At 39.4% G+C, this 72,089-nt stretch overlaps 1 protein-coding gene across 2 annotated transcripts; it reads left to right on the top strand.

Annotated features, from left to right (window-relative positions):
- The first annotated feature begins 35,260 nt into the window (after nt 1-35,260).
- On the top strand, nt 35,261-69,435 carry Hsf2 (heat shock transcription factor 2). 2 transcript variants are annotated; one of them, XM_045159770.1, is made up of 13 exons: nt 35,261-35,428; nt 47,301-47,409; nt 47,608-47,735; nt 48,916-49,040; nt 50,532-50,607; nt 52,496-52,557; nt 55,091-55,178; nt 57,983-58,131; nt 58,903-59,136; nt 59,288-59,393; nt 65,093-65,146; nt 67,695-67,779; nt 68,344-69,435. In XM_045159770.1, the coding sequence occupies exons 1-13, from the start codon at nt 35,336-35,338 to the stop codon at nt 68,655-68,657; spliced, it is 1,623 nt and encodes a 540-aa protein (XP_045015705.1). In that variant the 5' UTR covers nt 35,261-35,335; the 3' UTR covers nt 68,658-69,435. The 2 variants fall into 2 exon arrangements, with proteins under 2 accessions (XP_045015705.1, XP_004651291.1); XM_004651234.2 differs by lacking the exon at nt 65,093-65,146.
- The last annotated feature ends 2,654 nt before the right edge of the window (nt 69,436-72,089 follow it).

Here is a 72,089-nt window from a genome sequence, read left to right as displayed (position 1 = left end):
TAGGAACAAAATTTAAAACGTAAGAATATAAATGATTCAAGAGGAAAGCCAACTAGAACCTCTTTAATAAATAAATGACTGTAAAGAAATATGAATATTATGCACTAATTAACTCAAGGAACAGTATGTATATGACCACAAGAATTCTTTCATTTAATTTATCACAAATTTCTTTAATTGGCTGGAGAGTTGGTTTAGCAGTTAAGGCATTTGACTTCAATGCCAAAGGACCCAGGTTCAATTCCCCAGGACCTACATAATCCAGATGCACAAAGGGGAGCAGGCGTCTGGAAATCATTTGCAGTGGCTGGAAGCCCTGGCATACCCATTCTCCCTCTCTCTCTCCCTCTCTCTCTCTCCTTCTCTTTCTCTCTCTGCCTCTTTATCTCTCTCAAATAAATAATAATTTTTTAATCTCTTTAATTAAGTAGGTAAGATTATAATTTTTTAAATGGATTTGTGGAAGTGTTACAAGGCTAATACAAAAGGCCTCTACATGTTTATCACCCAGGTTCCCTGATCCTCACTTAGTACTTTGTCAGGGTACACATCAATACAGAAAAAACAATATTTATTACTATTCAATAATCTATAGCTTTCATTCATATTTTATGTTTCTAGTATCAATATCTTGTTTTCTATTCTGGGATCCAGATAAATGCAGCTAATTAGTATTATAAATATATCGCTGGACTTGTTTTCTATGGTCTCAAAGATGACCACACTTTTTCAATTTTAAAAATTCCTTTTTTAAATGTATGCATCTTTTTTTGCTTGTGTGTGTAAAGAATGGTGTTTGTGGTATGTATGTGTGTGTGGTGGCATAGGCATGTGCCCTTGCAGAACCTATGGGCTCACCTGTGTCCCAGTCCATCTCTTCCATCTGTTGTGTTTAAACTAGAGATCAACACCAACCTGGAGATTATCTATCTTTCTTTTAAGAGTTCCTATGGTTCCTGGGTCTCTGGTCCTCCAAGGGACTGGGGTTACAGACCCTCATGGCCATGCCCAGCTGTTTAACATGCATTCTGGAAATTTTAATTCAGGTCTATCTCAAACCCCCCTCAATACCTCATGGCTATGCAGCAAGAACACTTAACCCTGAGCCATCTCTAACCTAAAATGTATACATTTCCCCTGTGAAAGGCCAACAGAACAAAGAAAGGCTAGTCAACGTAAACTTTACATTGTTTGTACAGAACAATATTACATTTATGCCATGTGTGCTGCTTTTTATTCTTATGGGAATTGGACTCATTCTAGCCTCAAATCTTTTTTATTAATTTTATTTTTAATTGCATCATCAAGTAATAGGTTTATATTAGCAGCTTCATGTATATTTCACTTTGATTTTGGTTTGTTTTCACTCTACCCCCTCCTTAACCCCCTGCCTCATCCCCACTTTGACCCTTCCACATTCACATCACATTTGCTGTATTACCCTCTAACTCCCTCCCTTAAAGCCTGCTTCCCCCACCCCCAATCCCAAGGTAGAGTCTCACTCTAGCTCAGGCTGACCTGGAATTAACTTTGTAGTCTCAGGATGGCCTCAAACGGGGATCCTCCTACCCCTGCCTCCCGAGTACTGGGATTAAAGGCATGCACCACCACACCCAGCTAAAACCTGCTTTTTATTTTGCCTCTCATGGATTCTTTTCTAGTTTCCTGGCCTCCACACATACCCACACCCACATAAATACAGACATATAAAAATTCAGCCAGGTGTGGTAGTACACCTTTTAATAGCACTAGGAGGCTGAGGCAGGAGGATAGCTGCAAGTTTGAGGCCAGCCTAAGACTACATAGTGAATTCCAGGTCAGCCTAAGATAAAAGGAGACCCTACCTAGGGGGAAAAAAAAAGTCAAATCCAGGGTGTGAATACGAAGGAGAACAGGTGGTCCTTGTCTTGCTGAACCTTGGTTTCTCACTTAATATAACATTTCCCTGGACCGTTCATGTCCTGAAATTCTCATTGTTTTATTTTTCTTTATGTATTTTTTTTCTTTATGTATTTCCTTATATATTTCTAAATAAAATTCTGTTGGAGGGGCCAGGCATGGTGCTGTACACCTTTAATCCTAGCACTCAGGAGGCTGAGGTAGCAGTATCACCATGAGTTCAAGGCCAGTCTGGGCTTCAGAGTGAATTCCAGGCCAGAATGGATTTGAGTGAGACTGTGCCTAAAAAGAAAAGTAAAAATTCCACTATGAGTACATTCCACGTGTTCATTTGCTACTGTCAAGATAGCAATGCAAACATTGCTGTGCAAGTATCTCTGCAGTACATTCTAGTCTTTTGAGTATAAGCCAAAGACTGGGCCCTATGATACTTAAGAAAATAACTAAAAAGTAAATAAATATGAACCACACTGTAAAAATATTTTGAAATTCCATTGTCCTAATGAATCATTGAAATAAATAGATGAAATCATATGTATCTCATACCATCTAGATAACTTTTGTAAAATGTTACCTTTCACAAGAAGTACCTGCTATGCATTCATGTTTTATATGAACCAGAAAACTGATGTTAAAAGAAGGAAATATATTCTGAGGAAAAAAAAATTCTTAAAGATTGGCAAAATAATTTTTCTGAGAAATGAAATGCTTTGAGAGTGTGAGTTAATAAATTAATCTTATTTGATATCATTTGAGTGCCTTGTCTATGAAATTGAGATTCAGATTTCTTTTCTTAATATTTTTATTTATGAGAGAAAGAGAGAAAGAAAGACCTGGCACACCAAAACCTGCTGCCCCTTCTCCAGACACATGTGCCACTTTGGCATATCTGAATTTACATGGTCACAGGGGAAGGCCACCAGGCTTTGCAAACAAGTGCCTTTAAGCCATCTCCCCTGCCCAAAATTCAGATTTGTTAATAAGCATTTCATCTATAGGTTCCACCCAGCCTCTCTTCTTCCTCTCCCCCTCCTTCGCCCCCCCCCCCCAACCACCAGCTTATAGAAACAACAGTATCAAAACATGAGCAGTAGAGGGCGTGAGAATCACAGCCCACAGTTGAATATCTAACACCACTTGGATTTACACTATGCATAAGCAAAACTGTACCATGGGGTGTGCAAAGGACTATTTGATATAATAGAGATTTCATCCCTCTTAAAAGTAATATGAAAATATCAGGCTTTCTTTAATATAGTGCATTTTTGCCAAATATTAGTTTAAGGCAAATGTGATTATTTTTCAAATATTATGGAAACACCATTTTTAAGTATTTTTCCATCTCCATGATTCCTTTTATGAATACCATAAATCAGTGCAAAGTGGGAAAGGGCTGAAACAAAATAAATCCTCTCACTATTTCTATTTTTAAGGTGAACCAATTACAAATCATTTGCTACAGGTGGGGTGTATTTTTGCTTACTACTACTCACTTATTTACTACTCACTTTTCTTCCTGTGTTAAAATTTTTTATTTACATATGTGAATAACATTATTTATATTATGTTTACAATAGATGTTTTATGTATTTGTGTGCATATGTTCATGCATGCACTGGGGCCTCTTGCTCTGTAAATAAATGCCAGATGATTGTTCCACTTTTCAAATTCATACCTTATCCCAAGGGGAAATTTTGTGTATTTTGAGTATTACAAGAAAAACACAAAATTTCCCTTTGGGACATGTATGAACTTGAAAATTGTATAACAAGTGAGTTCTATGAGGGATCTTGAAGAATGAATTACATATCAATGAGTATAAATGGAGAAAACAGAATGAGTAACAACATAGGCAGAGAGCCAGAAGTATGTTGACACACATCTGGAGGACTGGCTGGCAATGTGTGCACTGTGCGTAGACAGGGAGAATGATCCCCCTGCAGTTAGAATGGATGATTCCTTTGCAGTGTTGATCTGGGACTCAGTCTTTGGTTCACCTCTCTCACTCTTCCAAAATGGCCATGGGGAAGACCTTGGATGATGTTTGGTGTTGTGGATATTCTTTATATACCAAAGGTTATTTGGAATGAATTCAGATACTCTTATGTTCACAAAGAGTTTTTTTTTTTAATTTTTTTTTGTTTATTTTCATTTATTTATTTGAGAGCTACGGACATAGAAAGGAGAGAGAGAGAGAGAGAGAGAGAGAGAGAGAGAGAGAGAGAGGGAGAGAGAGAGAGAGAGAATGGGCACGCCAAGGCCTCCAGCCACTGCAAATGAACTCCAGATGCATATGCCACCTTGTGCATCTGGCTTATGTAGGTTCTGTGGAATCGAGCCTCGAACGGGGGTCCTTAGGCTTCACAGGCAAGTGCTTTACCACTAAGCAATCTCTCCAGGCCCCACAAAGAGTTTTTTAACTCTCGCCAACACACTCTGATCTTCTATTTCATTGAATACCCAATCAGTGTTACCTGGTTAGTATTTAATTCTTCTCTAGATACTTTGTGTACTTTCCTTGTGTGTCTTCATCAGATCATAATCTCTTAATAGGGAGTCAAAAAATATTGGATGTTGATTTAATTTGTCTGTGGAACTAATGATTGAGGACACCTAATAGAACATTAATCAGTGTATTTCATATCTTACAAGTGAAGAAGTTAATAATACAAATATAAGTCTGCTAACTAACTGGCAGAAAATGAAAATAATATATAAGTTCTGAATATAGCTGATAAAAACATGCAAATAAATGATATATTGATGTATCAAAGTAATTCAATTGTATTGGAGAATATTGACTTGACATCTACTTTCACAATGAACATTCACAATGAATCTATGTTCACAAATGTTGTGGTTTGATTCAGGTGTCCCGCACAAACTTAGGTGGTCGGAATGCTAGGTTCCCAGCTGATGGAGATTTGAGAACTAGCACCTCCTGGAAGTAGTATATTGTTGGTTGCAGGCTTATGGATATTATAGCCAGTGTCTCCTTGCCAGTGTTTGGCACACACTCCCGCTGCTATTGTCCACGTTATGTAGGCCAGGGGGTGTCCACCCTTTTCTCATGCCATCATTTTCCCCTGCCATAATGGAGCTTCCCCTCAAGTTTATAAGCCAAAATAAACCCTTTTTTCCCACAAGCTACTCTTGTCAGGTATTTTCTGCCAGCAATGCAAACATGTCTGCAACAGTAAAGCTGGTACCAGAAGAGTGGGATGGTTGCTTTTTAAAACCTGACTGTGTGGCTTTTGGTCTTTAGGGGCTGATTTTCAGGAGGAATATGGAAGCATTTGAAATCTTGGCCTAAGAGATGCCTTGAAGTGCCGTAGGTACAGCTTCATGGACTATTCTAGTCAGAGTTGAAAGACGTGAACGCAGTAAGAACTATATGACATTTAGCTTGTGAGGGTGAGAAAGAGCTTTGCCTGGACTGGGCTAGAAGCAGTTTGTGTGAGAGGCTTGCTGTTATGCCCATGTCCTGAGAACTTGTGCAGGGTTGCAGTGCATAGAAATAGACTGGTGTGAGCACAGGGGTAGGGCACAGAAATGAAATCTTTGGGCCGTAACTTCTGCCCACTCAGCTGCAATTTATATGAGAGATCACAGCCTTTGACATTGGAGCAGCTGATCTGCACTGGGGCAACAGGAAAAATGTTGACTCTTTTGAAGGAGCCTGAGTGCTCAAGGAGTGTCCTGTTCTTCAAAGTCTGCTTTACTCCCCCCCTTGATTAACAAATTGGCACCCTACCTAGTATTATTGAACTTGCAACATGGTCTTGTGTTTTGGAAATGGCCATGGACAGTGTGAAGCAAGTTTGCTATATGCATGCATGGAGACCCAATGGAACTATGAGGATGAGCCGTGGGTTGCAGTGGAGGCCCAGTGGAGATGTCAGGACCACAAGATGGCTGCCAAGGAGAGCTGCCAGCCCCAGATGAAGTTTCCCAGGACTGTGAGTAGCCTACCTGGAGAGGCTTGTGGCTTGTTAGAATTACCAAACTTGGAGATTTGTCACTGACTAGAGTTGTTAGACTTAGAAATACAAAGTTTGATGTTTGCCCTGTTTAAATCTTATATTGGTTGAATATTTCTTTGCTATGCCCAATGCCATCTTTTGCAACGTGAATCCTTATTCTATGCTATTATGGGTTTTGTTTGGAGGATTTTTTGGTATTATGGCTCAGTTGACACAAAGCAAAGCACATATTCATTCCCACAAGCATCTTCCACTCAGGCAAGTAACTTGGGAAGAATTCTCAATCTCGGACTATACGTAGTCATATACGTAAGCAGAACAATTATAAATTCAAAAACTTTAAGAAATAAAAAGATACCTTCAGAGTTAGTCAAGGAAATGCAAGAGGACCTATAAAATGTCAAAAATGTGACTAATTTCAAAATTTAGGGTTTTTTTGATTTGTCAAAGATCTGAAAACATATTACATTTTCAATGATTTACCACTCCTTTTTTTTCCAACAAAAGTTTACTATTGAACAAATCAACTTTCATAAACAAAAAGCATTTGATTTTTCTTTTTTTTCCTTTTAAGGCAAGTCTCACTCTAGTTCAGACTGACCTGGAACTCACTCTGTAGTTCCAGGCTGGCCTCAAACCCAAAACAATACTCCTACCTCAGCTTCCTGAGTGTGGGATTAAAGGTATATACCACCACACGTGGATTAGCATTTGATTTGTGTAATTGCATGGGGTTCTTTTTGTTTGTATATATATTATATTATAGTATTTTTTATTTGACAGAGAGAGAGAAACCAGACATGCCTTTAATCCCAGCACTTGGGAGGCAGAATCAGGAAGATTGCCATGAGTTCGAGACCACCCTGACACTACATAGTAAAGTCCAGGTCAGCCTGTGCTAGAACGAGACCCTACCTCATTTTAGAAAAAGAAAGGAACAGGACTGGAGAGATGGCTTAGTGGTTAAGCACTTGCCTGTGAAGACTAAGGATTCCAGTTCAAGGCTCAATTCCCCAGTACCCACATAAGCCACATGCACAAGTTGGTACATACATCTGGAGTTCATTTGCAGTGGCCCTCATGCTCCTATTCTCTCTCTCTCTCTCTCTCTCTCTCTCTCTCTCTCTCTCTCGCTCTCTCTCTCTCTCTCTCAAATAAATAAATAGAAATTAAAAAATTTTTAAGAAAAGAAAGGAAGGAAGGAAGGAAAAGAAAAAAGAGGAGAAAGAGAGAATGGGCATGCCAGGGCCTCCAGCCACTGCAAATGAACTCCAGACACACATATCACTTCATGCATCTGGCTTATGTGGATTCTGTGAAATTGACACTGGGTCTTTCAGCTTTCCCTACAAGCGCCTTGCGCCTTAACTACTAGGCCATCTCTCCAGCCCCTAATTGCATGATTCTTAAAGAATCAACGTACAAACCGGGCGTGGTGGCGCACACCTTTAATCCCAGCACTTGGGAGGCAGAGGTAAGAGGATCACTGTGAGTTCAAGGCCACCCTGAGACTACAGAGTAAATTCCAGGTCAGCCTGAACCAAAGTGAGACCCTACCTCGAAAAACCAAAAAAAAAAAAAAAAAAATCAACCTACATCACTTTTACTCTCATGAGTGAACTCTTTACTTGATAACTGGGAGCTACATAAACTAACAGAGCTTGTTGTAAGTCATGTTCCTTAACAATTCCAGCTGGTAACTAGTTTGTTGTTTACTCATTTTCAACAAATATTTACCAAGTGCCTGTGATGTTCTAGCCTTGGGCTGCATTGGTGAATTAAGATCTATGGCTTCTACGCCACCTCTTCTTTTTTTTTTTTTTAATTTTTTTTTTGTTTATTTATTTGAGAGCAACAGAGAGAGAGAGAGAGAGAGAGAGAGAGAGAGAGAAAATGGGCATGCCAGGGCCTCCAGCCACTGCAAACAAACTCTAGACGCGTGTGCCCCCTTGTGCATCTGGCTAACGTGGGTCCTGGGGAATTGAGCCTCGAACCAGGGTCCTTAGGCATCACAGGCAAGCGTTTAACTGCTAAGCCATCTCTCCAGCCCTGCCTCTTCTTTTATTCTGAAACAAAGCCTTGCTATGTAGCCCTAGCTGGCCTGGATCTGACGGTGCAGCCATTCTGGCCTTGAACTTGCACTGATCCTCTTGCTTCTGCCTCCACAGTACTGGGACTTACAGGCATGAGCCACCATGCTTTACAAGATTCCTGTTCTTTCGGGAAAAAAAAAAAAAATTAAAGGGAATATATTGAGACAGTCACAATTTTTAATAGGCCTGTTCAGAATAGGTCTCATGGAAGAGATGTGACACTGAGCAAAGTCTTAGAGGACAGGAGGAGCTCTGAGGAAATCTAGGGAAATAGCATTCCAGGCACAGAAAGTTACCTGTGACAAAATGCTTTTGATGTGGTGGATGAACCATAAAGAGTCCAGTACATCTGGACAGAAACCAGATGACTAAGAGATGAACTGAGGTGGGGGAGGGTGCACAGTGCAGTAAAGTAATAGGTATTGTACATACATAAAGGGCTCTGGCTTTTAAATGGAGGATGAGGACCTTTGCAGAGTTATCATAGGGGTGTCATGTTCTGATATATATCTGCAGTGAAAACTAAATAAAATAAAGCCATATAATTGTTGTTAAAGTATAATTCAAAAGCAAGAGGCCAAACTGAAAGCTGGAAAAGCTGCACTGCATGCAGCCCTGTGGGAGACAGAAGTCATGAGCGATGAAAACAGTGGACACTGGAAGCCTCAACTTTGGCCAGACAGGCCAAATGACCAAACAAGTGTGTAGCAGACAGCTTAAGGTTTGCTGAGTGAACTTCCAGACCAGGCACAGTTAGGGAAGAAGGGATTTATTGAAGCTTACAGATCCAGGGGAAGTTCCATAAAGGCAGAAAAAGCTAGCCTTCTTTCACAGGACCAAGCAGAGTGAGAGAAGCACAAGCCAAAAAGCCACAAACACAGCACACTTCAGTAACTCTAGCTAGGCACACATTGCATATATTTAGACTGAAATCTCAAACCCACCACCACACCTCAAGATCTGCCCAGTAACACCACCTCCAACCAGGTGGCTGCAAATTGATTAAACACTGAATATATTGGGGCCATCTATTCAAACTACCATAGAGTGAAATACTGGCATATCTGCTCTGGGGAAAACCAACTGCTCTCTAATTGGACTGAAGGCCCACTCTATGGTAGAGAATACATGCCTAGTACTGAAAGCTTAATCAAAAGCCTATGGCAGGGTGGTAATGAGCCTTAGGAATATAAAGCCTGCTCTTGTCTGGATAAATGCATATATTATTCTCACCAAATTGCCCTTAAAGCACTATACCTCATATTCATATTCATATATTAATGCTACTCTCAGTTCTGGTTAGAGAAGCTTCTCTTTTCAGATGGCGACAACTATTGGGGTGACCCAAAAGGCAACACAGTGCTGAGAAGAAGGGATGGAGGAGTGTCCAGCTCTGAAATATCTCTATCACACCCTCCAAGGTCCATTGAAGAAGAGGTGGCAGAAAGAATTTAAGCACCAAATAAAGGGTACCACCCCTTACAATGCAACTGTCCAAACAGAAATTGACCTTGATATCCATGACCTCGCAGTTCCTAGCAATACCTACACAAGACGCTCATAATACGAGATAAAGATGATGACATAAAATTAAAAGAAAGAATAATGGGGAGAGGGAGGAGATATTATGAAGAGCAGAGTTCTGAAGGGGAAAGTGGGGAAGAGGAAGGAAATATCATGGTTTCTCTTCTGTAAATATAGATATTATCAACAAAAAAATATGTATGTACATATATATAAAGCAAGAGGCTAGGCCAAGCCAAGTAGTACAGATCTCTAATCCTAGCCACTCAGGAACCTAAGGCCAGAAGACTATAAGTTTAAGGCCATCCTGGGCAACTTAGGGAGACCCTGTCTCAAAAAATAAAAGAAAACGAAGTATAGGTATGGTGATGCATACCTTTAATCCCAGCACTTGGGAGGTCCAGGTAGGAGAATCACTGAGGTTCAATCCCAAGTACTACCAAAGACAAAAGTAAAAATAAAAAGGCTGGAAGCTAGCATGGAGAAATAATGGTTTAACCTCCAAAACAAAAACAATAATTTTTCTCTTCTTAGATACCAAGACTTATTGCATGATCATTAAATCTTGTATACTTAGTAACAAGTATCATATATATAACCTAATATTTTGGGGGGTCAAGGTAGGGTCACACACTAGCCCAGGCTAACCTAAAAATCGATAGTTCCAAGGCTGGCCTCAAACTCACAATGATCCTCCTATGTCCACCTCCCTGACTTGTGAGTGCTGGGATTAAAGGCATGAACCACCACACCCTGCTACCTTAATTTTAATATTGGTAAATAATGCTTTGCTCATTGAGGTTTAGAATAAGACCTTAATGTCTCATCATTTTGATTATTAAAATAAAAATATATGATTCCTTAAAATGTGTCTATCAATTTATTCAGTCACTGAAAATCAACTTTTAGTATAGTTGAAGACACCACATGCTTCAGTTGCAAAGCACTGAGAGATCAAGTTAGAATTGAGCTAGAAGCTTCCTCCCATCTGAGTAGCAGTCATAGTGCTGAAAAGTGCTATGCAAGCCACTGGACGAAAACAGTCATCAATGTTCTTAACCAGCAGTGGACCCTGCAAGCTACACAACTGGCCACCCAGGCAAGCCAAGTTGTGCCTACTAGTGGAGTAGTGCAATAGTAGAATCTCTATCATGCAGGTAACCAACTGGTCTCGAATTCAATTTGGGGTCCACCCCATGGGAGGAAATTCATGTCTGATACTGAAAACCTTGTCAAAATCCTATGGTTTGGAAGGTCACAAACCGTAGGGAGGAATTACTACTGTTACTTGACCACATGGATATATTATGCCACCAAACTGCTGTCAAAATATTGGTTTATGTATATATATTAGTGCTTCTCTCAGTTTGTATTAGAGAAGTCTCTCTTTTCAGATGGTGATAACTGTTAGAGCTACTTAAAACTTATCAAAGTATTAGGAAATGTCAGTTGAATGCTAAACATTTAATAAAACATCTCTATCACACACCCTGCAAATGGCCTATAGCAGAGGATGTGACAAAGAGAATGGAAAAGCCAAAGGATTGGGAATAGGCTTTGGAACATTTTCTCCCAGATATAAGGTTGTATTCATGACTTCATAGCAGCTGTCCTTATCTTCACAAGACCTGCATACTACTGGACCCACAAGCAGGTTATTGTGCATTGTTGAGGGGGCAAGAAAATCCCCATCAATATAGAATAGGGCCAGGCATGGTGGCACCTGCCTTTAATCCCAGCACTTGGAGGCAGAGGCAAGAGGAGTTCTGTGAGTTCAAGGCCACCCTGAGACTACACAGTGAATTCCAGGTCAGCCTGGGCTAGAGCGAGACCCTACTTCAAAAAACCAAATATATGCATTTCCATATATTTCTTTATTCTTTATTCTATTACATATATAGGTATGTACACATACATACCTATATATGTGTATATATATATATATAGATAGATAGATAGATAGAGAGAGAGAGAGAGAGAGAGAGAGAAGAAGAAGGAGGAGGAGGAGGAGGAGGAGGAGGAAGAGGAGGAGGAGGAGGAGGAGGAGGAGAGAGGGAGGGAGGAAGGGAGGAAGGGAGGGAGAAAATAGGGAATAGTTGGAAAAAGTGAGGAGGTTCAGTGGAAGGGGATGGGGAGTGTTGCAGTTAGATTCATTATGCTGAAAGAAAGCATCTGACCAAGAGCAGCTTGTGGGAGAAAATGGTTATCTTGGTTTATAGACTCAAGGGAAAACTCCATGATGGCAGGGGCAAACAGTGGCATGAGCCAACGTCAGATGGACAACAGCAGCAGGAGAATGTGACAAACACTGACAAGGGGAAGCTATCTATAATACCAATAAACCCTTTTCAAGAATACACTGCCTCCACGAGGCTCCATTGCCCAAATTGCCAATAGCTTGGGTCATAGCATTCAGAACACATGAGTTTTTGGGGCACACCTGAATCAAGCCACCACATTCTGCCCATGTCCCCCATAAACTAACAACCATACATGATGTAAAATACAATATATTCAGTCCAACTTTAAGAATCCCATAATTTTTATCAATCCCAATGATGTCCACACATCTCCATAGTCCAAGGTCTTTTCACTGAGCCATTATACAAAAAAAGAAAGACCATGATGCATGATGACACAGAATCAACATTCACACTGCAAAAGATGACACTGGGCATAACAAGGATAAGTTGAACCAATATAAGATTTTTTTTTAAAAAAAAGGCAAACATTTACTAGCTCCAAGTCTGACAACTCTAGTCAGTGATAAGTTTCCAAGTCCAATAATTCTAACCAGTGACAAGCCTCTGGAGTTCCAATTCCACCCTTCCAGCTAATACTCACAGTCCCATAAAACTTCATCTAGTGCCAACAGCACTTATTGGCATCCATCCCATAGCCCTGGCATCTCCATTGGGTCTCCACTGTAACCCATGGTTCATCCTCACCAGCCTCTATGCAGTAATCCAACAAGCCTGCTTTACACTGTCCATGGCTATTTCCATGTTGCTATTTCAATGACCCATTCTTTCCTGAATTTGTTATACTCCATATTACCAGGGGAGCTACCAATTTGTTAATCTAGGAGGGGAAATAAATCTGACTTTGAAGAGCAAATCACTCCGTCACCATTCAGATCCTTTATGCAAGAGTCCATATTCTTCCTGATGTTCCAGTGCAAATCAGCTGGTCCCATCTTAATAGCTATAATCTCTCAAACAATTGCAGCTGAATGGGCAGCAGTTTCAGCACAAAGGTTTCATTTCTTTCTGTGCCATATCCTTCTACTCACAGCAGCCCATGTCTACACAGTGCAATCCTGCACAAGTTTTCAGTACACAGGCATAATAGCAAGACCCTCATAAAACTGCTTCTGGAGCTGGCTTAATGGTTAAGGCACTTGCCTGCAAAGCCTAAGGACTCATGTTCAACTCTCCAGGTCCCATGTAAGTCAGATGGACAATGATGCAAGTGTCTGGAGTTTGATTTCAGTGGCTGGAGGCCCTGAAGTGCCAATTGTCTCTTTCTCTCCCTCCCTCTCAAAAGATAAAATTAAATTAAAATTTAAAAAGGCCATGATGGCAGGGGAAAATGATAGCTTGAACAGAGGGTAGACATCACCTCCTTACCAACATCAGGTGGACAACAACAGCAAGACAGTATGCTAAACACTGACAAGGAGAAGCTGGCTATAACACCCATAAGCCTGCCCCCAACAATACATCACCTCCAGCAGGTGCCAATTCCCAAATTGCCACCATCTGGGGAGCTAGCATTCAGAATACATAAGTTTGTGGGGGACATCTGAATCAAACCACCACATTCTACCCCTAGCACCCATAAACTGACAATCACCTATGATATAAAATTCAATGCATCCAGTCCAACTTTAAAAGTCCCATAGCTTTTTATCAATTTCAATAATGTTCAAACAACCTTATAGTCCAAATTCTTCTTTTCAATTATTTCTTTTTTTCTTCTTATTATTATTAACAACATATTTCTTGTGAATATATGATGTGTTGGTACCCTCTTTTTCCTCATCCCTGTCCCCATTCCATTAGGGACCCTCCTCAGTAGGGTTGGTTACAAGTATTGTAATGGCACAGAATGAACATTCACACTATAAAAGATGGCATTGGGCATAGCAAAGAAATAGTCAACCAATGCAATATTTAAAACAACCAGGGCAAACATCAAATGCTGTAGCTCCATGTCTGACTACTCTAGCCAGTAACAAGTCTCCAAGTCCAATAACTCTAACCAGTGACAAGTCTCTGGAGTTCCAATTCTAGCTCTCCAGCTAGGCTAATCACCGTCTCATCTGGTGCTGGAAGCTTTCTTTGGCAATTAATCCATAGTCCTGGCATCTACATTGAATCTCTACTGTGACCCATGGTTCATCTTTATGGCTCCATTGGATATCCACACAGGTAATCCAACAAGCATGCTTCACACTGACCATGACCATTTATAAAAACAAAACCATGTTGCAAAGTCAATGACCCTCTCTTTCCTGCACTTATTATACTCCATAATACCAGATGGGCTACCAATTTGCTAATCCAGAGGGGAATAAAGAACACTTTGAAGAACAAGACACTCTTGCAGCATTCAGACCTCTTCAAAGGAGACTGCAATCTTCCTGTTGTCAAAATACAGGTCAGATGGCCTAGTCTCAATGGTTGTAATCTCTCAAACAATTGAAGCTGAACAGTCAGTAATTTTGCCATACTAATTTCATTTTTTTTTTCTAGGCCATATCCCTCTGCTCACATTAGCCCATTTCTATACAAGGCAACCCTGTATAAATTCTCAGGACATGGGCATAACAGCAAGCCTCTCATACAAACTACTTCTAGCCCAGTCCAGGCATAGGTCTTTCACACTCTCGTAAGTCAAACCCCACAGTCCATATTTCTTATTGCATTCAGGTCTTTCAACTCTGACCAATACTTACAGCACTGCAAGGAGTTTGTTAGACAAAAATTTCAAATTCATCCACAATCTTCCTGCAAAATATTTCCAAAAGGCTATGGCCACCCACAGAATCAGGTTTCTAGCAGCAATGAATCCATTTCTTGGTACCAATATTACTGTTGACGTTAGCTTCAGGTTGTTGGCAAAAAACATCCAACCAAGAGCACTTGTGAAAGGAAAAGATTTATTTTGGCTTACAGACTCAAAGGGGAGCTCCATAATGGCATGAGTAGAGAGTTGACATCACCTCCTGGTCAACATCAGATGGATAGCACCAGGAGAGTATGTCAAACACTGACAAGGGGAAGCTGGCTATAATACCAATAAGCCCACCCCCAACAACACACCACCTCCAGAAGGATCCATTACCCAAATTTCCACCATCTGGGTACCTAGCATTCCGAACATATAACTTTATGGGAGACACTTGTATCAAACTACCACAGGGAGGGAAAACAAAATAGAGTGGTGGGAGAGGTTATGTAAATATTTTGGTAAAGTTTTTTTTTTTGTTGTTCGTTTTTTGGTTTTTCAAAGTTTGGTCTTGCTCTAGCCCAGGCTGTCCTAGAATTTAGGCTGGCCTCAAACTCACAATGATCCCCCTATTTCTGCCTCCCAAGTGCTGGGATTAAAGGTGTGAGCCACCATGCCCAGCTAAGTTTCTTATTTTATTAAAAAATCAACTCTAGGGTGGGTTGGAGGTTAAGGTATTTGCCTGGAAAGCCAAAGGACCCAGGTTCAATTCCCCAGGACCCACATTAGCCTGATGCACAAGGGAGAGCACACATCTAGAGTACATTTTCAAGTGGCTACAGGCCCAGGTAAGCCCATTTTCTCTCTCTCTCTCTTTTTCTTTCCCTCTTTCTCTGTCAAATAAATAAATAAATAATCAACTCCATAAGAAACTTGAGTTAAAGTTGCTTTAATGTGTAAAACAGTTGGGCATTGGTAATGACCAGAGGTGTGGGTGTACTGAAGAACAGGAACCTCCTGTGGAGTGAACATCAACTGTATCAGCTACAGGGATTGTGGTAATAATGCTATGTAAGGGAGAAAAAACCAACAGATAGAACCAAGCTAGAGAAAGAGCCCAGGTACAGGCCAACTGGACATGGGTGACCAGCAAATCTAGAAGCCATGCATGTTCTGTGCTTAGGCTTAACTTCCCTGTCCTAGCCAGCACTGATCACTGAGAGGGGGCACTGGAGGGTAGCTGGGCAGCACAATGGATCAACTTGTGACTTGGTATGATAGGGCTGCTATCACAACTGCCAATGTGTGGTTTAAACAGCAGAAATAGCTTCTCATTGTTCTGAGGCCCAGAGGTCCAAAGACAAGGCATTATAAAGTCTGGCTTCTTTTGAGTTGCCTCCTCTTGGCCTGCAAATTTCAGCCTTCTCCCATGTCCTTTCACTGTAATCATTCAGTCTCTAGGGTATCTATCTACATTCTAATCTTGTAGAGATACCAGTCAGATATCCATATGACCTTAATTATATATCAAAGCCCTTATCTGCAAACAACCCTCACTTCCTGAGGTACCAAAGGAATAAGATTTCTACATATGAAAATTCAACCCCTGCTCCTTGTCTAGCTCCACATGGTCTGTTTGGTTAAAGCAGGTCTCTCAACTATGGAACTCTAAGCCTGGGGCTCTAAAGAACACAGAAACAACAACAAAGAAAAACAGGCAGGGTATAGTGGTGCATGCCTTTAGTTCTAGCACTTGGGAGGCCGAGGTAGGAGGACTGCAGTGATTTTGAGGCTACCATGACATTATAGAGTGAGAACTAGGTTAGCCTGTCTAGAGCAAGACTCTACCTTAAAGAACCAAATTTTTTAAAAAAGTGGATGGGGGCTGGTGGAGGTAGGGAAATAATTGTTTAAAATCATTAAACAGCCATGGTGGAAGAAGTAGAATTTGACTGTGCTTTCTTAGGGTGAGAACTTTTACTTGGCCTCTAAACCTGCCTTTAGCAGACCATGGCTAAGAGTAAAAGTTCCTTTAGGCTGGGTGGGTTTCAGATACTTGGCTGTGGTAGGTTGACTGAAAATGCCCCAGTAGCCTCATATATTTTTAATTAAGTTCCTACTTGGTCTCCAGCAGCAAAGCCATGCTGGAAGAGCTGTCTCACTGGAGACAGATCAGATCTTGAGTCCAGCCATAGGTGTGTGTTCAGAGTCAGTTGATACTTGCTGCTGGTGGCTATTGTCTTACTGCTATAGGTATATGATGAAGTGAATCAGCTACTTCCGCCATGATGAAGCTTCCCCCAGAATCTGTAAGTCTGAAATAAACCCTTTCCTCCCATAAGCTGTTCCTGGCCAGGTGTTTCTTCAGCAATGAGACGATAAATGTGACAATGGCTTTGCACCTTGCATGGAAATTGGAGAAAAAAAAAAACAGAAAAAAAATATGCATGCACCCCATTATAAGCTTAAGAGGCAAAAAGCCTCTTCAAACTCGGGGTGGCAAGTACTCACCACAGACTCAGCAGGTACAAGAGACTGGGGACACCCAGTGTGGTTTGGGTTTGGATATGGTATCATAGGATAAATCCCAATCACAGTTACAGAAGGACATAAGCTTCAAAGTAGAGAAATGATGAGCTGGAACAGTACCAACCACAAAAATCACAATAACAACACACACACACACACACACACACACAGGCACACAGTAAAACTAAGAGAATGGGTTCAACTTTATCAGAGGCTCAATTTCAATAACTATTATCCCCTTTCCTTCTGTTCTTACAGCTGAGGTGGACCAGAAGAGGAAATAGATAAATATTAAAGTCAAGCTAGGGGGCTGAAGAGATGCTCAGTGGTTAAGTGCTTGGCTATAAAGCCTAATGAACTGGGTTTGATTCCTCAGTACTCATGTAAAGCCAGATGAACAAAGAAGCTCATTTTCAGTGGCTGAAAGCCCTGGTGCACTTATATTCATTCATTTATTCATTCTCTCTCTGCTTGCAAATAAATAAATAAAAATATGTAAAAAAATATAATCAAACAAAAAGTAAAGCAAATTGTTTCCAGAACAACTCAGCATTATATTTTCAGCCACCAATGTCAAAAATGTTATAAGTGGGCTGGAGAGATAACATAGCAGTTAAGGTACTTGCTTGCAAATACAAAGGACCCTGGTTTGATTCCCCAGGGCCCACGTAAATCACATGTTCAAGGTGAAGCATGGATCTGGAGTTTGTTTACAGCAGCTGGAGGCCCTGGCACACCCATTCTTTCTATCTGAGTCTCTTTCTCTCTCTTTCAAATAAATACATAAAATAAATTATATTTTAAATGTAGCTGGGTATGGTGGTATAGGCCTTTAATCCAAGCACTCAGAAGGCAGAGGTAGGAGTGTCACTGTGAGTTTGAAGCTACCCTGAAACTACATAATGAATTGCAAGTCAGCCTAGACTGGAGCAAGACCCTACACTGAAAATAAAAAAAGTCACATGTAATAAAATTTAGTACCTGGCATTGCATTAATATGTAATGAAAATCATACCAAAGAATTAAGGTATTTTCTTTCTCCTTTAGCCAGTGGTGAAATCACCTTGGAGCCATATATATATTAGTTTCCTTTGTCATGTTTAAACATTTGTTGTTGCCATAGAAGCACGACGTTGACATTTCTGGTTGCTGGGATCATCCCAGTCTTGGATACACATACAACAGCATTCAGTTGGCACAAATGTGGGACTTTTTAGTCAACAGGACTGGCTTTTTTATATGCTGATACAATAGTTGAAAGATTAGATTTACTATGCAAATTACGCATGAAAATCTGAAAATTCCTTAATCCAGAGAAATAAAAGCCCCAGTATTTAAGATTGTATGTTTAAAGTTTCCCACACCACTGCCCATTTTTTTGCAGTATTTTTCAAGAATAAAAAAGGGGGAGAAAAGGAATAAGTAAAAGCCTTGAAACCATCAGTAGCAGAATGACAGAATATATTGTGTTGAATATACAACATGGAATGCCATAGGCTGATTAAAAGAAGTACAGTGTAGCCATTTCAGTTGACTTGAATTTCCATTGTGTGTTGTCAAGTGAGAAAAGCAAAATCTAAAAACATCACTCTTCACAGTGATGCAGGATTTGGGGATTCAGGAGGGGTCCCCAAGAATTTATGAACCCCAAGTTTTGGGTTGCATCCTACCTTTAATAAAGAACCAATAAAGATGGATTTAGCCAAGCATGGTAGTGCATGCCTTTAATCCCATCACTTGGGAGAGGCACAGATGGGAGGATCACTGAGTTGGAGGCCAGCCTGAGACACATAGTGAATTCCAGGTCAGCCTAGACTAGAGAAAGACCCAGCCTCAAAAAAACAAAGCAACAACAACAACAAAAATATGGACCCAGGCTGGACAGATGGTTTAGTGGTTAAGGCATTTGCCTGCAAAGTGAAAGGATCCCAGTTTGACTCTCCAGGACCCATATAAGCCAGATGCACAAGGGGCCCATTGAGTTTATTTGCAGTGGCTGGAGGCCCCGGAGTGCCCATTCTGTCTCTCTCTCAAATAAATAAATAAGTTAAATATATTAAAATATATATGCATGTTGTAGTCTGGTTCATATTGCTGGTAGAAATCACCCAACAAGAGTAGCTTCTGGGAAAAAAGAGATTTATTTTGGCTTAAGGCTCAAGGGCTCAAGGTGAAGCTTCACGATGGCAGGGTAAAACGATGGCATGAGCAGAGGGTGGACATCACCCCTGGCCAACAGAAGGTGGACCACAGCAACAGGAAGGTGTGCCAAACAGTGGCAAGGGGAAACTGGCTATAAAGCCCATAAGCCCGCCCCCAACAATACATACCCTCCAGGAGGCATTAATTCCCAAATATCCATCAGCTGGGAACCTAGCGTTCAGAACACCTAAGTTTATGGGGGACACCTGAATCAAACCACCACATTCCGCCCCTGTCCCCCATAAACTGATATCCATACATGATGTAAAATACAATGCTTTCATCTCATTTTAAAAGTCCCCATAGTTTTTATCAATCCCAAAGATGTTCATACATCCCCATAGTCCAAGATCTTTCAACTGAGCCATAATACCAAAAAATAACCTCAAAAAACCCATAATGGCACAGAATAAACATTCACACAGCAAAACATGGCATTGGGCATAGCAAAGAAACATTCAACCAATACAAGATTTAAAACAACCGGGGCAAATATCAAACTGTAGCTTCAAGGCCAACAACTCTAGCCAGTGACAAATCTCCAAGTCCGATAATTCTAACCAGCAACAAGTCTCTGGCATTCCAATTCCGCCCCTCCAGCTAGGCTACTCACAGTCTTGGAAAATTTCATCGGGGCCGGCAGCTCCTCGGCAGCCATCTCATGGTCCCAGCATCTCCACTGGGTCTCCACTGCAAGCCATGGTTCATCTTCATGGCCCCATGGGGTCTCTATGCAGGCAACCAGCAAACCTGCTTCACACTGCCCATGGCCATTTCCAAAACACAAGACCATGTTGCAAACTCAATGACCCTCTTTCCAGCATTTCTTATACTCCACGATAACAGGTAGGGTGCCAATTTGTTAATCCAGGGGGGAATAAAGCAGACTTTGAAGAACAGGACACTCCTTGAGCACTCAGGCCCCTTCAAAAGAGTCTACATTCTTCTTGTTGCCCCAGCGCAGGTCAGCTAGCCCAGTCTCAAAGGTTGTAATCCCTCAGTTGCAGCTGAACAGGCAACAGTTCACCCAAAGATTTTCCTTTCTGTGCCATATCCCTCTGCACACACCAGTTCATTTCTACGCAAAGCAACCCTGCACAACTTTTCAGGACACAGGCAAAACAGCAAGCTGCTAGCCCAGTCCAAGCAAAGCTCTTTCTCACCCTCATAAGCCAAACCTCACAGTCCATAGTCCTTACTGCATTCAGGTCTTGCAGCTCAGACCAGAACAGTCCATCAAGCTGTAGTTACAGCACTGCAAGGCAGCTGTTAGGCCAAGGTTTCAACTCCTTCCACATTCCTCTTGAAAATCAGCTACAAAAGGCTGAAGCCACACAGTCAGGTGTCTAGCAGCAATCCCACTCCTCGGTACCACTTTACTGCTGCAGTCCGGTTCGTATTGCTGGTAGAAATCACCCAACAAGAGTAGCTTCTGGGAAAAAGAGATTTATTTTGGCTTACAGGCTCAAGGGGAAGCTTCACGATGGCAGGGGAAAACGATGGCATGAGCAGAAGGTGGACATCACCCCTGGCCAACAGAAGGTGGACCACAGCAACAGGAGGGTGTGCCAAACACTGGCAAGGGGAAACTGGCTATAAAGCCCATAAGCCCACCCCCAACAATACACTCCCTCCAGGAGGCATTAATTCCCAAATATCCATCAGCTGGGAACCTAGCATTCACAACACCTAAGTTTATGGGGGACACCTGAATCAAACCACCACAATACATTTTAAAAAAGATGGACTCAAGTATAAGAACTTATTAATCATTATGTTTATTTATGGGTAAACCACAATTGTGGGGTTTCTTTAAGAGAGACTGGAATTTAAGAGAATCTGAAGCTTATTAGAGTAAAGCCATAAACACATGGACAAGAGAAACTGAGTCTTTCAAAGAGAAATTAAAGCTGCAAACGTATGGAAGTCTCACTTAAAGAGGAACTGAGTCTGTTGAAGAGGGATTAAAGCCACAAATATGTGGAAAGTAGAATCTAAGAAGTTGTGTAGGGAGAATTAGGAGGAACACACATGGCATCTGCTGTGTGATTTTCTGTGTAGGGAAGTTAAGAGGGCAGATGATGGTGATTTAAGGAAGAATAGCAGAGAAAAAAAGAGTCAGATGAAAAATAAGTACTGAAGAGTGTTATACTCACTTCTTCTTTTTTTTTTTTTTTTTTTTTTTTTTTGGTTACCCTGAGTTTAGCATAATTACACAGGTAACAGGCCTAGAGTTAGAGAAAGCACACACATGGTAGGTCTAGAGTATAAGGAAAATATCTTGCATGGTAGATTCAGAGACCAGAGGAAAATCACACATGTAATTAAAGTGAGAAGTTAACCCAAACCATAAAGCAGAGGCAAGCAGAAAAACCATCCAGACCAAGAAGCAGGATTCTGTCCCCTACCCAGCCAGTCTGGGTGAGACAGGAAGCCACTCCTGTATATTCAGGTAGAGATGAGAAAGAATCCAGAGAGAGCTCCACAAAGAGGAAGAAAGCCCAGACAGAAAGAAGATGACAGCCTTTATTATATGCAAGGGGGATACCAAATTGGTTTGTAGATTTGGAGAGTGAACCCCATAGCCAGGCCACCTGGGCCATTTATTTACGTAGCATGCAGGATGCTAGACGGTGGACAGCAGGGAGCAGTGTAGATCAGTCTCTATTGAACATGAGTTCCATTTTTGTCAGGAGTTTCATTCTTGTGCCGGGGTAAAGTGACATGTGGGTGGCATTTCCTGGTTCTCTCTGGGCCTCAATCTCTAATTGAAGCTATCTAAAAGAAGCTAGAGTTCTCCTATCCTCCTTCAATAGCACCATTATTTATATTGTTTTTTGGTTTTTTTTTTTTTTTTTTTTGGTTTTTGAGGTAGGATCTCACTCTAGCCCAGGCTGACCTGGAATTCACTATGTAGTCTCAGGGTAGCCTCGAACTCATGGCGATCCTCCAACCTCTGCCTCCCAAGTGCTGGGATTAAAGGCATGTGCCACTATACCTGGCTCAATAGCACCATTATTTATATTAGTTAAAATCTATTAGAAGGGCTAGGGAGATTCCTCAGCAGTTAAGTGTGCTTGCTTGCAAAGCCTATGAGCCTGGGGTTCAACTCCCCAGCCATCCCTGTAAAGCTGAATGGGAGTTTGTTTGCAGAAGCAAGAGATCCTGTGCGCATGCAAACACACACACACACACACACACACACACACACACACACACACAAATAAATAAATAAATAAATTTTAAGTCAAGTACAGGGTACACTGACAGACGAGTGGATAAAGAAAATGTATATACATACAAGATGGTATTAGTCCACTTGAAAAGTGATGGAAATTTTGACACATGTGATCTAATGGATTAACACTAAGCACATCATGCCAAGTAAAATAAGCCATTCACACAGGCTCACATGCACACACACACAAGACAAATACTACAGGCTCCCATTGGATACGATGGAGTAATCAAATTTATAGAGATGGAAAGTAAAACAATAGTTGCGAAGAATTGGGGCAAAGGAGCCTGGTGCACACCTTTAATCACAGCACTTGGGAGACAGAGGCAGGAAGATCACAAAGTTCCATGTCAGCCTGAGACTACATAGTAAGTTCCATGTCGGTCTGGGCTAGAGGGAGAACTTACCTTGAAAATCCAAAAGGAAATGGGACAAAGGAGAAAACAGTAGTTGTTTTATAGGCATACAGATTCAGATTTGCAAGATGAAAGGAGTTGTAGAGATTAATTGCACAATAAGAATGTATTTAACACAACTAAATGGTACTTTTTAGTTAATATAAACTGGGTGTGATGACCCACAACTGTAATCCTAGCACTCACAAGGAAAAAAATAGGAAAATCAGGGGTTGAAGGTCATATTTAGCAATATGCTGAGTTCCAGGCCAGCCTAGGCTACACGAGATATTGTTTCAAAAGCCAAGAAAATCCCCCAAATCAAAATGAAAACAAAACTCAGGTCTGGAGAGATTGTTTAGTGGTTAAGGTACTTGCTTGCAAAGCCAAAGGACCCAGGTTTGATTCCCCAGGACCTTCACAAACCAGATGCGTAAGGTGGCACATGGGTCTAGAGTTCATTTGCAGCAGATGAAGGCCCTGGAATGCACATTCATCCTCTCTCTTTCTCTCAAATAAATATATTTTTAAAAACCAGAAAAACCCCAAAAATAATTAACATAGTAAATCATATTAATTACTTTGTTAATTAAAATAAACATTAAAAAATGGGCTAGAGAAGTGACTCAGTGGTTAAGGTACTTGCCTACAAAGCCCTAACAACTAGAGTTCAATTCCCTCGCACCCATATAAAGCCAGATGCACAGACTGGCACATATATCTTGAGTTTGTTTGCAGTGGCAGGAAGCCTGGGTGTCACTTTTCTCTCTCTCTCTCTCTCTCTCTCTCTCTTTCTCTATCTCTATCTCTATCTCTATCTCTATCTCTATCTCTATCTCTATCTCTATCTCTCTCACTGTGTCTGTCTCTGACTTTCTACTTACAAATAAATAAATAAAAATATTTTTAAAAAGTTTTGCCTGGTACAGTGTTGCATGCCTGTAGAGCCAGCTACTCTGGAGGCCAAGGAAAGAGGCTCATTTGAGTTCAGGATTTGAGAAAAGCCTAGGCAACACAGGGAGTACCCTATCTACAAAACTAAAAACAGGGCTGGGGAGACGGCTCAACAGCTAAGGCACTTGCCTGCAAAGCCTAAGAACCTGAGTTCTATTCCCCAGTACCAATGTAAATGCAGATGCATAAGGTAGCACATGTGTCTGGAGTTCACTTGCAGTGGCTAGAGGCCATATTTTGGCCTTTCTCTCTATTTGCTTACCACTCTCTCTTAAACAAATAAAAAAATACATATTTAGAAAAAATAAACCTACAAACAGCAAACAACAAATTCCCCCTAGAGATATTTTGAAGCCACTTTGTGCTTTGTTAGTAAAGTTTGCCAAGGGTAGTATGATTTATAGATTCATAAATAGTGCTGAATTAAGTGGCCTTTAATATCTAGAAGTCAGTTTGATCCAATAAGTTACTTCCGTGTCAGAATCACATGTAGCACAAATAAACTTTTCCATAAATGGGTGTAAAATGAGAGCTACTTGTTTCAGAGTAAAAGCACATTCCATATACATAAATAAATTTAAAATAATCAAAGCAAACAATTAAAAGCTTTTATTTTTAGAACAGCAAGTTAACTGTAAATATTTTAATATTTGCTCTTCTATGATCTGAGATCATGCTGAGATGAGAAAACTATCCCCAAACTACAACTTAGCACATTGGGGGGGGGGGGGGGAACAATCTAAAAATAGCAATTCAAGCTACAGTCTTTAGATCACCTTTGTAATGTGTATGGGTCCATTTTTTCCTGGAATAGCTTAAGCTGAAGCAGTTTCCCCTGTTTTGGAGATTTTGTAGTTAATTTTAATTTTGGCTATTATTTGTAAAAGATGGGCTGTCTGTGTAGATATGAAATATAGTTTTTCCATAAAACAGATGTTTATTTTGTACTAAAAATACCACTGTACTTGTTTTACACCATTTGTATACATGAGGTGATATTAATGCTGAACTGTAAAATTCAGGAATTAAAATGTGACTATGTAATTTCAAAAAAAAAAATCCCCCTAAATAGCTTTGGGTAGAAAAAATACCACTAGATTGACAAATAAATTGTCTTGCATGAATGCTTGGGATAGTAGGTTATTCCTCATCATCAAGAAAACAAATGATATGGAACCTGAATGTAGGCAATGGGAGTTCTTCAAAGAGTAATTCTGGGGAGTCTTTATAGTTGTAAGTGGCTAGTGATATATTTTGGAATATAACAAGATTCTGAAGTTTTAAAAATATTTTTATTTCTTTGAGAGAGAGGAGAATTTGTTTATAACAGGACCTCTTACCACTATAAATGCTGCAAATAAACTCCAGATGAATGCCCTCTTTTTTGCATCTGGCTTTATGTGAATACTAGTGAGTTGAACCCAGGTCGACAGGCTTTATACAAGTGCCTTTGAATGATAAGCCATCTCCCCAACCTAAGATTCTGAATATTTTTATAACTTAAAAACATGAGCAGGCAGGGTGTGGTGGAGCATGACTTTAATCCAAGCTCTTGGGAGGCAGAGGTAGGAGAGATGCTGTGAGTTTGAGGCCACCCTGAGACTACATAATGAATTCCAGGTCAGCCTCAGCCTAGGCTAGAGTGAGACCATATATCAAAAACCAACTGCCCACCAAGAAAAAAAAAAAAAGATCATACAGGGGCATGGTGACCCATGCCTTTAATCTGAGCACTCAGGAGGCTGAGGTAGGAAGAACACTGGGAGTTTCAAGCCAACCTGAGACTATATAGTGACTTCCAGGTCAGCTTGGATTAGAGTGAAACCTCACCTCAAAAAAAAAAAAAAAAAAAAAAGAAAGAAAGAAAGAAAATGACATAACTTTATAAATTTTCACTGTTAAATATTTATTTGTAATATTTGTAATAAAAAATATTTGTAACAACAGCTTGTGAAATATATTCAAACTTATTCTTTATATTTTGAATACAATTGCATTTTCAATAGCTTGTCAATACTGCTGACAAAATACAAATTACATAACATTTTTATACTCTTTTGTTGTTGTTGTTGTTTGTTTGAGGTAGGTTCTCACTCTAGGAAGGGTTGTTGAGGTAGGGTCTCACTCTAGTCCACACTGACCTGGAACTCATTCTGTAGTCCCAGGCTGGCTTTGAACTCACAGTGATCCTCCTCCTCCTGCCTCCCGAATGTTGGGTTTAAATGTGTGCACCACCATACTCAGCTGTAACAATTTTTTTTATTTGCAAACAGAGGGAGATAGAAAGAAGAGACAGAGAGAATGGGTCCACTAGGGACTCTTGCCACTGCAAACAAACCACAGATGCATGTGCTACATTGTGCATTTATCACTTTGTACATTTGGCTTTTACATGGGTTCTAGGGAATTAAACCTGGTTAAATTTTGCAGGAAAGCATCTTAACCGTTAAGCCATTTCTGCAGCAACCCCCTCCCCCCCATAACAACTTTAATAAGGACCAAGCAGTCAGTTACTTTATTGAAATAAAGGCAAGAAAAATAACTTTATGGAATGAACATATAATGATTTAATAACTGTACATATGTCAGGTGCAATGGTTGTAAGGAAAGTGAAAGAGAAGCAAAGGAAAACACCAGACTTGATCTTAACAGAGTATGTTTACTGAAGCATGGCGAGGGGCTTACAGCCTTCCCATGGGATGGGGGCTAAAGCATTGAGCTAGGCCGAGGTTCAAGCTTATAAGGAGGATCCTGAAGAAAACAGACTGGACCAGGTGCAGATTCAAGGGAACTAGATAAGGAACTTGTAGCTATTTGTGTCCTTGCTTAGAATAGGCTTTTTCAGCAATAATTGTCTAGGGATGATACCCCAGATAGTTTCTGTTGCTTCAAGGCTTTCTGAGTTAAGGGAAGTTTATCAGTCAGGGGAGTTTGTCAGGCTTATCTGGAACTGAATGTCTCTGATGTTTCTTCAAGGCCTTCTAGTATTAGGTACAATCATTAAACTAAACTAAAGTTCCCTCTGGTTTTGAGGGAGCATCATTAACCCTTTAGTGGTACACACCTGGAATCCCAACACTCAGGCAGAAGCAGGAGGATTTCTGAAAAGTTGAAGGCCAGCCTGGGATATATAGGGGTTCCAGTCCAGTCAGATATACATAGTGAAAACTTGTTTCAAAACAAGTAAATAAATAAAAAATAATTACATAAATCTATATATATAGTTTTAAAATCGTCATTATACTTATCACTATTGCATCAACAGTAATATTCCTCTCCCATGCTGGGGACAGGAACTAGGGAAGCATTGTACCACTGAGCCATACACCAAACAGTAATGAAGGAGAAACAAGAGTAAGATCATGTTTTATAGGCAATTAGGGACAGAAGGCCAAAAAGGGAACAAGGAGATGCCATTCTCTCCATGCCGGCAAAAATGAAATTCTTATCTGATCCTATCTCATCCAGGATGGATGCCGGCGATACTCCCCAGCAGGAACTTCTCACTTCTCCCTCAGCTCAGCTTCTTTGGGTTAGACCCTTGAGTCCACGTACCAATTAGGTCTCTCCTTACATACCTGAGTCTGATGAAAAATGTCTACCCTAATTGGATAGCTGATCCATACAAATACCACATGGACCTCTCCTTCTTTTTCCTGTGAACTCACCTGAACATGCATGTGTAAGCTGGTCTCTAGGCTTGGTTATTTTCCTACCTATAAGTTATCTTTTATCTCTGAGTCCTACACTACTTCTTAATCCTCCCAGGTCTTTTATGTGAAGGGGACCTTTTGGTTCTTACATTTTGCCTTTCACATATGGTTGTATGTGGCTCCTCCACCTGCCCCACCCCTGAAGATTTCTTTGTGATGGAGATTTCTTATCTCCATCTCCCTTCTCCTGGAAGGAGGAAGGAGAATTATCCTCTGTGTTGAGTCTTTCAGCTAGCCTCCTCCCTGGAGCTTAATTCTCCCTACAATAAACCCCATAATTCATGTTTTATCCCTAAATAAACTTAATAATTCATCATTTCCCCTTCTTGGAGTCTGTTTTAACATTCTTTGCTAAAACAGGATAAGAACCCAAAGTTTGGGTTCACAGTACTGGGGGAACCCATCCTGAACCTCAAAATCCTATATCAGTAATACCTATCTCCCCATGTTGGGGACAGGAATTAGGAAAGCACTATACCACTATACCCAACTCCTAAACTAGTCAAAAAAACTGTGGCTTTCTACAGCTTTACAAGCAAAGAATGCACTGTACCACTAAGCTATACCCTCCTCCCTTACACATTTAAATTCTATTATGAATGTGCATTTGTCAACATAGGAGAATATAACATATTGTATTTAACTGCTTGTGATTAGATTTGTGACCTCCAAGAACTCTGAAAACAGTGTGTGAGCTCCAGTTTTACTTTTGTTCCAGGCCACCCCATCCTTCAACAGGATCTATGAGAATCCAAAGATGTGAGCACCTTCAAAAGGTTGTAAGTTACCACTGAAGTTATCCTGATTGCCAGGTTAGCCAAGAGTTCAGAAGAGTATAATTGTTAGTCAATATACATACCCCAAACTTTCTTCATTTCACAAAAAATAAAAATTTAGCCAGGCGTGGTGGCACATGCCTTTAATGCCAGTACTCAGGAGGCAGAGGTAGGAGGATCACCATGAGTTCGAGGCCACCATGAAACAACATAGTTAATTCCAGGTCAGCCTGGGCTAGAGTGAGACCCTACCTTGAAAAACCAAAATAAATAATATAAAGTAAAATAAAATAAAAATTCATTTCAATATCCATTTTTCTAGTTAATAAAACTTTCTGGTGTTGAAGAAACAAAACTGAAGATAAAGCATTCAGATAAGCAGGCATTTGATTAGTCTTTCCAATGGTAAACCTCCAGAAGTGTACATTCTTAATTAGGTATTTCAACTCTTAACTGGCTACTCCTAGGGTACAGAGTATAATGAACTAATGCATTAAAAACTATTCTTTAAACAGTATATTTTACAACAAATTATAGCAAATGTAACAATCACCATATACTAGGGATATAAAAATCAAGATTTCTACCATTAATTAACACTACTAATTAGTAGTGTTCCCCTATCCTAGCAAGGTCACAACTAAGACACTAGGTCAAAAGTTGGGTAATTCTATCCCAGGATGCCTTCTCAAGGAAATGGTAGCTGGAGCCTTTACTTGTTGATTTGTAGCATAATGTCACACTATGAGCACACATAGTAAGAAAGATATCTTGGGGCTGGGGAGATGGCTCAGTGGTTAAAAGCACTTGCTTTCAAAGGCAGTGAACCTGGTTTGACTTGCCAGCTCCCACAAATGTCAGGTACAAAGTGGTGCATGCAGCTGGAGTTTGTTGGCAGTAGCAAGAGATGCTGGCACGTGCATACACGCGTGTGTTTGTGTGTGTGTGTGTGTGTGTGTGCGCGCGCGCACACGCACACACACACACACACACACACACACAAGTAACACTCAGCCCAGGCCAAGCCCCTCTCAACTGAGCCTGGGCTGACTGGGCTGACTGAGCCCAGGCCCAATCAAGGGGAAAACCCACAGCTGGAAGTTCTCAAGTGAGCAGAGAGCCTGTCTTAACCCTTGCAAAAGTATTTATGACCTTGTGGGGGTAGGCTCTTTTCCAGCTTAGGTGAACCAGAGGGTGAGCTGGTTGGTTAGGGCTAGGGCTGTCTCAGGAAAGAGGTTAGCTCTGGCAGCAAGTTTTGGGGGCTGAACAAGACCAACCACAATGTTTAAATCCTAAGAAAGACCTCCCTCCCAGAAGGGGTCCTGGTTGTTTGTGGAAAAACAGTTTTAGGCCAAATAAGAAGTCAGATCATCTTTGATTTCTAGCCAAGTGCAAACTTTCCTGCACTTTTCATCTTCAGGGGTCCAGTCACCGGAACTGTACCCCCCCCCACACACACACATACATACACATGCACAAACAAACCTAAAGTAGTTCATCACCCTACCTGGGTGATTAGCTGGATTCTAACACAATCAGCCCAGAATGGAAGCTTATTGAAGTACAGGTCCAGTCCAAGCCTGCGACAGGTGGTCTTAACATACTTACTAGTAAGTTTCTTGGGGCAGTGTTTGTCATGCAAAAGTTATAGCCTTAGGGAAACAGAGGCTCTTCTTTGGCACTCCTGAAAACTTCTAGAAATTCACGTTCACTGTCACTTCTAGCTTGTTCTGAAGTTATAAATGACCTCAATCCTGGGCTCCTGTAACATTTCATTAACATCTGGCATTTCTGGGATTTGGATGTTAGCTCATTACTAACAGCGTCTGAGCAATATCCCTCTTTGTTGAGCTAAACTTAAGCTTCCCTTCATCTTTTGTAAACAAAAAGATTTATGTTGAGACTTAGTAAATCTTGAAAGGGATTTCCTGATTATTTGGTAGAACACATTTTATCCAAATGATCTCAAAATATTGAAATTATTCATGCAAGAAATATTTATTGAGCAGTTTCTGAGTTATTAGCATTGTGTTCAGTGCTGAAGATCCCAGGGTTAGCCAGGTAAGCACAGTCTGCTGGCCTAACAAGAGCGTAGACCAAATGCAGTGTGATTCCACAAGCCAGGAGAGCACCATGGGAGCACAGCAGTTTAGCGACTAATCCAGACTCCATGGTCAGTCCTGGAAGGCCGAGCAGATGGCTAGTAGCATTCATCTATTTATGCATTCACTAATGTATCAAATATTTATGGAAATTTTAATGTATATACTATGACAGCCATATCACACAGTACCTCATATATTAGATGATAGGCAGTAGATGAATATATACAGTCTTTATATGAAAGGATTTTTCATAATCTAGTATGAAATGGATATAAATAAAAGTTTAAAATATGATATAAACACCAGGAATCAGTCATGACAAGGCAGCAAGAGCACACAGTCGGTGGGATGGTAGGTGACATTATGTCACTGAAGTTCTTTTGAGCTGTTAAGGGGGGTGGACTTATTCTAGCAATTTATATAAATGCCACTAAACAGCTTAAGTCAGGAAGTGACTGTTTCACATTCCTATTTTATAATTTTATTTTATTTTTTGGTTTTCCAAGGTAGATCTTGCTCTAGCCCAGGCTGACCTAGAATTCACTCTATAGTCAGGCTGGACTTGAACTCATAGCATTCCTGCTACCTCAGCCTCCCAAATGCTAGGATTAAAAGTGTGGGCTGGAGAGATGGCTTAGCAGTTAAGTGCTTGCCTATGAAGCCTAAGGTCCCCAGTTCGAGGCTCAATTCCCCAGGACCCACGTTAGCCAGAGGGGGCGCACGCGTCTGGAGTTCATTTGCAGTGGCTGGAAGCCCTGGCGCACCCATTCACTCTCTGTCTCTCCTTCTGCCTCTCTCTCTCTGTCTGTCACTCTCAAATAAATAAAGAAAAAAAATTTAAAAGTGTATGCCACCACACCTGGCCATATCCCTATTTTAGAAAGGCATACATCTGTAAGGTTGTGGAAGTAGGCTGGAGGAACAAGCAACTTATTTTTTCTTGTGAACTAAGCATAGAACGTCTTTTTACTCACATTTTATAGCAAGGCTGTAAGGGTAGAAATCTTAATGATTTACCTAAGGTCCTTTGTGTCATTCTAAAATTAAGGAAAATCAAGACATTGTCCAAACAGTAATATAGGCAGAAACTTCTATGCAGCATACCTTTAGAGACTGGTTACAGCGTTGATTCTGACTAATTGTGCATATTCTGGCAGAATTTGCAGCTATCTGAATCAGATTCCCTGAAGCCTCGTCTGTGAGAAGCTATGATGATTAAATAAGATCATATTTGTGCATTTGTGGACTCAAACCCCAGGCCAGTAGGCTTTGCATTTAACCACTCACCATCTCTCCAGCTGCTAAGACATTAGTCCTTGTCATTTAAGAGCTCATCAAATATTAATATTTTTTATCACAACTATCCTTCCATATATCTGATTTTATTGTAGCAAACATGTCCATGTTTAACACAACTGTGTTCAATAAATTTTCACTAAAAGTAGCGTAACATACATGTTTACTTAAAAAATAATAATTTTATTTATTTGCAAGCAAAGAGTGAGAAATAATGGGCACACCATGGCATCTTACTGCTACAAACGATCTCCAGACACATGCATCATTTGTGTATGTGGCTTTGAGTATTGAGGAATCAAGCGCTAGAAGACATGCTTTATAAGCAAGTGCCTTTAAGGGCTGAGCCATTTTTTTCAAACCAGGTTTTTCCTTTTTTTTTTTTTTTTTTTTTTTTAGACAGGTTCTTGCCAAGTAGCCCAAGCTGACATAGAGCAATGTAACTCAGACTGTCCTCCACTTCTCCAAGTGTTGGGATTAGAGGCATGCACCATCATCCCCAGTTGTCTTATTTTTAATGTATTATTTTACATTTACCAAGGAAATAAACCAACCTTATGTCCATCTGTGTATAGGACATTATTTTTTTATTCTGTTTTAAAATCTTTTCTTCGTGTGCTGGCTTCTGTAAATAAAAATAATTTTGTAGGGCTAGAGAGATGGCTCAGTGGTCAAGGCATTTCCTGCAAAGCCTAATGATCCTGGTTCAATTCCCCAGTACCCACATAAAGCCAAATGTACAAAGTGGTGCATGTGTTTGGAGTTTGTTTGCAGTGGCTAGAGGCCCTAGTGCAATTATATTTTCTCTCTTGTTCTCACTGCTTGAACATCAATAAAATTTAAAAATAATTTTGTGGAATTCTTCTTATCACCTTCATAGCTGTCACACTAGTCTCTCTCTCTCTTTTTTTTGGTTTTTCAAGGTAGGGTCTCAGTCTAGCTCAGGCTGACCTGGAACTCACTATGTAGTCTCAGGGTGGCCTCAAACTCACGGTGATCCTCCTACCACTGCCTCCCGAGTGCTGGGATTAAAGGCGTGTGCCACCACACCGGGCTTAGTCACTCTCTTTTAAAAATATTTTATTCAATTACTTATTTCAGAGAGAGAGAGAGAGAGAGAGAGAGAGAGAGAGAAATGGGTGTGCCAGGCCTCTAGCCACTGCAAACAAACTCCAGATGCTTGTGCCACCCTGTGTATCTGGCTTTACATGGGTACTAGGGAATCAAGCCTGGGGCTTTTGACTTTGCAGGCAAGCTCCTTAACAGCTAAGCTACCTCTCCAGCCCTACAGTCATTCTTAATAGGGAAAAGATAGTTATTACCAACAAAGAAATGTGGAAAACTGGCACTGAGAAGTTAAGGAATTGCACCAAAGGAGACAACTCCAGGGCCTTGTCCGGTATTTTTTTTTAAGAAATGTTTTTGTATTAAGTAGAAATTTTGCATGGATACATCATGCGTTGGTACCATCAGTTCCCTCCTCCCTGGAGTACTCCACTGAGAGCCTTCCTTAGTGGGATTGTTGGCATTCACCATGGAGTTGTGAGTTATGAATTGTGAGAGCAATAGTCACAGGGGGTTGTTGGGGTGTACAATGCCTCTGGGTATTCCATCCCATCCTGAAGCTCTTACATTCTTTCTACCTCTTCTACAAAATTTCCTGAGCCTTAATGGGTGTGCTTTAAGTCTCCTGTAGTGTAGTGTTGAGCTCTCAGCAGCTTCTGGATTTCTGTTTTGTGTGTCCTCAGTATCTGTCTCCATCACCCTGACACAGGTTGTTAGGCTCACTGTGGAAGCCTTGCTCATCTTGCCAATTCCTTTGTGGTTTCAAGTAGACCCTGGCTACTGTACTAGGGATGGTTCATCTCCTTCCAGAGATTCAGCTGTCTATTCTTTTTCTTTTTCTTTTAAGTTTCACACTAGCCCAGGCTGACCTAATTCACTATGTAGTCTCAGGGTGGCCTTGAACTCACTGCAATCCTACCTCTGCTTCTCAAGTGCTGGGATTAAAGGCGTGCTCCTCCATACCTGGCTCTTAGCTGCCTATTCTTGTCTTGTTGATAGATTTTGGTTGTCTTCCGTTCTCACTGCTTTCAACATGAACTTTAGAAGACAACACCAGATAATTGGGTACAAGGGGCCCAAGCTGGTACCTGGCTCCAACCAGGTGCATCCTAAGTGGAAGTGGCTTGCCTTTGGGGCCCCACATTGGGCACCGCAACTGTCCACACACAAGACACAGCTCTCACCTCAAAGGAGGTAAGAGGTAGTTCATTTTGGAGCCAAATATAAGTGATCACGGCCTGGAAACACAGATTTAGGTTACCCGGAATTCTATGTTCTCTGGTTTTTAAAATTTTTATTTATTTGAGAGAAACAGAGAAGCAGAGAGAGAGAGAGAGAGAGAGAGAGAGAGAGAGGGAGAGAGAGAATGGGAGGCACCAGGCCTTTAGCTGCTGCAAATGAACTCCAGATGCATGCACCACCTTGCACATCTGGCTTATGTGGGTTCTGGGTAATAATAGAACCTGAGTCCTTAGGCTTTGCAGACAAATGCCTTAACTGCTAAGCCATCTCTCCAGCCCTTGTCCAGTACTTTTTCGCACTATTCCAAACTACCTCACGCAAATGAGAACATACCTATAAGGTTCATTCAGAAACAATTTCTTTGACTGAAGTAATATATCTTGGACTAATTTTGTCTTAGGCATATAGTAGGCACATGAGGTCTGTAGAACTGAAGAGCACATAGGGACTTATTACAATTCCTAGTTAAAAATAACTACATATACTTAGTAAATAACTATGATTTAACTCCATTTTGATTGACATATTTTAATGCTAATAAATAATGAAAATAATAAAAATATAAAATAATAATGTCAAAAAAGAGTGAGATACAGGAGGGAGGGAGAGCCAGCGAGAGCGAATAAATAGGCTGGCCAGGGCCTCTTGCCCTTGCAAACACACACGTGCCACTTTGCGCATCTGGCTTCACGTGGGTGGTGGGGAATCCAACCAGGACTATCAGGGTTTGCAAGAAAGTGCCTTTAACCGCTGAGCCATTTCTCCAGCCCTTGATAAAAATATGATAAACGAGCTATTTTCTCTTAGTGGAAATTTAAGGACAACTTCCATTACTTTTAAGCTGTTTTGACCTGGGGCCTAGCACATCATGCTCTCACGCTGCTCCCTCCGCCACTGTGTGATTTATTCCTTCCTTTTTAGACTGGCGCAAATCACCCTTTACGAAACAAACTTTTGACTCAACAGCCCCTGCGCGCTTCTGCAGTCAGGCAGCCGCAGTCCCGCATACCGAGGCTGTTTCCACGAGAGACCACCAAACTAGGCTCCAGGCCTGCCTTGGCTGCCAGCCGCTCAGCCCAGGATCGCAATGTTGGAGGCCAGGAGGAGACGGAGCCCCACTCAGCTCCCACCCTCCAAGCCAACAGCCTCCAATCGCATTCCTTGGTGAGTGTCTGCCGCCCGTGATTGGGTAGAAAGAGCGCGCAAGGGCGGAGCGCGAGACTTGTCCGTCACGTGCGGTCGCCGGGTCTCCGAGGGGGCGGGGCCCGCGAGCTGCTGCGCCTGCGTGCTGGGCGTCCTGGGGAGCCGCCGCCGCCGCCGCAGTGTTAGGGTGAAGAATTCCGAGTCTCTGTGCCAGCCGCGGTAACAATGAAGCAGAGTTCCAACGTGCCGGCTTTCCTCAGCAAGCTGTGGACGCTGGTGGAGGAGACGCACACCAACGAGTTCATCACCTGGAGCCAGGTACGCCGGGCCGTCCAGCCGAGCGGCGCGGCCTGCGTCCCGGCGCGCAGCCTCCACCTCGCGGGGACCGGGTATTGTGTCGCCGGGCCGGCGGGGGAGGGGCCGTCACGGCCGGGGTCGGCGTCGGGGTGCCGGGGGCGGGGCGGCGGGACTGACTTGCACACTCATGCTCGGCTGGAGTGCGCGGGCCCATGTGTGACCGCGCCGGGCTTCACCGGGCCTTGGCCAGTTACCCGCAGACACCCGGCCGTGGCTTTCCATCCTCCCAGGAAAAGTGCTAGCGCCCCGTGCTCAGTAATTCAGTGAGGACTTAAACTTAACTCGCTGTTATTCACTAGCAGAGTAGTTTGATTAGTTGGATCGTAACTCTGCTCCTAAAGGATGACCTTAAGCCCCTTGTCTTGCCTGCCGTAAGTTACACTGGCCTGAAGATGGATGCGTTGCCTAGGTGACCGAGACACCGAGTTCCGCTTGTAAAGGTTCTAAGCCGAGTTTACATCAGTAGTGCCTTTGCTTTGGTATACAGACTGTTGGAATCATATTATGAAGGGAATTGAAAATTAAAGTCCTCTTGTAAATGATCCGAGATATTTCTAAGTGTACAGGTCTTGAGAAAAGTAAGGGAAAACTGTTACTATATCACCTGTTATGTGCCAAGTAAATGTTGCCTCACCCTCCTTCTGTGTCCCTTTTTGGATTATACTAATTCAGTTTTAGTTACTTTTTAACAGGGAGCAGCCGCTTCACGTGGAATACCTGAAATTTAACTACCACTGTATTTTGCCTTGTATTAGTGTCATTCCTGAGAGTTTTTGGCTTTTCAAGGTAAGGTCTTGCTCTAGCCCAGGCTGATCTGGAATTCACTCTATTCTCATGCTGGCCTTGAACTCTCATGGATCCTCCTACCTCTGCCACTTGAGTGCTGGCATTAAAGGTATATGCCACCTCGCCTGGCTAGGTTTTTTTTCCTTATTTTTTGATTTTGGAGGTAGGGTCTTGTTCTAGCCCAGGCTGACCTGGAATTTACTATGTAAATCTCAGGCTGGCCTTGCTATCTTGCTACCTCTGCCTCCCAAGGGCTGGGATTAAAAGTGTGTGCCACCACAGACCGGCCATTTGTTAGTTTTTAAAATTTCCTTTTAGGATTTTTATTTTTCTTGTGATCAGTATTGTCAACTGTTTTTTTTCCCCCTGCCTCACCAGCAGGTTGTATGTGTAATAAGCATTTGATGAATTCACTACACTTGTGTGAGGAAGAGTGAAAATAAGAAAGCCAACCACCAGCATGTCCTTAAAATAAACAGATGTCTCATGCTTTTCATCAGTCAGAAGGATTAGAAGTTGACAAGGCTGGCTGGGCACAGGCTGGTAGCCATTTAGAAATTGGATTGAGATACTCTTCCCTACCCAGGCTGAATTTATCATACCCCTGTGGCTTACAGAACCCTACTGCCTAAAAATAGTAATAAATGTATTAGTAATTGGTCTTAGTTAAAGGGTATTCTGTCAGTGGTGGGTCAGAATATTTTAATAGTATTCTTTCAGGACAGTGTGAAATATGGAGAATTTCAGACTTGTGCATAGATACATGATTATATGAATGTTAAACCAAGTAAGCCAGTTAATTATTTTTGTTTATCCCACTATTAAGTCTCAGCTTGTGTTTTAAGTACCCATTTCTAATGCATTGATAGGACAGATTATAAACTCGTTGAGGTCAGTGCTTAGTGTTTGATGAATAACGGAAATCTCTGTAGGATTCCATGGGCGTGTGCAGAATGATGCAGTTACATTTGAGAAGAATCATAGGAGTCATCTGGTTTAGGCTGAAGTTCTTCTGTGGTTGAGATTGCCAGACTTCCTCAGCCTAGAGTACTTACATGTAAAAGTACAGGGAGCCAAGGTTGGAGATGAGACTTCATAGGTTTCTGGACTCCAAGATCAATCTGCACCAACATTCATATATAGATTGGCATCACTTTTTTGAGTTTATATCAAAATGTTACCTTCCAGGATAATGGGTGGCTCTGGAGAATTGTTGGCTAAAGCTAATCCGAGTCTCTTTGGACAGATTCCTGTCATTTTTACTCCCACAGATTTTCTAAAAGCTGTGACATGCAGAAAGAAAAAAAATTCAACTGAAATTACATGGAAAACCAAAATAAGTTACGCTCATATCTTAAAAGTTGTTATTTATGGTTGTTTCTAGTGTCCTTTGAACTTACATTGAACTGCTGAGGCAATTTACCATTTCCATTGAATGAAAATCATATTGAGGCCTTTTAGAAGCAGCAGATGTTCTGGGTATGAGGCAGTATTTTATGAACATTTTCCCCCACTGTCAGTCAAGGAGAGAAAATGCTTGTCACCTGCATTCTGTAAAGCTTGACTTACTAGTCCCATGGGTTTACATACCTTTACTTTTCCTTGAAATTTGTAATGTGGCAAAATAGAAAAAATAAAATAATATCTTCATCTTTATTAACTACAAAACTATATTCTGAACTCTCACAATTATACAAAATTTGTTACTGAATCAAAATTATAGAAAGGGCTTTAGATCTTGAATGCCTTTTAAGAAAACAGTGTATATATTTCAGTTTTTCATTCCCCCCAAAAAGATTGCCTTATGTTTTCTTTTTTAAACATTTCCCATAGCTTCAAATTTTTATATAGTTGTCTTGGGGTTGTATGTCTGTCATTGGTAAGTAATCAATTGCCAAAAATCAATAAGAGACAGGACTTTTATACATACAATATAATCTTAGAGGGAAAAAACTGGAGAAACATATTCAATGAAGAAATTATGGAGGTTAAATAGAAATTTTTGCCATTTAATAATGAAGGTCAGTTTTTATTGTTGCTGAGATTTGAAAATCAAGGTATATTGAAAGGAAGCAGTATAAAAGAAGGAAGGAACTAGAAAGGATTGCTTTCTCAGTATTGCCTTGTTAGTTCTTCAGCATGTTTTAGAAGATTGAGTGATTTCTAATAAGGACCTTATTCCCATTTGTTCCACTCTTTTGTGCCCTTTGTGGTCTCCACTATTTTCCTCCCAAATGACCAGAAGAATCAAGAAATTGGACTGAGATGTAGAAAACCTGAATTTTCTAGCTGTTTTGGGTGAATTCAAGCTGTGGGCTCTTATACTTTTCAGCCAGCAAACATTTTCTTGTTTCAGTATTCCAAAAGGAAACAAAGTCCACAAGTTTAGCATGTGAAGTCCAATTTATATGGGCTTGCAGAACACTTGAGAGATTCATTGGCAGTGATTTTTTTTCTTTTTATTAAATGGAAAGAAAGCTAAAGACACAGTTGAAATAGTTGTTGGACATTAAGAATGGTTGTAAACCAGGCATGGTGGTGTATGCCTTTAATCCCAGCACTTGGGAGGCAGAGATAGGAGGATCATCATGAATTCAAGGCCACCCTGAGACTACATAGTGAATTCCAAGTCAGTCTGGGAGAGAGTGAAACCCTACCTTAAGCCAAAAACAAGAAAAAAAAAGAATGGTTATAGACTGGTGGTTAAAATAACAAATTTCCCCTGGGTGGGGGAGGGGGACAAAAGAGAGTTGTGGGTTGGGAATGTGAACAAAGAACAGTATGTTCATGTGAAAGTTCTGATTAAAAATGTTAAAAAATTATAAATTTTTGTTCTGCATACTGTTTTTCAAGTAGTGAGGCTTAATGTATTAGAGTCTTTTGCGGGACATGGTGGTACACGCCTTTAATCCCAGCACTTGGGAGGCAGAGGTAGAAGATTGCTGTGAGTTCAAAGCCACCCTGAAACTACATAGTTATTTCCAGGTCAGCCTGTGCTAGAATAAGATCCTACCCAGAAAAACCAAAAAAGAAAAAAAAAAAAGAAACTTTGAGCCCTCTATAAGAATGGTCAGAAAGTTTAATTGCACAGTCCCAGTTGTTACTACTCTTTGGAAGCTTGCCAGCATTTGTAGGCAGTGTTGGTGAAGGTGCCAGTCCTCTGCCCCAGTCAGTAGTGACTTTCTGTCCTGTACAATGATTAGGAAGAAGAAAAGATTCTGTGTTGTATTCCTTGAGCCTCATATGTTCATGGCAACACTATATAATATTTGCATTTAAAAGGTTATTTGCTAATTTTGGAGTTGGAGGAATACCATAGCAGAGGCACAGTATGGTAGGAGTAAATGAAGGGTATATGAGAGAGAGTACATACAACAACAAGAAATTTTGGTTGGATACAATCCAAGACTTGAAAATTTTAAAATACATTTTCATGCATTTGGCCAGGATTTCAATTAGTAAACTAGCCATAGATACTTGTCTTGGATCAGTGTGCTAGGTATTAAGAATTCATTTAGTAGTCAATCAGAGTACCTGCCTTCATGGAGCTTACAAAGTCTGGAGAACGCTGGTCAACACAAAGTAAGTAAACACAATAATATTCCACATAGTGAGCAGGTGTACCATAAAAGAAATAAATGCTAGTCTGGAGGATAGCTCAGTGGGTAAAGTGCTTTCCTTGTGAGCAGGGCCTGAGTTCAGTCCCCAGATGCCACTTAAAATGCCAGGTGTGGTACACACGTGGAATCCTAGTGCTGGAGAGGCAGATGTGGAATCACTGGGTATTACTGCCTACCTGGTCTAGCTGAAACAGTGTGCCTTAGACTCCTCAAAGAGTAAGGTAGAGCCTGATTTGGGAAAATACTCAGTGTTGACCTCTGGTTACTACCACATGCAGACATACATGCACTTGCGTGCATGCACACACATCCCTCCCCATAAACATGGATAAAAGCTTGCACACGACACATATGCATGCACCCAATAACAACAATAACAGAAAGAAACGAAAGAATACAGGGATAGTTACAAGGAACAGTCACTATTAGTAGGACTGAGATAAGACTACACAAGTAAAAACCCTTCCCTTTAGGCCAAGAGGCAGAACTGGAGAAATATGGTTACATATCACTGAATGGCTGAGAAGTTACTGACACCACCCACAGTGTTGGAGTTTACTAGAAATTCATCCTTAAAACTCTAGGGCAAGAGCTGACAAACTACTTAGAGTCTGTACATCTGCCTTACAACTAAAATTTAATTAGAACCCAGTCATGACCAGTCATTTTATTATGACTACTACTGTTTTGTGGTAGTGGGAACTGAAACCCAGTCTTCAAGCATGCTAGGTAAGCACTCTACCACTGAGCCACCCCAACCCGCACTCTATGCCCAATATTTTTATTATAGGAGCTGGGGAGATGGCTTAGCAGTAAAACTGGCTTGCAAAGCCTGGGTTCAATTCATGAGTACCCACATAAGGGCAAATACACAAAGTAATACATGCATTTGGTGTTTGTTTGAAGTAGCAGGTGACCCTGGCACACCCATATTCTCTTTTCCAGTAAATAAATATGTTTTTAAAAATACTGTATATAGGGCTGGAGAGATGGCTTGGCAGTTAAGCGCTTGCCTGTGAAGCCTAAGGACCCCGGTTCGAGGCTCGGTTCCCCAGGACTCACGTTAGCCAGATGCACAAGAGGGCACATCCATCTGGAGTTCGTTTGCAGTGGCTGGAGGCCCTGGCACATCCATTCTCTCTCTCTCTTGCTCTCCCTCCCTCCCTCTCTCTCTCTCTCTCTCTCTCCCTCTCTCTTTCTCTCTCTGTCACTCTCAAATAAATAAGAATGAACAACAACAACAACTTTAAAAAATACTGTATATTGCCCATGGCTGCTTTCTTGCTACAAAGTTAAACCATTAACTTAGGATCACCATACCTAAAATGGAACTCACTGCAATCCCCCGCTTCCCCAGTGCTGGGATTAAAGATGTGTGCTGACACGCTGGGCTTAAGTCTTCATCTGGCTTTAAAAAATATGTATTTATTTACTTGAGAGAGAGACAGACAGGTACAGAATGGGTGTGCTGGGGCATCTAGCCACTGCAAACTAACTCCAGACACAGGTGCCACCTTATACATTTGGTTTTACATGGATACTGAGGAACTGAGTCTGGGTCCTTTGGCTTTGCAGGCAAGTGCCTTAATAACTAAACCACCTCTCCAGCCCTTTATCTGGATTTTTAAAAAATTATTTATTTATTTATTTGAGAGCGACAGACACAGAGAGAAAGACAGATAGAGGGAGAGAGAATGGGCGCGCCAGGGCTTCCAGCCTCTGCAAACGAACTCCAGACGCGTGCGCCCCCTTGTGCATCTGGCTAACGTGGGACCTGGGGAACCGAGCCTCGAACCGGGGTCCTTAGGCTTCACAGGCAAGCGCTTAACCGCTAAGCCATCTCTCCAGCCCCCCTTTATCTGGATTTTGAGAAGAAAAATGTCAACCTTTAGTGTGTCCTAAAATACTATTATGTTAATGGAAAAAAATAGTTCTTGTTTTTTTTCATAATTTTTGTTAAAATGACTCATGCTGCAGAAGAGGTGACAGAGTTAGAGGATGGATTGGTAAGGGGGACAGGAAGTAAAGAGAGGAGGATGATTATGGACAGTATATTATATACATGAAAATTGTAAGTAAAAATGTTTCAAAATGACTCATTATGGGATATAGCTCAGTGGTAAAGCTTACCTGGCATGCTCAAGACCCTGAATCCATTCTCAGCATGCCTACCCCCATGCACTTAAGGATGTAAGAATTGAGGAAGGGCGGAAGGAAGTGTGTATATGAATAAATGACACAGATTGGCCCTAGGAACAGGGTGAGCCCATTTGCTGATATTAGAAGATTGGAGAAGCTGAGCACATGTCTTTAATCCCAACATTGGAGGCAGAAGTAGGAAGATCACTGTGAGTTTGAGGCCAGCCTGGGACTTCAGAGTGAGTTCCAGATTAGCCTGGGCTAGAGTGAGCCTGAGAGGGGAGGGCGGAGGGATGGAGACGTGGTTGGGGATTGTGTATAAATTTGAAATTAAAAGTGAATCACTATTCCTATAGGCCTTTTACGTATTCCTACTCTGAAATGCTTGGAATAACTAGTCAAGTCCATATAAATATTTCAAAATGTGGGAAGAACCTACAATACTTTTTACCCAAGCGGTTTGGAGAAGGGATTTAAAACTTGCTTCATAGCTGGGCATGGTGACACATGCCTTTAATCCCAGCACTCAGGAGCAGAGGTAGGATTGCTGTGAGTTTGAAGCCACCCTGAGACTACATAATGAATTCCAGGTCAGCCTGGGCTACAGCAATACCCTACCTCAAAAAAAAAAAAAATTAAGCTGGGCGTGGTGTCACATGCCTTTATTCCCTAGCACTTGGGAGGCTGAGGTAGGAGGACTACCTAGAATTCCAGGTCACCTTGAGACTACCTAATAAATTCCAGGTCAGCCTGGACTGAAGTGAGATACTACTTCAAAAAAACCAAAGGAGGGCTGGAGAGATGGATTAGCTATTAAGTGCTTGCCTTTGAAGCCTGAGGATCCTGGTTTGAAGCTCCATTCTCCAGGACCCAGATGCACAAGGGGGCGCACGTGTCTGGAGTTTATTTGCAGTGGCTGGAGGCCCTGGCACACACACGTGCTCTCTCTCTCACTGCCTCTTTCTCTGTCTCTGTCGCTTTCAAATAAATAAATAAAATTAAAAAAATACTAAAGGAAAAATTTGTTTCACTACCTAATTATAAAAGGGCCAGGGACATGCACTGTTAGGAAGAACAGTACTATTTATTTTATTTATTTATTTATTTATTTGGTTTTCCAAGGTAGGGTCTTGCTCTAGCCCAGGCTGGCCTAAAATTCACTCTCTATTATTAGGGTGGCCTCAAACTCATGACAATACTCTTACCTTTGAAGTGCTGGGATTAAAGGTGTGCTACCACACCTAGATGAACAATACTATTTCTGAATAGTTTGATTGACTTCCATTCCTCTATGATATACAAGTGGCATCTTTGAATGGTGATTTGGGATGGCTTTGGCATTCAGGGTCCTTTGGAACTTGTGAGTGGTTGAGTCATGGGACTGAATGAAATCATCTGGAAAGGAAGACTAAAGGAACCAAAAGATGAGGTATTCCAGTAAGTTAGAGACTGAAGACATACAAAAGCCAGCAAAGTAGGCACAGAAGAGAGAGAGGAAGAAAAGCAAGGGATGAAGTCATAGAAGTTAATGGAAAAAAAAAAGGTTTACATGCTGTTACATGTATTTTTGTATATTTTGGTGTGTGTGTGTGTGTGTATGTATGTATGTGTGCATATATATACACACACACATACACACACACACACACACACACATATATATGGGCATTTTATATATAAATTACAAGAAAATAAGGTGTGTGTAAATTGTTTTCCAAAGAGATCAAATCAGCTATTAGCCATGTTAATTCACCTTGTTTTCAAAGGGAATGTCATTCTCTTTTTCTACCAATGTGGTGATACAAGAGATCTCAAGTTTTTGCTTTGATTTGTATTTTCTTGTTTAATAAAGTGCCTAATATTTGAATATAGAAGCATTTCTTCATTTCTGTCATAAAAGTCATTTTAAGTTGAGAGACAGGTTAGTGTATTGCCTGGTTTAAGTAGAATTAACAACTTTACAGTACTATATTTGTCATCCTTATATCCATCTATTTTAACATTTTATTGAAGGTCTTATATAATTTTAAACCTCTTGTATTATTAGGATCTTTTGTTGTATTGTACTGTGGGATTGTCTTCTACTACATATCCTAAGATGACAAAAATAGTTTTCCTTCTCTATGTCTTGAATCCATATGTAATGAGGGCACTATTTTACTGTTTTTCACTTACTTAGCTGTTCAGCACCTTTATTGAGTAGTTTAATCCTCCTTTCTAACTGATTTCTATTGCCACTTATATAACTGTTAACACTATTTAGCTCCATAATATTTTTCATCTTTCCAAACTGAAACTTCCTGTTAGATGATATCTGCCTCTCATCCTAATGCCTCGCAGTCACCATTCATTCTTTATGAAAATGACTCTGCTAGATAGTTCATCTAAGTGGAATCATACAGTACTTGTTCTTTTGTGACAGTACTTATCCATTGTGTTATAACATGTACCAAATTTCTTCCTGTGTCAGTGTGAATATTTCATTGTAAGTGTATGTTGCTTATTCATTCATTCATTCTTTTTTTTTTTTTTTTTTTTGGTTTTTTGAGGTAGGGTCTCACTCTAGCTCAGGCTTACCTGGAGTTCACTCTAGTCTCAGGGGCAGCCTCTAACTCTCAGCGATCGATCCTCCTACCTCTGCCTCCCAAGTGCTGGGATTAAAGGCGTGCGCCACCACGCCCGGCTTCCTTTCACTTTTTAAATTTTTTGTAATTTTTTTATTTTTATTTATTTGATAGTGACAGAGAGAGAAAGAGGCAGATAGGGAGAGAAGAGAGAGAATGGGCGTGCCAGAGCCTCCAGCCACTGCAAACGAACTCCAGACGCTTGCGGCCTCTTGTGCATCTGGCTAATGTGAGACCTGGGGAATCGAGCCTCCAACCGGGATCCTTAGGCTTCACAGGCAAGCGCTTAACCGCTAAGCCATTTCTCCAGCCCATTGCTTTCACTTTTTGACTATTGTTACTGTGGCTGTTGGGCACTAATACCTGAGTTCTTACCCTCCATGGTTTTTGAATGTATACATAGAATTGGAACTGCTGTACCACACATTCTGTGTTTAATTGCTTTGAGGAACTTCTTGCCATTAGCTGCATTATTTTATATCTCACAAGTAATTTACAGTTCACATGTTCACCAATACTAACTTGGAAAGTTTTTTTTTTTTTTTTTTTTTTTTTTTTTTTTTGAGGGAAGGTCTTGTTCTAGCCTAGGCTGACCTGGAATTTACTGTGTGATTTCAGAGTGGTCTTGAACTGTGATTCTCCTACCTCCACCTCCCAAGTGCTGGGATTAAAGCGGTACACCCCCATGCCCAACAATTTTTGATAATAGTCATTGTAAATGGCTATGAAGTGATACCTTATAGTTTGATTTTTCATTTCCCTAATGATTGGTCAGTATTGCATAGAAGCTGTTGACTATTTGTTTATCTCTTGAGAAGTACCTTTGCCCAGTGTTTTAAAATTTATTTATTATTAACAACTTCCATGATTGTAAACAATATCCCATGGTAATGCCCTCCCTCTACCCACTTTCCCCTTTGAAACTCCATTCTCCATCATATACCCTCCCCCTCTCAGTAAGTCTCTCTTTTATTTTGGTGTCATGATCTTTTCCTCCTATTGTGATGGTCTTGTGTAGGTAGTGTCAGTGAGGTCATGGATATCCAGGCCATTTTGTGTCTGGAGGAGCTCATTGTAAGGAGTCCTACCCTTCCTTTGGCTCTTCCATTCTTTCTGCCACCTCTTCCGCAGTGGACTCTGTTTGCTCAGTTTTTAATTGGATTATTTTTTGATTTTTTAGGATATATATATATATACATATATATATATATATATATGTATGTATGTATATATGTAGTATTAATATGTGATTTACACATCTTCTTTCCCATTCTGTGGGTTTCCTTTCACTCTAGTGTTGTGGGCACATACTTCTAATTTTGCTTTTGTTATTTGTATTTTAGTGTTATGTTCAAGTAATCATTGCCACATCCAGAGGCATGAAGCTTTTCCTCTTAAGATTGAGGTTTAAATACTAATGTGTTAATGTGTTTAGGTGTTTGATCCATTGTGTGTTAGTTTTTGTGTATGGTGTTAGGTAAGGGCCTAGCTTCATTGTTTGACATTGAGTATTTCATTTTCCCAGCACCATTTATTGAAAAAGTGCCTTTTCCTTCTTAAATAGTCATGGCACTCTTGTTACAACCCTTTGACAGGCTTTATTACTAAGCTCTGTTTTTTCCATTGATCCATACATTTTTTTTCATGTCAGTTTTGATTATTGTATTTTTGTTAGGTTTCAAATTGTTTTTATTTTTCTATGGAAAAACAGTAGTAACTTTTAATACTTATCTAGAAACCTGTGGTGAAGGACTGTAATTTCAGCTACTTGAGGGTAGAGGCAGGAAGATCACAATTTTAGGTCTGCTGGAGTTAAAATAAGTTCAAAGCCAGTCTAGGCATATTAATTGAGATTCTGTCTCAAAAAGTAAATAGAGATACCCAGCGTGGTGGCACACACCTTTAATCAATCCCAGCACTTGGGAGGCAGAAGTAGGAGGATCACCATGAGTTTGAGGCCACCCTGAGACTACAGAGTGAATTCCCGGTCAGCCTGGGCTGCAGTGAGCCTCTACCTTGAAAAACCATAATGAATAAATAAATAAATAGTAAATAGAACTTGCCTATCATGTGCTAATTCTTAAGTTCAACCCCTACTACTAAGATCTTCCCCATTAGCTATGTAATCTTATAACCAGATACCTTAAATTCTTTTGTTTTTCAGTGTACTATACTAAAATCAAATTATATATCTGTTACAGTGATAAAGTGCTGCCTTCTCAAAACTTGTTTTTGTTTAGTTTTAAAGCAAATGAAAATGTTGGCTGCATACTAGGTCTTCTTCCTTTATCTAATGGAAATTCTTCTATGTTACTGGAGTATATTAGTTTTTAGTTGGAAGTTGACATAAAAAAAAAGTAACTTTTTCTTATTTTTTTTGTTTTGAGGTGGGCTCACTTAGCCCAGGCTGACATGGAATTCACTATGTAGTCATTTGGTGGCCTCGAATTCATGGTGATCCTCCTACCTCTATGTGCGCCATCACGCCCAGCTTACAAAAACATAACTTTTAGTTTAACACTAAATTGCAACTTTTTTTTTTGTTGCCATTATCAAGGAGAAAACATTGTTCTGAGAATGGTGAAAGGACTTCCCAGAGCAGATTTGGATTCATACATATGACTGTGTGTCAGGATCTTAACTACATTTATCTGTATTTTTCAGAATGGGCAAAGTTTTCTGGTCCTAGATGAACAAAGATTTGCAAAAGAAATTCTTCCCAAATACTTCAAGCATAATAACATGGCTAGCTTTGTGAGACAACTGAATATGTGTGAGTATGACCAGCAGTTTGTTTGTAGTACTGTTATCAGCCATGGTTTAAACCATCTTTTCATTAGAATAGTAAATGAAAATATATACAAAAATTATTAACTTTTGACTTAATAATAGCTATGTAAATTTTGAATATTTATTATATGTTTATTATATATATTATAATGTTTTGAATGTTGTTTTTGAATATAATCAGATGGCTTCCGTAAAGTTGTACATATTGACTCTGGAATAATAAAGCAGGAAAGAGATGGCCCTGTTGAGTTCCAGCATCCTTACTTCAAACAAGGCCAGGATGACTTGTTGGAGAACATTAAAAGGAAGGTACGCTATTGTTAATGTATATTACCTGGGGTATAGACTTGCAGTATGAATTTTATTTTAGCTATTGCATTTAAGAGTGTACAGAAAAGGCTGGACATGTTGTATCCACCTGTAATTGCAGCTCTCAGGAAGCTGAGATTGTCACCACAGGCAATTCCAGGCTATCTTAGTTTATATAATTCCAATCCAGCCTGAGTGAGACCCTGTCTCGGAAATCAATGACAAATCAAAATGTTTAAAGTACAGTGTTCTTTGTTGAGATGAATTAGACTAAGAAAGCCTTACTTATCCCCCACACCCACCAACTGCCTTAAAGCTCCCTTATCCTGAGGGTGCAATCTTCCTATTCTGATGGAGGAGGAAGAGCCATTCATTGCAATGGGAAAGCTTATTCCCTAAGTTAGCTGAGAAAAAAATCAACTTCAGCCAGAATACAAGCTTCTTGGAGAACTTTTTCTACACTGTAGTTCACAGTTGTAAATCTAGTACCCCAAATCAGTTCCTTGTACATGGTAGGCACTAGTTTTTGAATGCAAGCTATCTTCTGCTGAAATAAGTATTTTTACTTCAGTGTGGGTAGGAAGGGCTGAGGATAAGTGGCAGAGCAGTTGAGTAGCATGCAGAAGGCCCTGGGTTTGATCCCTATTACTGAGACAGAGAGAGAAACAAAGAAAAGCAAGGGGAGCAGAAGGGAGGTGTAGGCAGGCATATAGCTCAGTAATAGAGTGTTTCCTTAGTTTGCATGGGGATTCAGTCCTCAGCATTGCAAAACAAATAGTGTATAGACCATGGAAGAAAATGATATACTATGTAACTGTTACTGTATAAATCTAGTTAAATGTACAATGTAGTAATAAAGAGCCTTAGAGAAATTATAGGGAGTTTGACAGAAGAAATAAAAAATAAAAAGACCCTAAGATACTCATCCCATTGTAGCACGATGGCTCACTTCTAAGTTGGTTGGGAAATGAACAAAAAAAAGGAAAAATAAAACTGTTGTCCCTCACTATCTTTTACATTGAGTAGTGCAGTTTAGTCTTTCCCTGAAACTTCAACTGGGCCTTCTGGAACTGTAGCCCACTTCCCGAACAGGCTTCAGGAACCTTTTACATAGGAAACTTGGACTCACAGTCATGGTGATTTAGTATGTACTTAATTTTCTAAATTTGTATATTTTAAGGTTTCATCTTCAAAACCAGAAGAAAATAAAATTCGCCAGGAAGATTTAACAAAAATTATAACTAGTGCTCAGAAGGTTCAAATAAAACAAGAAACGATTGAGTCCAGGCTTTCAGAACTGAAAAGGTAATGTATTATTTCCAAATACAATCCTAATTCGGCGTTTAGGTTGTGTGTATGTTGGGGTTTTGAGATTGACTGATGTAATATGGCAGTCAGAAGAACAGAAATAGACATGAAGCTTATCTTATAAAACAAATTTTTTAAGTTAGTCGAGGAAATACAATTTTAGTTAGGTTGATTTTTATATGATAATCACACACAAATGAGGGCACACACAAAAATCCTACATGTTAACCATATTTTTAAAAATATTTTGTTTATTAAAGAGAGAGAGAGAGGCAGATAGAATGGATGCGCCAGAGCCTTTAGCCACTGCAAACAAACTCCAGAAGCATGCGCCCCTTGTGCATCTGGCTTACATGGGTCCTGGGGAATCGAACCAGGGTCCGAAGGCTTCACAGACACAGACAAACTCAGAAATCTTCATGAAGAGTAACTGTATTTTGATTCCTTCTTTAAATAAATTTTAAGCTTCCCCATTTTGCATATCTTATATACCTAGTTATGTTAATTGTACTTATCTGTATTTAGCTGTTCTTTGACCCAGTTCTTTGGATCTCAGAAGGAAATTGATCATTGAATCTTTTAAATCTTTGAGGTAACCAACGCCTACTTCAGTAAGCAGATAACAGCATCTTTAAATGTGATTCTGAAAATATATAGTAATTCTTCAGTAAATAGTAAAAGTATTAAAAATTTCCTTTTTGATTATCTGTATATGAATCCAGTACCTTTTTTTTTTTTAAAAAAAAAGCTGTATTCTAGTTTTATTTACTTATTTGAGAGAGAAAAAGAGACAGAGAGAATAGGTGTCTGAAGGCCTTTGGCCACTGCAAATTAACTCCAGACACACGTGCCACCTTTTGCATCTGGCTTATGTAGTACTGGGGAATCGAACCTGGGTTCTTTGGCAGGCAAGCGCCTTAATGGCTAAGCCATCACTCCATTCCAAGGCCCTTTTATAATAGAACAGATTGAGGAAGAGAGCTTTTGTGGAAATAAATAAAAGTTCAGAAATTGAAGCATTTGATAGTTGGGTTATGTCATCCTCATTAGCTCTGATAATATTTAATGGCAGTTCAGGTTCGGTTTTAAATACTGGAGCTGAGCATTTAATCTTAGCACTCAGGAGGCTGAGGTTGGAGGACTGCCTTGAGTTCAAGGCTAGCCTGGAACTACAGAATGAGTTTTAGGCCAGCCTAGACTAGAGTAAGACCCTATGTCAAGGGCAATAGCAACAACAGCAGCAGCAACAACATAAAAATAAAAAGCCAATTGATACAGTGTAAGAAATATAACTTGGGAAAGTGACTGGTTTGACTTCGGATTTGCTTCTTTATAAAACTACTGAGGTGGGCCTGGCTTCAATTCCCCAGTACCCTTGTGAAGCCAGATGCATATTATATACCTACATCCTCACCCCTGAATGCCAAAGTTCTTATTTAAGGAGGCTTGATCTTCTGACTAAAAAACAATGTTTTAATCTCAATGTAGTGAGAATGAGTCCCTGTGGAAGGAGGTATCAGAACTAAGAGCAAAGCATGCACAGCAGCAGCAGGTGATTCGGAAGGTAAGAAGCTCTGCTCACACTGCAGTCTGCTCCTGCTGCACTGATGGTCTGCACCACGTTGTGAGCTACTTTAAAAATTATGGTTTACTGTTACAGGCACTGTTGATTTTTAAATCATTCACCAGCATTCATTTTTCAGTATATTAGGCTATGTAGTAGACAGACTCTGGTTGCTGAGATGAACCTTTAAGCCAGTCATGGTTATGAAAGAAGGGGTTTACTGAAGCTTATAGATCAAGAGGAAAGTTCCATAATGGCAGAAGTTGGCCCTATTTCACTGTACCAAGGAGAGAGAGAGAGAGAGAGAGAAAACCCACAAGCCAAAAGTCACATCACAGGTAAATCTCATACACTTTGCATATCTTTAGACTGGAATTCCAAATCCACCACTACACCTTAGGGCTGGAACCTAGGTTCTTTCAGTGACACCTCCTCCAGTCAGCTGACTACAGATCTAAAGTATTCATTTTTTTACACTATTTATTTATTTGACAGAGAAAGAGGGAAAGAGAGAGAAATGGGTACACCAGGGCCTCCAGCAGCTGCACATGAACTCCAGCTGCGTATGTCCCCTTGTGCATCTGGCGAATGTGGGTCTTGGGGAATCACACCTGGGTCCTTTGGCTTTGTAGGCAAATGCCTTAACCGCTAAACCATCCCTCCTGCCCTAAATTATAAAGTTTAATAAAATCCTGAATATATTGGGGCCATTTATTCAAGCTACTACAGGCTGCTATGCATAAAAGTGATAAAATATTATAAAATAAATTCTAGATAATGAGATGAAAAATACGGGGGAATCAGATTCCATCTATGTCATTGTCTCCTTTAACCTTTGGGTATCAACTTATATTTGAGGTAAAAAAGAAAAGCAGAAGAGTAACTAAGGTGTCTATTTTTTGCATGTGACTCAACTAAACTCAAAGCAACAGGTTTTTTTCAAGAGAGCGTGGGGGAGAGCATCAATTTGTTCTTGTCTTTAAAAGGTCCTTGAACTAAAAATAGACTTATGATCCTCAGAATCTAGACCTAGGGAAAACAGGCTTAGGGCAGTTGCCACATTTGGCCTGTGGTCAAAATAGATGCATTAGTTGTTTAAAAAAAATCAACAAATGAAAGTTAAATATTGTTGAAGTCATTTTTAATTGTTTTAGTTCATGAGGCAACTCTAATGCTGTTAAAAATGAGTTTAAACAAGACATCTTCTAAATTTGTACTTTATGGAAAGTATCTGTTACTATTTTTCACAAAATAATGTTTTGCTTAAATACTGATTTTTGTAATCTATAGATTTTTTTTTTTCTGAAAGCAAGGATAGTTGATCAAATAGTTAATATTGCACTTTAAATTTTCACCACAAATATTGTCTACCTAGTTACAAGTTTTTTGTTTTTTGTTTTTTTTTATTTTATTTTATTTTTTAATTTTTATTAACATTTTCCATGATTATAAAATATATCCCATGGTAATTCCCTCCCTCCCCACCCCCACATAGTTACAAGTTTTGAATCTGTTTTGAATAGTGAAGTTTAATGCATGGCAACTGTAATAATCTTTTTATTCTGCCCTGTCCTTGAGTCAGTGCCTGAAATTGGTCTTGACTCTGCCACTTCATGCTTAGTCTTGGGTTGACAGTAACTTCTGTGAGGAACCAGAGATAGGACTTTTCTACTTTAGTGTTAAGCTCTTAGCAGCTTCTGGATTTCTACTTTGGTACATTTTGAGTGTCCTCCATATTTGTTACCATCACTCTGGCCCAGGTTGTCAGACTCACCATGGAAGCACACTTATTCTTCAAGCCAATTCCTGATGCAGTTTTATAAGACTTGTTAAGGTGGACTAAAATACTGAGAGTTCATAAATGAAGTTTTATCTGTTTCCCTTTTAGATTGTCCAGTTTATTGTTACATTGGTTCAGAATAACCAACTTGTGAGTTTAAAGCGAAAAAGGTAAGTTTTTATGCTTAAATGTTTTGACTTACAGTTAAATATTTTAGTGTTATACTATGAATGACCTGTATTTGCTGAGAAAGAGAATGTGTGTGCCAGGGCCTCCAGCTGATGGAAACAAACTCCAGAAGCATGTATCATCTTGTGCATCTTGCTTACATGGGTCCTGGGGATTTGAACCAGGGTCCTTTGGCTTTGCAGGCAAGTGCCTTAACCACTAAGCCATCTCTCCTTAGCTTCTCAAGAGTAATCTTATATGGTGAGTATCCTTTACCCAAAAGGCTTGGAACCAGAAGTGTTTTGGATCACAATTCTTTTTAGCATATTTTGGAATGTTTGCATATATGAGGTAATCTGTGATAAGGTAAATTTGAACTCAAAATTAATTTGTTATATACATGTATCCTGAAGATAATTATATATACAGTATTTTTTGACATTTTAATACACATATAATTTTTTTTTTAATTTTTAATTTATTTATTTGAGAGCAACAGACACAGAGAGAAAGACAGATAGAGGGAGAGAGAATGGGCGCGCCAGGGCTTCCAGCCTCTGCAAACGAACTCCAGACGCGTGCGCCCCCTTGTGCATCTGGCTAACGTGGGACCTGGGGAACCGAGCCTCGAACCGGGGTCCTTAGGCTTCACAGGCAAGCGCTTAACCGCTAAGCCATCTCTCCAGCCCACACATATAATTTTATAAATGACAATTTCCTACAGCACTTGTTGATCCCCCCACTTATCCTTTCACTTTCCTCTCTCACTAAAATTCTTCTTTCCATGAGAACTCATCCTACTTCCTCATTTTTTAAGCTTTTCTTTTGTGACAGCACCATGAGTATAGACAGTAAACCATGGTAATTCCCACCTATCACCCTCCTTTTCCCCGTCCTAAATCCACTGTATTAAGTCTCTTTCCTAATTGGACTAACTGTCTCTCTTCAATTTTGCTGTCATCATTTTTTCCCCCTCTTTTTATGAAGGTCTTGTGTAGGCTTTTTGTATCTGCAAGACAACATGTTTGTTTAATTTTTTTTAATCAGCCAATCTTGATGGTTTACTTTTTTTTTCTTGGTATTTTTTTTTCCTAAATTTTTATTAACATTTTCCATGATTGTAAAAAATATCCCATGGTAATACCCCCCCCCCCAGTTTGTTTAATTTTTGACCACTGACTTAAATAAGGGTCACTTGCATAATCATGGTTGGGAGGCTATTTGCTGGAGTGTGAACATTAGTTACATCACTAAAGGACTTGCCTTCCCTTCTTCCAGCGATCATCACTTTCTACTGTTCCTATTGGAAAATGTGCTGTTCATGGATCTCTTCCTCATCTGTAATGAGATGACATGCTTAATCATGTATAGGAAACTTCATCTGTTCTGAGTCTAAGTAGTGGATTTGTTGTATGCAGAAGACAGCATTCTGTAGCCTCACACTTCCTTTCTGTTATTGTTATTTTATATATATATATATATATATATATATATATATATATATATATATATAGTTGTTAACTTTTATTTTTTTTATTATTATTTTAATCAGAGAAAGTGAAACAGAGAATTGGTGCACCAGGGCTTGTAGCCACTGTAATCAAAACTCCAGATGCAATGCCTCATCTTTTGTGCATGTGTGACCTTGTGTGCTCATGTGATACTGTGCTTCTGGCTTGCATGGGACCTGGAGAGTCAAACATGAGTCCTTAGGCCTCACAGGCAACTGCCTTAACTGCTAAGCCATCTCTCCAGCCCTTTATTTTATTTTATTTTATTTTTCTTTGTTGCTATTATTATTTTTTATCACAGAGAGCAAGAGAGAGAGCCTATGGTTTTTTGTGGGTTTTTCTTTTTCTTTTTCTTTTTCTTTTTTTTTTTTTTTTTTGGTGTTTTTACATAGGGTCTGGCTTTAGCCCAGGCTGAATTCACTATGTAGTTTCCCATTGGCCGTGAACTCACAGTGATCTTCCTTCCTTCACCTCTCAAGTGCTAGGATTAAAGGTATGCACCACTAGGCTAGGCTGGTCTTTTCCATTTATGCATATATGTATGTACATATGTATATATGTACTCACTCTAGCCCATGCTGACCTGGAATATACTGTGCAGTCTCAGGCTGGCCTCTAAAGATCCCCCTCCTACCTCTGCCTCCCAAGTGCAGAGATTAAAGGTATGTGTCACCAAGCCCAGCCCAGTTCCTGTTCTGTTTTTTTTTTTTGTTTTTTTTTGTTTTTGTTTTCCAAGGCAGGCTCTCACTCTAGCCCATGCTGAGCTAGAATTCACTATGTAGTCTCAGGGTAGTCTCGAACTCACGGCAATCCTCTTAGCTCTGTCTCCCAAGTGCTGGAATTAAAGGTGTGAGTCACCACACCTGGCCCAGTTCCTATTCTTAAGAAGTACCCATGTTAAAGAGTTCCTTGCATTTTCTTTCTGAAGCTTTTTATTCACTACTAAACTGGCTGTGTTTGAGATATAGGTAAATTATTAGAACATTAAATTCTTTAACTTTTGCTGTATTCTTCTGATTTCCAGGCCTCTACTTCTAAACACTAATGGAGCCCAAAAGAAGAATCTATTTCAGCACATAGTCAAAGAACCAACTGATAATCACCATCATAAAGTAATTTTTAATATATTTTATATTAATGTCTCAAACTAGATTTTGTTATGGCAGTATCTCATGCAGTCCAGGAAGTTTAGTGAATAATAATGTAAGTGCTCATTCCTCAGCTCTACTAAATCATGGTGGTTTTTATTACCTGCTTTAGGTTATTTTAAGGAATAAATCATTGCAAATATAGTTGTTCTAGTTACCTGTTTCCAAGTTGTTTCCCTGTTTTGGTTTAGTATTTGCTCTTACTATGACTATTTTGTTAATATTTCTCATTATTTTGCATATGTAAACTATGTAGGTACTATCCTGAAATGTGACTCTCCTGCTCCCCACCCCCCCAGGTGCTCAGGCTGAATAATAAGGGCCTCTGACATGCTAGGCATATACTCAACCCCTGTACTACTGTACCCCCAACACAGTGTCTTTTTTGGTCTTGATATTTTTGAGATTTATAAAGTAGATTTAGCTCATTTTGGTACTATGTAATTTGAACAATATGATAATGGAATAGGTGTTTCCTTTTCATCTTCTATGATAAATGTGCATTTATTTGACTGCTTTTCTATAGCAATTTTAAAACATTTTCATTAAATTTTATCTACTTGCAGATTAGTCTGCCATCAGACTAGTCTGGATCTCTTCTTATAATCTTACTATCATTACCTTTTTTAGTTTTATGAGATGTTGATTATCAAACCCAGGTCCTTGTACGTGCTAGTCATGAGCCTCTGAGCTACCATTGTTACTTTGTAATCTTAAAATTTTTAAATGTTACTTCAGATTTATTGTTTAATTACCTGAATTGTTTTCTGGGGCAAAGCAGAATTAACCTCAGAGTTGATTGTTCTTCCTACTGCTTCTTAATAACCAAGTTGATATACATATGTAACTTTTGTGTAAGGTTGATGACTCATGAAAATGGATGCAGTTTTCTTAAGCTAGAATTTTATTTCATCATCATCATCATCATCATCATCATCATTATTATTATTATTGGTTTTTCGAGGTAGGGACTCAATCTAGCCCAGGCTGTCCTGGAATTCACTGTGTAGTCTCAGGGTGGCCTTGAAATCATGGTGATCCTCCTACCTCTGCCTCCTGAGTGCTGGGATTACAGGTGTGTGCCACCATGCCCAGCTTAGCATTTTATGTATTTTGTTTTGTTTTTCAAGGAAGGGTTTCGCTCTAACCCAGGCTAACCTGGAATTCACTATGTAGTCTCAAGGTGGTCTTGAACTCATGGTAATCCTCCTACCTCTGCCTCCCAAGTGCTGGGATTAAAGGCATGCGACAGTACGCTCAGCTAGAATTTTATGTATTTTAAAGTGTATCTTTTAGCTCTGTTACCTAGTTCACTGTAAAGAACTAAAATTACTTATGGCCTGAATATACCTTTTAAAACTTTTTTATTTTTACTTATTTATTTGAGAGGGCAAAAGAAGCAGAGAGAGAAAGGCACGTAGAAAGAAAATGGGCGCACCAGGGCTTCCAGCCACTGCAAATGAACTTGAACTTTGGACGCATGTGCATGTAGCTTAGGTGGGTCCTGGGGAATTGAACCTGAGTTCTTTGGCCTTGTAGGCAAGTATCTTAACCACTAAGCAATTTCTCCAGCCCTGTCTGTTTTGTTTTTTTTTTAAATATTGGGGATGGATAGTAGAGTCTCATGCATGTTACGCGAGTACGCACAGACCTCATGTTGCTTTTTATTTTGAGATAGAGTGTCATTAAGCTACCCAGGCTGCCTTTAACCTCACTCTGTTTCCCAGGAAGGCATAAACTTTAGATCTTCCTGCCTTAGCCTCTTGAGTAACTGGTATTATAAAATGTTTCCACAAGGCTGAGCTGTGTATCAGCATCATTTTTTTTTTTTTTAAAGCTAGTTTAAAATAGCCAAACTGACATTTCACTATGGAGTAGATTTTCTCTTCATGAACCTAGTTAATGAATGAGAATAGAACATGGGTGTCTGAAACACTTGAAATTTCTGAAGGCCTGGAACTTTGACTTTGTAAGCATGAAAAGCACTTTGGAATTTGAAGGTCTTTTTTTTAAAATTATTATTTTATTTATGTGAGAAAGAGGCAGATAGAATGGGTGCAGAAGGGTTCCCAAATGCTGTAAATGAACTCCAGACACATGTACCACCTTGTGCATCTGGCTTTTGTACATCCTCAGTAATGTAACCTGAGGCTTTTGGCTTTGCAGGCAAATGCCTTAACCACTAAGCCATCTCTCAAGCCCAATATTTATTTATTTATTTTATCTAGGTCTTTATCTCCTCTCTCCATGTCTCCATTTCACTGAGGGGCCTCTTCAGCAGGGTTTCACTGTTCATTGTGGGGCACTTAGGGTTGAGGATTTCTTAAAGTAAAAGTGGTAATAAGGCTGAGGAGATGGATCAGTTAACAGCATCTGATTGCAGGTTGTGCTGGTTTGGGTTCAGTTCTCCAGTGCCCACATTAAGCCAGATGAATAAGGTGGCACGTACATCTGTAGTTTGTTTGTCATGGCAAGGAGGCCCTGATGTGCCTGTATACTCTCTCTGTCTCTTTCTGCTCACAGATACATAAATATATTTTTTTTTAAGTAAGAGTAATGAAGTAGCATCCAGGCTGTAAGTATGCCTCATACCTCTATAAGGCAGTATTAGTAATAGCCATTAGTATATGAGCTGCTGAAAGCCAGAGGATGTAGTTGTACTGTTTATTGTTGTGTTCTCAATGTTTAGTAAATAGCATATGCCTGTTTTTTGAAATGATAACCTTTGTAATAGTCTGTATGATTTTGTTTGTCTATTGTTTTTTCAGGTTCCACACAGCAGAACTGAAGGTTTAAAGCCAAGAGAGAGGATTTCAGATGACATCATTATTTATGATGTTACTGATGATAACACGGATGAAGAGAATGTCCCAGTTATTCCTGAAATAAATGAGGAAGTTATATCTGATCCTTCCAAGTAAGTTTATGAGATAAAACATAGGGAGATGAGGATATGGCTCAGCAGTTAAAGGCACTTGATTGCAAAGCTTATCATCCTGGGTTTGATTCTCTAGTACCCATGTAAAGCCAGGTGTATAATATGCCATATAAGTCTGGAATTCATTCACAGCAGCAAGAGGCCCTAGTGTACCCCTATTTTCTTTCTCAGACATTTAAAAAGAGACTTACGAGAATATTGGTCAGTTTTTCTTTTAAAAAGCTAAAATAAGAGCCACTTTAAAAATACTTTTTTGCTGGGCATGTTGGTGCATGCCTCTAATCCCAGCACTTGGAAGGCAGAGGTAGGAGGATTGCTGTGAGTTTAAGGCCCCTCTGAGAATACTGAGTGAATTTGGGGTCAGCCTGGGCTAGAGTGAGAACCTACCTTGAAAAAACAAAAAAAAATGATAATAATTTGTTGATGAACAGTATATAGTATTTTAATTATTAATATCTCATAGGTGGATTAGTAACACTATCATATTTGGATTATGCAACTGGATAATATTCAATCAGATGAATCTACACTTCCCTAAGAAATAATTAAATTACTAAAATTTTTTGTTGATTTTTTTTTTTTATGCTTTTCTAACTTATGAAGCATCAAAATTTGTGATTAAGCTACTACTCAAGAAACTTAAGCCTTTTAGTAAGTAGGCTGGGAAGAGGTTCTGTAGAAGATGATTGCATGAATCTACTTTGTCTGAAAATGTATTTGTTTCTTCTATTATTGTCAATACAACTGTAGCCAGTACCCTGATATTGTAATTGTTGAAGATGACAATGAAGATGAGTATGCACCTGTCATTCAGAGTGGGGATCCGAGTGAACCAGCCAGAGAATCGTTAAGTTCTGGCAGTGGTGGCCCCAGCCCTCTTATGTCTAGTGCGCTCCAGCTAAATGGCTCATCCAGCCTGACTACAGAAGATCCTGTGACCATGATGGATTCCATTCTAAATGATAACATTAACCTTTTGGGAAAGTGAGTACTAGATATTACCTAAAATTAATTAATTGCTTTATTTCACATTTTGTTTGTTACCTTTTTAGTGATCTTGCTTTAAGATATCTATTATTATGTATTGTATATGCATTATGTCCCTAATAAATACACAATTACTTTCTTACCCCAGGGTTGAGCTGCTGGATTATCTTGACAGTATTGATTGCAGTTTAGAGGACTTCCAGGCTATGCTGTCAGGAAGACAGTTTAGCATAGATCCAGATCTTCTGGTTGATGTAGGTATTTCCAATGACCTTTGCTGTGCTGATGATTTGAGTACTTATGTACATTTAAAAATCATACTTTTTCTTTTTTGTGTTTCACACTGTGTTTGCATTCTCTTTGCTTAAAGAACATATACTATTGGGTTTGGAACATTGAATGGGAGTTAATTCCCTTGTAATAGTATATCAGTTCTGTTCCATAGTTCTACAAAATCCAGGTCTTGTTTGGACTTGTTGCTGTGTGTATGTTTCAGTGTAGTATAAATTGTAACTGAATAAAGATCTGTGGAAATTAGTCATACATGTACCTAGCTAAGAAGTATCATGGAGCTACCTCTTAATCCTTTGGATGTTACATATTTTCTACTCAAATATATGTTGTTATATTTGTAATTATATATATATATATATATATATAAATATATATATATATATATATGAGAAATTCTTATGTTTTGAGCTCAAGTTTTTCCTGTTTCAGGCTTGTGATCATCTGTATAATCTCGGCTGCAATATTATATCTGGACTGTGAATCCTTTTCTCTGTTTCTAGCTAACTACCATTCTCTTTCATTTCCCTCTTATTCAGTGCCAAACTCCTCACCCTTATCTAAAGCTTTGTGTAGCCTGGCCCTACTAGATAAATCTTGTCCTCTCTTCATATCATCTTGTTTATTCTAGAAACATTTTGCATTCTTTTCTTTATTTCTTGCTTTATAACTTCTCTCATATGAAAAGATTTTATAAGGGCTGGAGAGATGGCTTAGCTGTTAAGGTGCTTGCCTACAAAGCCAAAGGACCCAGGTTTGATTCCCAGTACCCATGTAAAGTCAGATGCACAAGGTGGAACATGTGTCTGGAGGTCATTTGCAGTGGCTAGAGGCCCTGGTGCACTCTTTCTCTCTCTCCCTCTCTATTTATTCATCTGCCTCTCTCCTCTCACATAAATATTTTATAGTCTTATCATTGTAGGAACTCTTGATTAGTCTTTTATTATTCTTTAGTCTTATTTCCAGTTCATTAATTTACTCATTTGTGTGCCTTTTCCCTGAGAGCTCAGTCATTGTCACCTGACTTCACCATCCTTGCAGATCATCAGCACATATGCGATGTGTTTCACTTTTGAAGGCTTCTTGTACATGCTTCTGTGTTCATGACCTGCTTTCTTGTGTTTATTGGTCCTGCTCCAACTCTGAGTCTAGGACCTTTCAGAATATTCTACTAGTCACAAAGAAAAACAAAATCCCTTAATTCTGGCTATTTTAAGAATCCTTGTAATCTTCAACTAAGTCATTTTAATTTGACTTGGAACATTTACTGAATTTATTTGTCCTCAACTCTCCATATTTGCAGGAATAATTTACTATGTTCTTATCCTCTCATAAGCGGTTTCCAGTTATCCTTTCTTTAAGGAAAAACTTATTTAAAGCCAATTTGTATTCCTGTCCTCTGCCTTGCTTTTTTCCCTTTATCTTTGATCTTTCCTATCTGCCTCCAGTATGTACATGCTGTCCCCATCTTTAAACACTTAAGTTTTTTGATACCTTTCTCTGCCCATTTACCACTCTGCTTCCTCATTGTAAAACTGTAGAACTGAGTGGTGGTATTTGTTACTTCCTGAATTGATTCTCTTCTAAAAGTCTAAATTATCTTGTTTCACTAACTTTAACTGTCTTCTACAGTGTTTGAGTCTTTTTATTTTTATATTTTAAGTTAGTGGTCTCACTCTACACCTGGCTGAACTGGAACTCACTCTGTAGTCTTATGCTAGCCTCAGACTCATAGCAGTCCACCTTACTTACCTCTGTCTCCCAACTGCTGGGATTAAAAGGTGTGCACCACTAAACCTGGCTGCTTTTTTAAAATTTATTTTTATTTTGGGTCGAGTGAGAGAAAGGCAAACAGAGATAGTGAGTATATGGGCATGACAGGACTCTGTGCCACTGCAAATGAACTACAGACACATGAGGTACTTTATGAATTTGGCTTTACATAATTACTGGCAGTTGAACCCAGGTCATTGGGCATTGCAAGCAAGCACCTTTGAGCTCTGAGCCATTTTTTTCCAGCTCTCTTCCTCCCGCTGTGTTTGTTTTCCAGTGTATATAGGCTTTGTTTATCTTATCCCTGTGCTGGTGGAAGGAAATTTGTTTTAGAGTCAGACAGGACTGGGTTCTGATACAAGATCTTGGCACTTGACTTACTAATGTTATTAACCTTGCAAAAAGTTTTTTTTTTTTTTTTTTTTTTTTTGAGATAGGGTCTCCTTTTTGCTGGCTGACCTCAAACTTGCTGTGTAGCCTAGGATGACCTTGAACTTTAGATCCTCCACAGCCTGAGTTCTGGAATGATAAACCTGTGCTGCCGTACCTTGTTAATACAATTTTGGGTGTCAAACTGGGCTTCCTGCATGCTAGCTCAGTACTGTACCAACTGAGCTGCATCCCCAGCCTCCCTATCTATTAAGTGAAATAACATTGTATATTTTTAGTACTAGTAAGTATTCTACAATAGAACTTTTCTTTAAAATATGATTTTATGTAACAAAGGCTGGTCTGTGACTCACTAACCAATGCTGGCCTTGAATTTGTGATTCTTCTCTTTGTACCTTCTGAATCATCACATCTGGCTCCTCTCATCTTTCTGCTCCTCTGTGAAGAGATTTTGTCTTGTAAAATTACTTTGAAATGGAGCCTGACACGGTGGCTTATGCCTCTAATCCTATTACTCTGGAGGCTGAGGTAGGAGGAACACGCTGAATTTGAGGCCAGCATGGGCTACATAGTGAGTTCTAGGTCAGAGTGGGCTAGAGTGATACCCTATCTCAAAAAAAAATTTTTTTTCTTTGAAGTGAGTATCTGTACTTCTTAACATTTTAAACACAAACTTGCCATGAATTCCACTTTTGTGCTTTTAGAATCATTAGTCGTGTCTGTCCTCAATGCATATAATGCCAAACTTTTAATTCCTTTGTTTTGTTTATTTGAGATAGGGTCTCACTACTGCCCTTTTTGGCATTCATGTTTTCTGTAATATTATCAACTTATTCCAGATAATTATCACAGAACCATCTTGATCCCCCCCCTTTTAATACTTATTTCCAAGGAGAGAATATAAGCATGACAGGGCCTCTAGACATTGCAAATGAACTTCAGATGCATGCACCACTTTGTGCATCTGGCTGTGGGTGAGTACTAGGGAATTGAACCTGGGTTGTTAGGCTTTGCAGGAAAGTTCCTTTAAACAATGAGCAATCACTCCAGCCTTGGTTTTTTTTTTTTTTTTTAAGAATTTTAAAAATTGTATTTATTTGCAATCAGAGAGAGAAGCGAGACAGAGAAAATAGGTACTCCAGGGCTTCTAGCCACTGCAAAAGAATCCCAGATGTGTGCACTACTTTGTGCATGTTTCTACATGGGAACTGGGGAATCAAACTCAGGTCATTAGGCTTTGCAGGCAAGCATCTTAACCACTGAGCCATCTCTCCAGTCCTTCCTTTTCCTTATTACTAAACCCTGTTTTCAAAAATAGCTTTGACAAAACATCCTAACTTTTTGATTTATATCTTTTATATGTGTACATATTATTTTGATCATAATCTTCTCCCATTATTCTCTAGCCCCCTACTCTTCATTTTAGTCACTTCAGGTTTTCAGGTCTTAGCTGAATTAAGACCTGAGCCAAAAGATCCTTCATCCATTTGGAATTTTTGTGCATGATGAGACATAAAAGGTTTAGATTCATTATTTTACATGTAGCTATACAAGATTTCCAGCACAATTTGTTGAAAATGTAATCAACTCCTTTGTGTTTTTGTCCTCTTTCCAAAAATCAGGTGGCTGTAGTTTCCTTATGCCTGGATCTTACCACGACTAAATATCTAGATCTCTAGTCTGTTCCACTGATTTACATGTCTCTTTTTGTGCCATTACTGTGATGTTTTGTTATTATGGTTCTGTAGTATAACTTGAAATCTGGTATGATGATGTCTCAAGCAGTATCCTTTTTGCTGAAAGTAGTTTGGCTGTCTGGTGTCTTTTGTGCTTCCATGTGAATTTTATTTTAAAGATTTATTTTTATTTATTTATTAGAGACAGAGAGAGGGAGAGAGTATGTGAGAATGGGTGCTCCAGGGCCTCTAGTCACTGCACACAAACCTCAGACGCATGTACCACCATGTGCATCTGGCTTATATGGGACCTAGAGAATCGAACCTGGGTCCTTAGGCTTCATAGGCAAGTGCCTTAATCACTAAGCCATTTCTCCAGCCACCATGTGAATTTTAATTTTTTCTATTTCTTTGAAGACTTTGTAGAATTTTGATTGGGATGGCATTGAATCTGTATTATTTTTCATAGGAAGCTCTCCTAACTTCATATTTATACTCTTAACTTTCTCATCTGAGTTCCATATTATCCTTGAATTATATGATAGTATTTGTTTAAAAATTCGTATGTGGCTTATCTTGTTTTCTCAATTAGCAAAAATGGTCAATATGCAAATAAGTGTAGTATATTTCAGAGTTTGTAGCTTTTCTCTGCATAGTTAATTTCTGGATGATTTAGGGTAGAGACAACAGGAGGGGATTGGCCATAGAATTCAGTAAGCTGTGCCAATTCCCATATATGAGCTAGTTTTATAGGTTGTACCATATATCTTCTAGGAGTGTGTGTGAGAAACCCCAAATCCAGTAGAAGGGTGTGTAGGACAGAAGGGAGGGGAGAAGTTAACTTTGCTGGCTCTGGCCTGAGTCTAAGAACATTTCTCTGTCTGCTTTGTGGATGCTAATTCTGTAGCTGAGAATTATTTTCTCTTCTCCTTTCTAAGTTCTAACCTCTCTCTCCTACCTTCTGCCCCTACCCCCCAACACACACTTAGCTTTATCAAGGTCTTTGTGTCACCAACTCTGTGTGTGTTTTTCTCCCATTTTATTTTCTTAACTCCTTTGTGTTTTTATACCTCGATATTTACTGTTAAGGATTGTATCTGTACATATATTGGCTGTTTGATGTGAGTCTTACCTTTTACATTGTAAACTCTTGAAGAGGACAAAGGGTGTTCTCTTGTCTTCTTTAATTTCTTAATGCCTTAATGTGGAAGGACTGTCTTTGGAGCTGCATGACCTGGAAGTTCCATGTCTAAATTGGCTGGACTAGAGTAGAGCTCACAAGCAGTGTTCTTACACCTAGGATCTCTTCTGCCAGGTGAGGGCAGTATAACCCAGCAGAGATGCTGTGTTCTCAGGGATCCACTGGAAGTATAGTTTAGGTTTCACTGCTATCGAGAAAAGTCTATACACTAGTCGCCTTATTAGTAGATATTCAATGAAGGCCCTAGGCTGAGACTCAGCTTTTCTTGCCACACGAGGCTAAAGGCATTTAGGGAGCAAAACAATACAGGAAATAATGGAGAATAATGAAGGAGATGTGAACTAAGGAAAACCATCATTTGTCTCAATTGATTTACCCATTGTTCATAGGGAAATTCTTACCACCTAAAATTTCTATCTAGTGCTTTGGCCAGCCTGCTCTGCTTTTGTTTTTCTTTCTGTTTTCTTGCTTTTCTTTTCCACACTTGTTTTTCTCAGTGGGAATTTCCTAGTGTAGGAGCAACATCTATCTCTTCTTCACATGAATGTATAAAAATTTTGAACACAACAATTCTCATTAAAATATTTTTTAAACTTATCATCTTTCTTGTTTGGTCTTTCAGCTTTTCACTAGTTCTGTGCAGATGAATCCCACAGATTACATCAATAATACAAAAGTAAGTTTTAATTCATGTTGCTCAGGACTTATAGCTATAAACATATGAAAAAAAAAAGAAAAGTCCTAGTAAATAGAGAGCAATATTACTCCCGGTTAGCAAAACCATTTTAAATTTTTACCTAATGTGTGTTATTGATAATAAAATGCTAGGTGGAAAAATAACTTTTGGTTGTGGGTTATTCTTTCATTACCCAGTCCAGCTGGCCTGTGTGGGATTCACTCTTGAGTATATGAAATCAGCCTCTTGGTGCTAAGAAAGCACTTAACCTTATCTTCTTCAGATATTCCGTTGAACTAAATGATTAAAATATGATTTTTACATTTCACACACTTGTTCCTTCTATTAACAATTTCTCAACTTTTTTAAACTGAAATTTTACTGGTATCCATATTCTTTAAGTTCCTTCATTTCATTAGCATATATTAAAAATGTACAAGTTTTTGATAATTTAAGGAAAGGCAAATTGAAACAACTGAAGTAGTGATTAATTTTTTAAGGTTTTCTTTTTTAATTAGTAACTGTAGCTGGGTTTAGCAAATGTTGCCAAGAAATTCTTTAGAACTGGTTTTAATGATTAGTATGGACAGTTTAATGTGGCCGTAGCAGATATTTATAAAGCTTTTCTATTTCGTATAGCTTATTGCCTTGGCTAATAGATTCTATTTCTTGTATTTATATCAAATTGTATGAGAATTTATTTATTTATTTTGACTACAAAAATAGATCCAGTTCACATTATTTATTAGTGAAGTCAGAATTTCATTTTTATTCTTTGTAATCTAACATTGAGCATATCTCAGGTAAATATGAGAGATAAGGGTAATGGATGGGATTTCTGTTGTCACATGTGAGGGGTAGTTTGACTCCATTTCATACATTTTTAGATGTACATCTGAAACAGGGAGTTGATTTTGCATTGTCTGTGTTATTTATCCCAGTGATGAGCAGAACACTGTACCACTAAATATTGTTGACTTTACAGGCCACTTATTCTTTCTCACAATTAACAGTGCTTCAGTTGCACTGTTAAAGCAGATATAGGCAGGCATGGTGGTGCACACCTCTTATCCCAGCACATGGGAGGCAAAAGTAGGAGGATCACTATGAAGTCAAGGCTAACGAGAGACTACAGAGTGAGTTCCAGGTCAGCTTGGGGTGAGACCCAGCAGATATGGACAGTACATAAAAGATTAGGTAGCTGTGTTGCAATAAACTATGTTTTGATAAACAGGCAACATGCTGGATTTCACATAGAGCCATCATTTGCCTAGGATTTACGTCACACCTCATCTATTTCAGGAAATACGGCCTTAGTATTGGATAATTGCATGACTTTCTCATACATTTAATTTATTGAACATGTTGTGCTGTTGATGGATAGAAGCTGAGTCATTCTAAGATCATTCTCTTAATTCTCTTAATTCCAAAAACTGATAACTTAGTTAAGAGTTTTCAGAAACAGAAATTATCACATTATGTATTACTATATAATCCTAAAAATCTATTTAAGAGTGTGTCTTTTCATTATTGTTCTGTGTCTAAATTATAAATTATTGGTGCTTTGTCATTTCCTTGTTGATGACAAGGATATATGACATGAGTTACAACATTTTTCTAGCTCAAGATATATTATGTTCCTCAATATGGCTGACTTGCCACTACTAATGAGTGAAACCTTGCATGAGAAATGAAATCCATTCATAATCCTGGTTCTCAGGTTCTAGAATATCAGTACTGCTGATACTACTGTGTTCTAGGGAGAATAAAAATGTTATTGTCTTAATGTTGATGTATCTGTTGTGACTAGTAAATAACTGTTTTTACTCATACATTTGGAGTGGTTTGGTAGTTTAGTATCTTGGGGGCAGTACCTTTCCTGAATTATGGAAACTTCTGCCTCATTGCACAAATATCACAGCAACTTAAAACTATTCAGATAATTTGTGAACTTCCTTTGTACCTCCAAGCTTGAACATCAGTGAAAGATTACTAAAGAATTTTACACAAAAGATTCAGGTTGTTTGATAATCAGAAAGAAGACAGTGATTGAAAGGAGAAAAATCACAACAAGGATAATAAACCCAACATCTCAGTGTTGAGGCCTCCAAGAATAGAGATTATGTAAAAAACATTACTACGCCATCCTGGACTGGTTTATGCTAAATGTTCTGCTGTTGGGAAGAGAATTATGTAATACATTTTCAGTTGGAGCTATTTAAATGAAATGAAATGAAGTGAATATTCTTAGCTCATACTTGAAGCAAGTCTCTTTGATTCTTTCCCATCTTTTGTCTTTCATAGATTCTATCTTAATACACACCCTTCTTTTATCCTAGTTCAAATACCTCATTTCTTCCCCTTAGGACAAATTTTCTTAACCAGTTTTACTATCTCTAGTCAATTCTCTCTTTAATCTATCTTTCCTGATGTGCCACTTTTCCATATGTTTGAATAATATAATCTTCCAGTATTATATTTTACCAGTTTTTAATTTTTATGGAACATAAGGTATAAAACAAGTATTTTTACAACATTTTTCCTTCAGACTGAGAATAAAGGATTAGAAGCTACCAGGAGCAGTGCAGTTCAGCCATCTTCAGAAGAGGGAAGAAAATCCAAGTGCAAACCAGGTAGGTACCGAGGCCATCGTAGTCTGGGATTTTGTGAGGTTGCTCATCGTCATTTCATTTTGTTGTGAAAAGTCTAATGTAGAAAAAACAGAGTGTTGAATCCTGTTGCACTTAACAACTAAAGGATTGGGGTGTGTACAGTACAGTTAGCTCCGTGATAGAGCTCTTGTAGCATATGCAGGGTTGGATTTGATCCCCAAAATCACACAAAAAATTGAACAGTATGAAAAATTCAGTACAGGTGACTAACTTTACTTGATTGTGCTTTTAAACAAATGGAGTTGGTGAGGTAAGAGTTATTAAAGGTTGACTTTTTAAAATTTTAACTTTAAGAGACTTGAATGAGTCTCATTTCTAAATTGTTGGATGAAAGACGTTCCTGACTTATACAGTTCATGTAGTCTCATTCTGGCCTCAAACTCAAAGCAATCCTCCTACCTTGGCCTCCTGAATGCTAGGATTAAATCTGTGTACCACTATGCCTAACTTGTACTTTTTTAAGCTTACATAAAAATGTATCATTTTTTGTATTTGGATATATGAGTGATGTTCTAATGCTTACAGACAAGCAACTTATCCAGTACACTGCCTTCCCGCTCCTTGCATTCCTTGATGGGAACCCTGCTGCTGCTGCTACTACTACTACTGCTACTGAGCAGGGGAGCACAATAGCATCATCAGAAGTGATGTCTTCTGTAGAGAAGCCCATAGAAGTTGATGAGCTTCTGGAGAGCAACCTGGACCCAGAGCCAACCCAGAGTAAGCTTGTTCGCCTGGAACCGTTGACCGAGGCCGAGGCTAGTGAAGCTACCCTGTTCTATTTATGTGAACTTGCTCCTGCACCTCTGGATAGTGATATGCCACTGTTAGATAGTTAAATCCCCAGGAAGTGGATTCTACGTGTATATATTCATCAAAATGATGAACTATTTATTTTAAAGTATCATTTGGTACTTTTTTTTTTTGTAAAATTACTTTGTTTTGTTTAATTAGATACTGTGGAATAAAAGCACCTTTGGCTTTTCTCACTAACTACACTCGTGCAAAGCTTTCTGATGTTACTCTGCTGCCTCAATGTATATTATTGGCATATCTCCAAGTTGGATTTAAATTGCCAGTTTTCTCCAGCTGTAGTAAGTTGGATTTCTTTTTTCCAAATATGACTTTTAATCCCAGTTATACTTGTTTTACTTGTTTGACACTATTTGCATTGGAGTGTAAGTAACTAGAACACCTAAAGCTTTCTCTAGTCTAGTTACTTTTATTAAGTGTTTTTCACTTGACTTATTTTTAAAACTGGGAACATAAAGTGCCTGTATCTTGTAATACTTTGTATGTCTTTCTTGGTTCAGAGAAATTCTTTTATGTTCAAAGAAGTTTTATTATGTTCAACAGAAAAGGCAAAGTATGCATCACTGTCTGACACAGTTCCAGCTCCATGTACATAGAAGAGTGTGGAACAGGTTAAAGTTACCCTCATCCTCTTAGACTAGTTTTGAGTAAAAGTTTTCTGGTTTGTTTGTGTTCTTATGAACATGCTATTTAGTAAAATAAATATAATGTATGTTGACTACTATTATTTGTTATGTGTCCTTTTTGTGGGAGATGCCCACACGAAGTAGTTTTTCCTTCTCATTAAAAGATGATTCTAAGCTACATGTGCCATCTATTTTTATATTATTGTGAGTCATGCCAACACCTTTGTGCCTCATCTGAAAAATAAACTGTATATTGCAGTAAGGAAGGCATATGATGTTTATATTTATAGTGCATTTTACTGTTCTAAGTTTAGGTATTATAATGACTTGCTTTCTAATGAAGAACTGAAAGATGTATGCTGCTTCTCATTGTGTAAATAAGGTGAGAACAATGTCATTGCCCTGAGAGAAAATAGGAGAATCAACTCAACTTGTCTCTTTGGACCAGTTATTTAAAAGAATTAGACTAAGGGCAGGGTACACTTTGTTAATTTGAAGGAAACAGGCAGAGGCTAGAAGCAGTAATTAATATCTAAATATTATATAGGAGTGTGCAATAAGGAGCTATTAAGGATGTTCTGTTGGCCATATTGTGCCTCTTGAGGTCTTGGCAGTTTTCTTCTGTGTTAAGAATCAAGGTAAGTCCTAACATATGCAAAGCCCTGTGTTTGATCCTAGTACAAAACAAAACAAGAACAAAGGAATGCTTTAAGCATAGATAGGATGCTAGAAGGTCACTTTTGTTAAGAAGGAATACTTACTTAAACGTTTTTCTTCTCTACCTTGTTATTAAGAATGTGATCAAGTCCCTTCTCTTTAAGAAAGGCAGAGAGAGAAAAAGAGAGAGAGAGAGAGGGAGAGAGAGGGAGGGAGGGAGGGAGGGAGAATGAGCATGCTAGGGCCTCCAGTCACTGAAAACTTCAGATGTGTGCACCCCATTGTGCATTTGGCTAACATGGGTCCTGGGGAATCAAGCCTCGAACCGGGGTCCTCAGGGTTCATGAGCAAGTGCTTAACCACTAAGCCATCTCTCTAGCCCGACCTGTGACACTTCTGCAGCTAGAAAACTTTGTAATGATTTTTAGGTATCTAAAAGGACATCTCTAGTTACACCAATGATAGTATAAATACATGCAGTCGAGATAGCTGTAGCTGATTGCCAAATCACTTCCACTTCCTATTATTTTCACCTTTGTATTGGATTAGGTAGCTAAGTTGTAATAAATCAACAGGAGGAATCTAAATGACTACAACTGGAGAAAAATGGCCATTTGAATCCAATTTAAGGATGTGCCAATTATGTGCATTCAGTTTTAAACATTGAGGCAGCAGAGTAACACCTAAAAGTTGCTATAATAACCTCCCTTGTGCATTCTTCACTGAGGCAGAAGAGTAGCATCTAAAAATTGTTGTGATCATGCAGTCTTCACTGAGGCAATGGAGTAATGTCTGAAAGCTGCTGTGGTAGCCTCTCTGGTACTTTCACACTTTATACTCCTACTTGATCCAGAGAGGAGTGAAGCTTTAAGTCCACATCCACAAAGGGAGATTTGTCTTTCCAAATTACTGCTGACAGGGAGACACCTGTCATTCATATATAATCCAAATTTTGATGAATTGTTAAGCATAAAAGTTGGTTTTATCTGAAATACATCTTTTAGTGGGCTAAACAAGTTTTGAATTTTCTATAATAAAGGCTGTTTGAACATCAGTTTTCCTATATTTGTTTCTGTTGCTATAATGTCTTAAGAAATTTCCCTTATTCATATAATAGATTAGAAAGGAATTGTGTTACATAAATTTTAATTATTTAAGCTCTTTCAGAATTATATATAATTCATTATACCAAGGATTTTTTTTTTAATGTTCTATCAGCTCTTGACTCAACCAGATCATGTTTTTGTTGAAACCTGACAAGATAAATAAATTTCCTACTAGTTTATTATGCGAAATTATTGTAGTCAGCTCCATGTTTCTGTAATAAACTTCCAAACCAGATACAGTTTTTAGGAGGAAGGGTTTATTTCAAGCCTAGAGATCCAGTAAAGTCCCATCAAATGGCATTAGAAGCTGGCTCCCATTCATAAATCCAAGCAGAGAGACACCATGAAACAGCCAGTATCACAGCAAGCCCAAGGGCACCAGCAGAAGAGACCTAGACAGAGCTCAGACTTCTCTTCATACCTTTGGGCTGGCAATCAGATCTGCCTCTAAACAACCTTAGGGCTGGACCCCAGGTTCTGCCCACAGTGACAGCTCCTCCAGCCAGACTTCTGGAAATACAAGTTATAAGCTTTAGTAAAAATCTGTGTCTAGGGCTAGAGAGGTGGCTTAGTGGTTAAGCTCTTGCCTACGAAACCTAAGGACCCCTGTTCAAGGTTCGATTTCCCCAGGACCCACGGAAGCCAGATACACAAGGTGGTGCATGCATCTGGAGTTTGTTTGCAGTGGTTGGAGGTCCTGGCATGCCCATTCTCTCTTTCTTCTCCCCGCCCCCCCCCCCCCAGTCTCTTCTCTCTCTGTTGCTCTCAAATAAATAAATAAATAAATAAAAATCTGTGTCTAATGAGGGACATACTCGACAACATTCCAACCCCTGGCTCCAAATAGACTCATGACCAAATTACATTGTAAATTGTTTTCAGTCCAACTGCAAAGGTTTCCATAGTCTTTAACAACTTTAAGACTGTTTTAAAGTCACAAATCTCATCTGAGATGCAAGATTATCTTCTAACTGAATCCTGTAAAATCAAGTTACATACTTTGAACACATAATGGCACAAAGTAAACATTTCCAGTGTTAAAAGGTATAACAAGACTGAACCAATGCAA

The sequence above is a fragment of the Jaculus jaculus genome, chromosome 9 (assembly GCF_020740685.1).
Source record: "Jaculus jaculus isolate mJacJac1 chromosome 9, mJacJac1.mat.Y.cur, whole genome shotgun sequence".
NCBI lineage: Eukaryota > Metazoa > Chordata > Mammalia > Rodentia > Dipodidae > Jaculus > Jaculus jaculus.
Note: the sequence above shows the minus strand (reverse complement) of the source record. Positions and strands in the feature narration are given on the sequence as shown.

Excerpts from the sequence above, each read along its gene's own strand:
- Hsf2 (XM_045159770.1), top strand. The coding sequence starts at position 35,336 with ATGAAGCAGAGTTCCAACGTGCCGGCTTTCCTCAGCAAGCTGTGGACG. Across the intron at positions 47,410-47,607 it reads TGTGAGACAACTGAATATGT|ATGGCTTCCGTAAAGTTGTA; the intron begins GTGAGTATGACC and ends GAATATAATCAG. Across the intron at positions 52,558-55,090 it reads GTGAGTTTAAAGCGAAAAAG|GCCTCTACTTCTAAACACTA; the intron begins GTAAGTTTTTAT and ends TCTGATTTCCAG.